The sequence below is a fragment of the Hyaena hyaena genome, unplaced genomic scaffold (assembly GCF_003009895.1).
Source record: "Hyaena hyaena isolate Hyena2069 unplaced genomic scaffold, ASM300989v1 scaffold_0, whole genome shotgun sequence".
Taxonomy (NCBI): domain Eukaryota; kingdom Metazoa; phylum Chordata; class Mammalia; order Carnivora; family Hyaenidae; genus Hyaena; species Hyaena hyaena.
The window spans coordinates 3,011,657-3,070,160 of NW_024080632.1; the positions used below are offsets into that span (position 1 = coordinate 3,011,657).

General features: G+C 51.7%; 1 protein-coding gene across 2 annotated transcripts; it reads left to right on the forward strand.

Moving 5' to 3' along the window:
- Positions 1–1,160: 1,160 nt before the first annotated feature.
- ABCB9 (ATP binding cassette subfamily B member 9) lies at positions 1,161–32,945 on the forward strand. Of its 2 annotated transcripts, XM_039220833.1 has the most exons (13): positions 1,161–1,183; positions 1,309–1,390; positions 10,731–11,415; positions 16,667–16,781; positions 17,258–17,388; positions 18,250–18,455; positions 20,754–20,951; positions 22,149–22,277; positions 25,050–25,238; positions 25,716–25,889; positions 27,918–28,077; positions 30,022–30,158; positions 32,498–32,945. In XM_039220833.1, the coding sequence occupies exons 3-13, from the start codon at positions 10,815–10,817 to the stop codon at positions 32,756–32,758; spliced, it is 2,301 nt and encodes a 766-aa protein (XP_039076764.1). In that variant the 5' UTR covers positions 1,161–1,183; positions 1,309–1,390; positions 10,731–10,814; the 3' UTR covers positions 32,759–32,945. The 2 variants fall into 2 exon arrangements, with proteins under 2 accessions (XP_039076764.1, XP_039076694.1); XM_039220763.1 differs by lacking the exons at positions 1,161–1,183; positions 1,309–1,390 and adding an exon at positions 4,842–4,949.
- Positions 32,946–58,504: the final 25,559 nt, after the last annotated feature.

Below are 58,504 nucleotides of genomic sequence, written 5' to 3' on the forward strand. Positions count from 1 at the left end.
CAGAACAAAGGTTAGTGTTACCTGTTGTTGAATTTGATACAAATAAAAGCATATATAGTGTGTAATATTTTGTATAGTGCTCCTCTCGGCATTCTTTTCTTTTTAATTTTTTAAAGTTTATTTATTTTGCTAGACAGAGAGAGACAGTGCACGCACAAGCACAGGGGAGGGACAGAGAGGGAGAGAGAGGGAGAGAGAGAATCCCAAGCAGGCTCTGCATTTTTAGTGCAGAGCCCAATGCGGGGTTCGGTTCCACAAACCATGAGGTCATGACCCGAGCTGAAATTAAGAGTCAGACACTTAACTGACGGAGCCCTCAGGCGCCCCACTCTGCATTCTGTTCTTTAGATTCATGAGTGTTGTGTGAAGCTGCAGGCAGTTTATGCTTTTTTGTGGCTGCTTAATATTCCACAGGGGACTCTATCCACTGAGCCATTCTGCCGTTGAGGGACATCTGTATTCTTTCCAGTGTGGAGATGTCATGAATAAAGCCACTGTGAACATTGTACATTTTTTTTATTGCAGTAAAACATACATAACATAAAATTTACCATTCTAACCATCTGTTCATAGACTTTACTTTTTAGAGCACGTTTAGGTTCACAGCAAAATTGAGTGGAAAGTAAAGAGATTTACCATATGCCCCTTACCCCGCCTCCAACCTGTCCCCCACTGTGAACACCCCTCACCAGAGTGGTACATTTGTCACAATAGATTAAGGTCACACTGACACAGCATTGGTACCCGAAGTCCATAGTTTATGGTAGGGCTCACTCTCGAAGTTGTACATCCACGGCTATTGACACTGTGGAACAACATGCATCTACCATCAGGGTACCCTAGGGAATAGTTTCACCGCCTCAACCTCTGTGCGCTTCCTCTTCATCCCTCTCCACTCCCTAGCCCCTGGCAACCACTGATGCGTCTCCTGTCTCCGTAGTTGTCTCTTTTCCAGGCGTCCTGTAATTGGAGTCATGCCTTTTCAGATTGGCTTCTTTCACTTAGTAATAGGCATTTGTGTTTCCTCCATGCCTTTCCATGGCGGATAACTGAACCGTACTGTATTATCTAGATGTGCTGCAGCCGTCCATCCACCTACTGAAGGACAGCTTGCTTGCTTCCAGGCTTTGGCAATTAAGAATAAAGCTGCTGTACACATCCATCTGCAGGCTTTTACGTGCACGTGAGTACAATTCATTTGGGTAAATCTCTAGGGGCATGTTTGCTGAATCATGCAGTTTGTACGTGTAGTTTCATAAGAAACCACCAAACTCTTCAAAAGTAACTACTGTTTTGTGTTCCCACTAGCAATGAATGAAGCTTCCTGTTCCTCCACATCTTCAGCAACATTTGGTGCCATCAGTGTTTTGGATTTTAGCAATTCTGTTAGGTAGGTAATGGTGTCGCATTGTTTTAATTTGCAGTTTCCTAATGACATGATCTTGAGTGTCATTTCATATGTTTATTTGCCATCTGTATATCTTCTTTGGTGAAGTGTCTGTTCAAGTCTTTTGCATCTTTTTTTGGTTTTTGCTTTAAGTTTATCTATTTATTTGGAGAGAGAGAGAGAGAGAGAGAGAGCGTGCACAAGCGGGTGAGGGGCAGAGAGGAGAGACAGAATCCCAAGCAGGCTCCATGCCATCAGTGCAGAGCCTGATGTGGGGCTCGAGCTCACAAACTGTGAGATCATGACCTGAACTGAAATCAAGAGTCCGCCACTGAACTGACTACACCACCCAGATGCCCCTTTTGCCTCTTTTTAAAATTGGGCTATTTGGTTTTTTTATTGTTGAGATTTAAGTGTTTTTGTTGTTTTGGGTTTTTTTTTTGGTTAACAAAATATTTGGCTTTTCAGCTATATTTGCAAGTATTTTCTCCCGGTCTGTGGCTCTTGACAGTATCTTTTGCAGAGCAGAAGTTTTTAACTGTAATCAAGTTCCACTTACCAATTCTCTCATGAATCATGCTTCTGATGCTGCATCAAAAAATCATCTTCATACCCAAAAAAGCTAGATATTGTCCTATGTTATTTCTTTTTAAAATTTATTAATAATATTTCTTATTGAGAGACAGAGAGAGCACGAGCATGGGAGGGGCAGAGAGAGGGGAAGACACAGAATCCAAAGCAGGCTCTGGACTCTGAGCTGTCAACACAGAGCCCGACGCAGGGCTCGAACCCACAAACTGCAAGATCATAACCTGAGCCGAAGTCGGACGCCCAACTGACTGAGCCACCCAGGCGCCTCTGTCCTATGTTCTTTTTTTTTTAATTTTTGTTGATGTTTTATTTATTCTTTTTTTTTAAACATTTTTTTAATGTTTTATTTATTTCTAGGAGAGAGAGAGAGAGACAGCGTGAGCAGGGAAGGGTCAGAGAGAGAGGGAGTCACAAACTCTGAAACAGGCTCCAGGCTCTGGGCTGGTAGTCAGCACAGAGCCCAACGAGGGGCTCGAACCCACGAACCGCGAGATCATGACCTAAGCGAAAGTTGGACGCTCAACCGACTAAGCCACCCAGGCGCCCCTGTCCTATGTTATTTCTAAGAGTTGTATAGTTTTGCATTTTACACTTAAGTCTGTGGTCCATTTGGAGTTGATTTTTGTGAAAAGTGTAAGGTCTGATAAGGTCTGAGTCTAGATCTTTTTTTTTTTTTTTTTTTTTGCATGTGGGTGTCCAGTCGTCCCCATACCATTTGTTGAAAAGACAATGTTTGCTGCATTGACCTGCCTTTGCTCCTTTGTCACAGATCAGTTGACTGTATTTATATGGTCTATTTCTAGACTCTGTATATAGTTCCATTGATCTGTGTGTCTCTTCTTTCATCCAAACCACACTGTCTTATTATGGTAGCTTTATAGTAAGTCTTGAAGCCGGGTAGTGTCAGTCCTCTGACTCTGTTTTTCTCCTTCAGTACTGCGTTGGCTGTTTTCACACAGCAAAAATGACAGAGCCTGGATCTCGACCCAGCTCTGAGTCATTCTGACTTTTGGATAGTCCATCCAGGATGCTTTGTTCAAGTATAATCATATATTTGCTTTTGTTTTTGCACATACATTAACGTACTTCAATTTCATTCTGTTCCTTTTTTTTTTTTTTTTTGAGGTTTATTTATTTATTTTGAGAAAGAGGTGTGAGCAGAGGAGGAGCAGAGGATCCTAAGCAGCCTCCACATAGTCAGCCAGGAGCCTGATGCGGGGCTCAAACTCATGAACTGTGAGATCATGACCTCAGCCAAAATCAAAAGTCAGACTCTCAACAAGCTGAGCCACCCAGGCGTTCCTCTGTCCCTTGTTTTCACACAATACATGCAGGAGGTCATTCCCTACCTTTATAGAACTTTTGTACATAGATATATGCATACATTCTTTTTACCCCCGCCACAGAGTGTTCTGTGAGCCATGCTCTGTAATGAGTTGATCAGTTCCCTATGGAAGGGTATTTAGCTTATTTCCAGACTTTTGCTACTACAGTTACCTATCTATCTGCAAACTGGTATCTTTGCTCCCCTCCACAAGTCTTCTCTATAGAAGAAATTCCTACTGGGTCCGAAAGAAGTGCTTTTTAAATTCTGAGCTTTGCCAAATTCCCCTTTGAAGGAGGCTGTGCCATGTAGCAGCAGAGGCTGTTTTAAAGTCAAAGTGCTTTGGGGCTCCTGGGGGGCTCAGCAGGTTAAGCGTCCGACTTCGGCTCGGGTCACGACCTTACGGTTCGTGAGTTCAAGCCCTGCCGTGGGGCTCTGTGCTGACAGCTCAGAGCCTGGAGCCTGCTTCCGATTCTATGTCTCCCGCTCTCTCTGCCCCTCCCACCTCGTGCTCCGTCTCTCTCTCTTTCTCAAAGTAAAAAACATTAAAGCAATTTTTAAAATAAATTCAGAGTGCTTTAGGCCTTGGGCTGAAGGATGGAAGGGTGAGGGATATGTTGCCCCTCTTGCTGATTCTCTGGGCCTTGGCCTGCTCTCCCTGGCTCTTGGTTCAGGCCACACCCTTTGCCTGGAAGCCTGCTCACCTTTCTCTAAGAGCCCTCCCCGTCAAGGTAGGCCCCGGTCACTTTCCATTACCCCACCCAGTTTTATTCCTTTACCACACTTGCCACTAACTGAAATTATCTTATGTATTGACTTGCTGATTTCCTGTCTCCCCTGCCCTGCAAAGGATGGTTGTTTTCCTTTTTTCACACTCACCCAGCTCCTGGCAGTCACTCCGTGGATGTTGCGGTTTCCCCGCTCCCAATCCCTACTACTCTGCTCTATTTTTCTCCATAAAATGTATTCCCTGCCACCAGGTAGACTTTACTTACTTATTGTATGTATTGCCTGACTCCCCCACTAGCATGTCAGCTCCCGCAGGACAAGGGTCCTGTTTTGTTCACTGTCGCATCTCAAAAGCTTAGAATGGTGCAAGGCACGCGGTAGGTGCCGGGCAGACATTTGTTGAAAGAAAGAGAAGGAGAGACCGGGAGAAAGACAAAGAAGATGGAAGGAAGGGAGGGAGGAACTAAGGGAAAAAAGAGGATCGTCACCCCCACCCTCCAGGGCTGGCAGGCTGTCCCTCCAAAGAAAAAGACCCATGAAAGAGGTGGCGCCCCCACCAGGTCAGGACCCCTCTGTGTGTCCAGATTGGCCCCGGTGCCTCCAGACCCCAGGGCAGAGCTGGAGGACCTGGCTTGGGGGAGGGGGCGGGGCTCGTCGCAGGTGGGCGGGCGGCTAGCTCTGGCCCCGCCCCGGGAGCCCCGCCCCGCCTGGGAGGCCCCGCCCCGCCCGTCAGCTGGCCTGGGCGCCCGCCCCACTCGGCTCCGACCTTGCAGCGGCGCAGCCGGGGCGGGAGGCGGGGAGGATCGGCGGGAGGAGCGGAGCGAGCGCCGGGCGCAGTCTCCAATGAGCTGCGCGGAACCTGCGCCCCCAAAGACCCGAGCCCTCTGCGCCCCCTCCCCACGGCTCACCTGGTGTCAGGTAAGGTAACAGGTGAGAGCGCGGCGCCCAGGACCCCCAAACAGGTCCTTTCCAGGCCGGGGTGCCAAGCCCAGCACAGGCTGGAGGCGTCTGGGTCCCCTTGCCCCAGAGGTAGAGTAGGCATCACCGTTGAAGGTGGCAGCCTTCTGGGAGCCTTTCCGGCCCCCGCCGCTGTCCCCAGGCGCCCGCAGACGCTGGTCCCAGCCCCCCACCCTGCAGCAGCATCCTTTCCACGCCGCAGGGCGAATGTTGCTTTTTTTTTTTTTTTTTTTTTCCCCCTCTTTTTAACTCCTCTGGCGCTGCTGCCTCTTGGAAAATGATGGGGGTGCCTTTTGGTGAGGATCCTGGGATGGCTGTTCTACCTCCAGGATCCGACTGGCGCGCGAATTCCCAGGACTCCCCACGTTCTACAGCGGCGCCTGCCCACGGATCCTGGGCACCGCTGGCTGTAGCAGAAGCGCGGGGGGCCCGACCTAGGCCTGCTGAGCTTGGCAAACCTTTCCCCTCAGTATCCCCCGCTGGCCCGTGGGCTGCCACTCCAGCTGCGGCCTGGCAGCTAGGCCTATGGGTTCCTCGGGGCTCCTCCCTTGTTTGTGGGTCTATGTTAAAACAGGGTGCCTCCTCCCCAGACCTGATGTTATTTTAAGAGAGCTTTAAGCTGGTCTGACAGGGTTCACTGTCCTCTGCCCCACCCCCTGGAGATAGACTGGCCTCCGTCCCCCTCTGAAGAGAGGCAGGTGACAGGTGACAAGTGGAAGGCCCACAGTAGCTCCCCAGTTTGCCTCGCCGGGGCCGGGAGTTACCTGGGACAACTTTCCCAAGTCTCTGCGAGAGGGCCAGTCCCAGCGTGAGGCGTGGCGGGTTCAGCAGGGCTGGATCCAGGATGGAACACAGTGGACCCGGCCCGGTCCTGGCTCTGCATCCAGAAACACCACGATGACACCGCCCTCCGTTAGCCAGTGTTTGCTGAGCAGTGAATGGGCCTTTCCACCACTGGGCGATGACAGCTTTGGGGTGAAAAGTTCACCAAGTTAGGAGTGGACCAAGCTGCCCAGACTACCCAGGCCCTTCGGGACCCTTTTGTCGTGGTCCCTGAGTCCCTGAGTAGGCTGGGCACATCCCACCCAGAGAGTCAAGGGTTGAGTTTCAGTCCTGCCTTTGCCTATTCTCTGCGTGCCACTTAACTTCCCCAGGCCTCCATTTCCCCATCTGTATAGTGGGCATGATTACACGAGGACCTCCTAGGATAGTCGTGAGGTTGAGCTGAAACGGGAGGTGCCAGGCACTTAGCCCATTGTTTGGCCGCTAGTAGCACTCCATACATGGTAGCTGTGGTGATTGTAATTATAATCATTGCTTACGACCTCCTGGGTGTTGCAGAGTTTCCTTTTGTGCAGCTGACTGTTGGAAATGCCCCAACCACCATTTCTACTGAAGCAAAAATCCTTTGGCCGGACCCCCTGTGGGCACGGGGCCACGTGCTAAGCCTGTGCCACTCCTTAGCATGTGGGGGCAAGGCAGGTTGCCCCTGTCCTAGGCCGTTTCACCACCTGGGCAGTGCCTGCTCTGGCCTCTGGCCACCACCTTGTCCTTGTCCCTCGGGCCACACTCATCACCCATGTGCCCAGAGTTTGCCCTCCAGCTCCACCTGGCTGAGCTCAGCTGTGTCCTCCGGATCGGGCAGCTGGAGAGCACGGGTGTGCCTCCGAGCAGCCCCATGGTCCCCTTCTTCCTCCTCACAGGCTTGGCTGGTGGTCTCGTCCCCTTCACCCTCCTGCTCAGTAACTTTAAAAATAACAGAGTAGCCTGTCCCCACCGAGGGCTGTAACCCGATCTGAGTCAGATTCTGCTCCATCAGAGCCCGGATACAAGGACTCAGCACTTGGGAGTATGGGACCATGGTGCTATAGCTGCTCTGTCCCCAGGTCCCTGGGTGGCCCTAGACAGGCCTCACCCCTTATTCTCTGTGCCTCAGTTTCCCTGCCTATGTCATGTGCTTCAGGTAGTCCATGATGCTGGAGTGTAACACTCTGCTCTTTCTGGTGAAGATAAACAGCTGGGGACCCCATGTGGATGGCTGTCAAATGGGGTTGCCATCAGCCCAAGCGGAGGGGTGTTGGGAAAGAACTCCCCCAAGTGACTGGGAGTAGGGGCAGGAAGAGCCGGCCACGTCCCTCAGCAGGTTTCTGGCAGACATGCCTCCTGTCCCACTAAGCCGGCTGTCTGACCCCCAGCTCCTTTCCAGGGCCAAGGAACTCCTTGTGCCCACCAAGAGGTGAGCAACAGCCAAGGTGGCTGGCAAGGCCCGGGCAGACGGCAGAGGCTTGGCCAGGAGGCCTGGCGCGGCGCCGGGCCAGCAGCGTCCCTCCCCGGGCTCCGGCTCACGCTCGCCCACTCGCTGGCTCCCTGAGGCCTCTGCATTGCAGCAGAGAAGAGCCTTTGCTGGCAGCCCAGCTGGGACTGGGGTGGGGCAAGGGACTGGGCAGGGGGTGTCTGTCCCCACCATCCCTAGCTGTACCCCCTCCCGTGCCCCTGGCCCCCTCCAGCCCTGACTTCCTTAGGGAGCACAGCTGCTGGCCAGGCAGCCTTCTCTGGGACTGACTTGAGTCGGCTTGGAAGTGCTGGGCTCCAGGCAGGGGCCCCGGCTCAGGGCCTGTCACGCCCCCGGGTCCGATCTGCTTCTCACACCCCTCCTGAGCCTCATCAGGAGTCTCGCCTACCCCTGCAGAGGCTCTTTTGAAGCATGAACGCTTTGGAGTTGAGAGTACAGATTTTGGAACTCCACGACCTGGGTTCACCTTCCAGCTCAGCCACTCACTAGCTGTGTGATCTGGGACAGCTCACTTAACCTCTCTGTGCCTCAATTTTCTTGACTATAAAATAGGGATAAAAATAGAACCTACCTCACAGGATTCTTGTGAAGATTAATGCACTTGAATCACTTAGAACAGTGCCAGACACACACTTACATCAATCAGCATTAGCTATTGGTACCGTTGTCACCGTCCTCATCATGAATGCCATCCACTCTGCCTCTTGGCTGAGCCCCCTCTTGTGCAGACTCTATTTTCTTTAGAAAAACACTCCCCGTTAGCACTTGTTATATTGACAGGTGTTTTAGCTTAACGGTTTAGAGCCCAGATTCTAGAGCCAGATAGCTCTGGGTCCAAATCCCAGCTCTGCTACTCTCCTGCTGTGTGATCTTGCGCAAGTTCTTAACTTCTCTGGGCCTCAATTTCTCCGTCTGATAAAAGGAGATGATGATAGTGCAAATCTCACAAGTTGTTGTGAGCATTAAATAAGCAAACACATACGAAGTGCATGACCTATAGGAAAGGCTGGGCCTGGGGTGCCTGGCCGGCTTAGTCAGGAGAGCGTGTGACTCTTGATCTCATGGTCATGAGTTCAAACCCCACTTTGGGCATGGAGCCTACTTAAAAAGTAAAATAAAATAAAATGCTATTAAAAAATAAAAATAAAACAACATATAATGCCAGGCCCACAGTAAGGGCTGTGTTATATAACTCTTTGCTTGTACTTAAAAAAAATTTTTTTTAAGTGTGAGAGAGAGAGAGACAGAGAATGAGTAGGGGGAGAGAGAGAATCCCAAGCAGGCTCTGCGCTATCAGCACAGAGCTTAAAGGGGACTCAGACTCTCGAACCGTGAGATCATGACCAAGCTGAAACCAAGAGTCGATGCTTAACTGCCTAAGCCCCCAGGTGCCCCACGTTTGCTTGCACGTATTGAGCGTATGCTGGGCACCAGGCGTGCAGTACAGAGGCTCGGAGCTGGGACACACTGGCTCGAGTCCTGGCTTGGGCCTTTGTTGCAGAGTGATGTGGGGCACCTGCTGTTGCCTCTCTGTGCCTCAGTTTCTCCAGCTATAAATGGGAATGTGGAAGCAGCTGCCTCATGGGGTTGTGTGGGGTTTCTGTCACTCCAGAACACAAGCCAACAGACTTGGGGCACCAGAGCCACTGGGGAGAATGTCTCTCGAGCTGGCCCCCTGCCCGGTCACGACTCACTCACAGTGACTGCTCCTGGGGCTCCATGCCTCTCTGTTTCGCTCTGGAGTTTTCTCCCCAAAACTTGGTCCACTTTGCAGATGGGATGATAAAGTCCCCAGGATGAAAAGAGATGGACCCAAGTCAAGAGGTAGCACCATGAGGCACACCCCAGCCCAGTCCCGGTCCTGCCCTGGACAAGCCCCGCTTCCAAAGTCACCACTGGGCCCACATCCCGCAGTGTCCCTGCAGCTCCTGGTCTCCTGTCTCAGTCCCGAGGGCCCCAGTCTGGGGGGTGCTTTGGACGAAGCAGACATTAAACTCTAGAAAGCCAAAAAGGCCTAGGTCAGGAGGTGAAGGGCAATCTGGCTGGAGGAAAAGATTCTGGAAACTTCCAGGCAGATGTGAAAGTCCCTGGGTTGCTCTAGGACCTGTGGCCACCCCCTCTTGGTCTAAGAGAGTAAAGTTTTATTTGGGGAGATGAAAGGCCTGATTTAGAGAGGAGAGAACTAAACAAACGTTTATTAAGCACCCACTATATATAGTGGTAACGATCAGGTACAATTATTATGTGCCAGGCACGGTGGCCAGAACTGATGTTCATGCATTGAACCTCATGCTGTTTTAAAAATGAGGAAACCGGGGCGCCTGGGTGGCTGTCGGTTAGGCGTCCGACTCTTGATTTCGGCTCAGGTCATGATCTCACGGTTTGTGAGTTTGAGCCCCGCGTTGAGCTCTGTGCCAGCAGCAGAGTCTGCTTGGAATTCTTTCTCTCCTTCTCTCTCTGCTCCTTCCTGTCTCAAAATAAATAAGCATTAAAAAATAATAATAACAAAAAAGTAAAAATAAAAATGAGGAAACACGGGCGCCTGAGTGGCTCAGTCGGGTAAGCATCCAACTTTGGCTCAGGTCATGATATCACAGTTTGTAAGTTCAAGCTCTGCGTCAGGCTCTGTGCTGACAGCTCGGAGCCTGGAGCTGCTTCAGATTCTGTGTCTCCCTCTCCCTGCCCCTCCCCCGCTCATGCTCTGTCTCTCTCTTTCAAAGATAAATAATTTTTTTTTTTTAATGAGGAAAGAGGTTCAGAGACATTAACAGTAGTGTAGTACTACTGGTATTAGTAAAACAGCCACCATTAATGCACATTTCACTGATCTCAGTTTCATCTGCAGAGTCCTCCAGACCCGCGTACCCTCACCTCTCAGGCCACGTGGGGCGTCCTTGCCTGCCTCAAGCACATCGGCACCCGCCTGCCTCAGGGCTGTGGCACTGACTGTTCCACCAGAGAATGCTTTTCCCCCAGATACCCGCATGGTGGACTTCCTCCCCTCTTTTCAGTCTTGCTCAAGTGTTCCCTTCATCGGACGTCTTTCCTGGACCCCCCTATTTAAAATTGTCCCCATTGCCCCCCATCCCCTACACCCCATTCTTTCCCCACCCCTCAGCCCTATCTCTTAACATCCTATATCATTTACCTATTACAGAGACTGGTGTTTCTGACACAAGTGTATCGTCTCCACAGGGTCAGGGAGCTTTGTGTTTGTTCGTCGTTAAATCCCACCACAAAGAACAGAGTCCGGCCCACTCAGTAAACCTTGGTGTTCCATAAACATTCCTTAAGTGAATGGAGTCTCCACGACCCTCCTGGGAAATTAGAATGCTTGTCATTGCCCTCTTCCCAGATGAGGAAACCGAGGCGCAGAGATGTCAGGTGACTTGCCCAAAGTCACGCAGCCAGCAGGTGGTAAACCTGAACTTGCGCTGTTGCCCCTGCAGGTCTGGCCTCGCCCCCCGGACAATGGCCCTGCCCCCATGAGCTAGAGCCTGCTCCTCGGCACCAGCCCCTCGCCAGCCGGCAGGATGCAGCTGTGGAAGGCGGTGGCGGTGACCCTGGCCTTCATGAGCACGGACGTCGGCATGACCACGGCCATCTACATCCTCAGCCACCTGGACCGCAGCCTGCTGGAGGACATCCGCCACTTCAACATCTTCGACTCGGTGCTGGACCTCTGGGCGGCCTGCCTGTACCGCAGCTGCCTGCTGCTGGGAGCCACCATCGGCGTGGCCAAGAACCGCGCCCTGGGGCCGCGGCGGCTCCGGGCCTCCTGGACGGTCATCGCCCTCGTGTGCCTCTTCGCGGGCATCTACACCATGGTGAAACTCCTGCTCTTCTCCGAGGTGCGCAAGCCCGTCCGGGACCCGTGGTTCTGGGCCCTGTTCGTGTGGACTTACGTCTCGCTTGCCGCTTCCTTCCTGCTCTGGTGGCTGCTGTCCACGGTGCGGCCGCACGCCAAGGGCCTGGAGCCGGGCGCCGAGGCCGAGGCCGAGCGCTTCCCCGGGGAGGACCAGCCCCCGCGGGAGCAGGCGTCTGGGGCCACGCTGCAGAAGCTGCTGTCCTACACCAAGCCCGACGTGGCCTTCCTCGTGGCCGCCTCCTTCTTCCTCATCGTGGCAGCACTGGGTAAGTGGGGGCCCAGGGGGCCGGCGGTTACCCACGACACTGAGGGGTTCCAGCCACCTCTTCTTTCCTCCTAAACGTTTAACATTTTACTCACGTGGTTCAAGCATCGAATTGATACGAAAAGGTAAATATGGAGACTTTCATTTCTAATTCTGCCTCTGACTACGCTGATCTCCCCACCTAGGGCTAACTACAGGAAAATGTTCTAGAAGCTTCCAGGTGGGTGGGAAACCACTTTTATTCGTTTCTTGTATATTCTTCCAGTGTTTTCTTATGGGGCTATAAGCAATAAAAGGACCGGTTACTCTTTTTTTTCTTTTTTTATGTTTTTATTTCTTTTTGAGAGAGAGAGAGAATAGAGACAGCGTGAGCAGGGGAGGGTCAGAGAGAGAGGGAGACACAGAATCTGAAACAGGCTCCAGGCTCCGAGCTGTCAGCACAGAACCCGACGTGGGGCTCAAACCCATGAACTGTGAAATCATGACCTGAGCCGAAGTTGGACGCCCAACCGACTGAGCCACCCAGGCACCCCATGACCGGCTACTCTTAACCACCTCTCACATGCTAGTTTGCTATCTTGTGTCTTGCTTTTCTCACTTAACGATAGTTTTGGAAATTTCTGATCAGTACCTCATTCCTTTATTTGGCTGCATCATAATAGTCCGCCCTGTGGCCCCACCAGAGATGACGCTTAGTCTCCTGCGGCCGGACGCTTGAGTTGTTTTGAGTCTTTTCTCTTACAATAAATAACCTTGTTCGTACACATTTCATATGAATGGGGGTATGTTTGTGGGGTACATTTCCCGGAAGTGGGATAACGGGGTCAAAGCATTTTTTTTTTTTTTTTTGGGTAACGAAACAGAATGCACAAGAGAGCATCAGATATGTTGTCATGTTGTCTGTAGTAAGAATAAGTATCATTTGGGGAAATATTCATTTTAGTCCGGTGTGCCTGTATGTAAGTGTGTCCTGATTTGTCATTTAAAATGTGTTTGTTACTGTGGTTCTGGTCCAAACAGTTTGTTTAAGTTTATGTATTTATTTTGAGAGAGAGCGCGAAGGTGACATCTCGGGGTCAAAGTTCCGTGGGTTCCAGGGGTGACGAGGCCTGGGCACACGTTCCAGGCTTGCTCCTCACCTGGCTGTGGGCCTGTGGGCAAGTCAGCGGACCCTTCAGAACCTCACTTCTGTGAAGTGGGGATTGTCGGCTTTCTCCGTGTTTCATGATGTTGTAAAGCTTGAAGAAACGGAAGAAGGCCAAGTACGGAGCTCGGTACGATTTAGTGAGCACTCAGGACCGTTAGCCGTTAGGAGTTGTTACACGTTTAACAGGCAGCGTCTGGGAGTGGCCACAAAGCCAGAGTGTTCTCGAAGTGGACAGGCAGGCCCCACAGCTGACCCCTTTCCTCTCACGGTCCACCCTCTGCCCTCTCGGTACCAGCCCCTTGACTGCTGTGCAATGTTATGCAAGTCACTTAACCTCTCTGAGTCTCAGTCCCCTCATCTGTAAAATGGGCATGATGACAGTGCCCATCGCAACAGGGGCTGATGAGATGCAGGATGTTAGACACTGCAGGCGCCTCCTGGCACGTAGAAGGCTCCCAAGAAATTTTCGTGGCTGTGAGTATTGGGGTGACCCCTTTCCATTTAACCAGATAGTCTCTCCTGCTCATGTTCAAAGTCCGAATGTCCCCTCCTCAGAGAAGCCTTCTCCAATTCTACCGACCGTGGCCCTGTATCTCCACCTCCATTGTGGCACTGGTGACATGAAAGTCACGCATCTGCTGTAACTTGGATGCGGGCCAGGTAGCCTCACCCCGGGTCCCCACCCCCAAGTCCTGGCACGGCAGCAGGCTTGCCGAATGAATGAACACATGACCGACCCTCGAGCCCGTGTGGGCAGCTGTCACCCATGACCTCGTTTCCCCCTCCCGCCGGGGCCCTGTTGCAGCTGCGTGTGCTTGGGGAATACAGACGTCCTAAAATACCGCCAGCCTGCAGGCTGTGTCAAGGTTAAGGGCTTAGACTTGAGATCAGGCCCCCGCCCGTCCTGCTAGCCTGAGGCAAGGATATTGAACCTGGCCAAGGCTGTTTCTTATCCCGAAAGTGGGGTTCCGTTGGGCTCATGGGAGTTGGGTGAGCCTGGGCAGGGTGTCTGCAAAAGTGAGCGCGTCACACAGGTTAGGGGCCGGGACGACCGACAATGATTCTCAATCAACAAGTGCCCATTCAGGGCCAGCTTTTCTGAAACCTTATAACCTGAAAGAAAAACTGCCCTTTGTGGGGAAAAAGGTTAATGTTAGTGTGGAGCATCTCCTGTTCAATTGAAATTCTTTAATATTTCATAGCAACCCAACTAGAAAACCTTGGGCAAGTGACTTAGCCTCTCTGGACCTTGGTTTCCTCATCTGTAAAATGGGAAGAATGATACTACCACACCTATAGGATTACTGGGGGGCATTTGAGACTTGAAAGAGATGAGGGAGCAGATATCCAGTGTAACAATGCTCCAGGCAGAGGGACCAGCCTGTGCAAAGGTCCTGAGGCAGGAAGGTGCCTGGAAAAGCAAAGAGACCAGGGTAACTGGAGCCGTGTATGGGGTTGGGGGACCAGGGGCAGGAGGAAGGTAAAAGATGAAGCCAGGGCAGCAGGTGCCTGATCACATAGGGCACCACTGACCCCTGTAAGGACTTTGACTTTTACCCAGGATGAGAGGGAAGCCTGAAGGGTGATAAGGTCTGACTCGGATTTCATAGGACCCCACTGTGTGCAGAGGCTAGCAGGGACCAGGGTGAGCTGGGAAGACCAGGAGTTGGCTGAGAAAGTCCAAGGGAGATTGGACCCGGGGCCGGGGGCGGGGGGGGGGAGGGAGCAGGAGGGCAGTGAAAGCAATTGGATTCTAGAAATGCTGTTGACTCTTGAACAACACGACGAGGGTTGGTTGTATATCTTTTGACTCCCCAAGAGCTTCACTTACTAAGAGCCTCCTGTCGACCAGAAGCCTTACTGATAACATAAACAGATTAGCACCCATTTTGTCCGTTCAGTGTATTACAATAAAGTAGTGTAATCTTTTTTTAATATTTAATTTTGAGACAGAGAGAGAGAGAGAAAGAGACCGAGAGCATGAGTGGGAGATGGGCAGAGAGAGAGGAAGACACAGAATCCAAAGCAGCTCCAGGTTCCGAGCTGTCAGCACAGAGCCTGACGCGGGGCTCAAACTCACGAGCTGAGAGATCGTGACCTGAGCCGAAGTCGGACGCTCAACCAACTGGAGCCACCCAGGCTTCCCTAAAGTATTGTAATCCTGGGGCACCTAGGTGGCTTAGTCGGTTGAGCGTCCGACTGGCTTGGGTCATGATCTCATGGTTCGTGGGTTCGAGCCCTGCGTCGGGCTCTGTGCTGACTGCCAGCCTGGAGCCTATTTCGGAGTCTGTATCTCCCTCTCTCTCTGACCCTCCCCTGCTCACGCTGTCTCTCTCTCTCTCTCCTAGAAATAAATAAAACATTAAAAAAAAAAAGAAAAGAAAAGAAAATCGTAAGGAAAATACACTTACATCTTGTACTTTTATTTAGGGAAAAGATCTGCCTTTAAGTGGGCTTGCACAGGTCAGACCCGTGGTGTTCAAAGGTCAACTGTATTTTTTAAAAAATTTTATTTATTTTTAGAGAGAGAAATAGAATGGGAGCAGGGGAGGGGCAGAGAGAGAGGGAGAGAGAGAATCCGAAGCAGGCTCCATGCTGTCAGCGCAGAGCCTGGCATGGGGCTCGATCTCACAAATCGTGAGATCATGACCTGAGCTGAGATCAAGAGTCGGACACTCAACCGCCTGAGCCACCCAGGCGCCCCAAGCGTCACCTGTATTTTGAAGGTGAAGAGATAGGATTTGTCAGTGGATTGGAAGGTTTTGTGTGACTCCTGTGATTTGACCAGGGTTTACACACACGCTTAGCACAGCGCCTCGTACCCAGTAAGGGCTCAGTAAGTGTCCGTTGTGTCTTAATATTATCGTTGGCATTTGCTAGAGTCAAGATGCTGCTGGAGCTCGCTCATCCCCTTTTCTTCCCTGTGGGTAAACTGAGGCCGAACTTCAGTTTAGGTGGACTCCACAGTGGTGCCTGGAGGCCCCATCTATTGCATGACCGTGGGAACGGAGGCCTCTAGGCGGCCACCTTGTGGTCCCTGTGCTAAGACCAGCAGAGGGCAGCAGAACCCCACGGAAGGCCTCACAGTCCGGGCCGAGCCAGTCCTGCAGAGCTGCCCGGGGAAAGGGGGGCAAGACTTGTCCCGGATTCATTCGCTGTCCTTTACTGAGCACCTACTGTATGCCCAGGCCCATGCCAGGCTGTGCCCTTTGAAGGAGCTGCAGCGACAGAGAGAACATGGCCTGGTCTGAGCACCTTCGGTTCCGTGTCTGTCACTTCCACAAGACGAGAGTGGGCCTTCCAGCTTATCGGGAGGGAAGGGGTAGGAGAGAGCCCCCAGGTGGGAAGCCAGTTTGGGTTTGAGTCCTGCCCCTTCCTCTTAACTGCCCTGTGCCGTGTGACCTCAGGCAAATGACTCAACATCTGAGTCTCCCGTTCACCTCTGTGAGATGGGGGTGAAGTCCCACTCGCCCACTCTCCCCACCCTGCCCAGCGCCGTTCTGAAGATACAGTAGGGGAAGTGGGCACGCGGTAATATGGCAAACTGTGAAGTGCGCCACCAAGAGGCACTGGGTGGCTGTTTCCACCCTTGTTGGAACTAAATATCCACATCTTCTGAGGTTGGGAGGTTCTGGATTTGGACTCCGGGCCCTCCGCCAGCGAGAAGAAGGAAGTGACCGTGGGCCGTGTGGCCCGGTGAGCGTCCATCTCATCTCTGGGCCCCATGCTCCGTGTCATCTGTCTAGCAGGGGTGGTAGCAGGACCACCCGCAGGGTCTGTGCAGAAGAGGGAAGCAGCGGCCGCGAGGCCCCTGCGCCGCGCGCTCAGCCCGGTGGCCATGGTTAACATTCCTGACCCAGTCTGTGTAGCTGGAGTAACCTGTTTCCTGTGTTCTGTTCTCCGAAAAGATGGGGGCATTAGCAGTGCGGGCCCCTCCCCCGCCTCCCGCCACGGTGAGAAGCAGGAGTTTGCCGAGAGAGAGCACCCCCCACCCATCGGCAGAGCGAGCCCAACAGGCGGTGCGGGGGCTTCCAGGGGCAAGGGAGGAAGGGGACGGGTCCCCCTGGCTGCAGATGCCCCCTGAGCCCCCCACGTCTCCTGGCAGGAGAGACCTTCCTCCCCTACTACACCGGCCGGGCCATAGACGGCATCGTCATCCAGAAGAGCATGGAGCAGTTCAGCACCGCGGTCATCGTCATGTGCCTGCTGGCTATCGGCAGGTAGCCTGTTCTCATCCCCGCACCCCGCCCTCTAGGACTGCAGCAGGGGAGGGAGGTGAGGGGCCCAGCCTAAGAGGGGAGGCCCCTGGAGGGTCACCATGGTAACCAACAACCCGACTGGCTTAGAACCACCTCCCCTTGTCCCTAAAATGGGTTTTGGTCCCAAAGGTGCCCCTTTCGGCCTCCCTGGCTATTCTCCACGTGCCCATCTAGAAGGATGAGGGGTCTGACTGGCAAACCCAGACACCTGTCGCCAGGGAACACAGTCCCCTTTGCCCTCACCACGGGGACCCCAGGCGGGGAACAAGGGAGACTGCGCGGTGGCGGCAGCCCTGGCAAGGGGCTGGAGGCCGGGTCCCTCCCTGTCTCCCCCCTGCAGAGTGGCCCTGGCCTGCCAGCAGCGGGAGGGGGCGGCCGGGTTATGGTGGCTGTGCAAGGACGTCGTGCTATGTATAACATCTCTTATCTGCAATTAGCTCATTTGCCGCAGGTATTCGGGGAGGCATTTTTACACTCATATTTGCCAGACTGAACATTCGCCTTCGAAACCGTCTGTTCCGCTCGCTGGTGTCTCAGGAGATGAGCTTCTTTGACGAGAATCGCACAGGTTGGTCCTCCCGCGGCCTGGGGTGACCTGGCGGCCCAGGTCTGGCCTCCCACTGAGGGATTAAATGACGGGCTTTCCCTGCTCAGGACAGAAGCACCCCGGAGGCCCTGCCTGAGGCCGGGAAGCTGGCCTGCTGGCCGAGGTTTAGGTATGAGCTGTGGCCACTGCAGGGGGACCGTGGCCAGGCCATGCCCGCGGGAGCCAAGGCCTTGCTTTCCACTGCTCCCCGGGAGCCACCGCGGCCAGGGCCATCCACGCCTGTGGCCGGAGAGGCTCAGCTCCCAGGGGACGAGAGGGTTGGCGTGCAGGGCAGGACAGGGAAGGCAGTTGAATACTACTCAGCCTAGATCCCGGGCTCTGAGACAGAACGGCTTGGGCCCAGGCCCTGGTACTCGCCAGCTTAACCTCCCCGAGCCTCTGTTTTGCATCTCTAAAACGGGAACAATGGTAGGAGCTACCGTGGGGTTGTTGTGAAGCTCTGAGGACAGCAAGTGCTCAAAGTTTCTCCTCCCCACCAGCCCAGATTATTATTTCTGTCCCCTCTGCCGGTGACAGGGAGGAGATTCGGGCTGGGTTCTGGCTAGTCAGGGACAAGCCGCGTGGCACTAAGTGACCTTCCCCCTTCTGAGCCTCAGCTGCCTCCTCTGTACCATGGGATGTGATGTCACAAGTTGCTCATGAGGAGGGCTGGGCTCAGAGCGGCCCTTGAGAGGTGTCTGCTCTTCTTCTCCCCCGCCTCCCCCGAAGATGGGGGCGGCCTGAGCTCCCCGGCATCTGTCTTGAGGCCCCACCCCCGTGTCTCCCGCCCCCACCCACAGCGGGCCGCTGTCCTGGCGGGGGCTGAGCCTGCCTGTGTTCCAGGGGACCTCATCTCCCGCCTCACCTCGGACACCACCATGGTCAGCGACCTGGTCTCCCAGAATATCAACATCTTCCTGCGGAACACGGTCAAGGTCACAGGCGTGGTGGTCTTCATGTTCAGCCTCTCGTGGCAGCTGTCCTTGGTCACCTTCATGGGCTTCCCCATCATCATGATGGTGTCCGACATCTATGGCAAGTACTACAAGGTAGGCGTCGCCTGGTTCCCGCCGGGGTCTGTGAGCCGCTGCTGAGTGAGGGAGGCCCTGGGGAGGGGCTCGGGGTGCTGGCAAAAGACTCAAGCTGAGCTTGTGAGATCTGTACATTCATTCACTTACGTTCAGTCATTCAAGGAGTACAGGCACCCGGATGCACCAGTGGAACAGAAAAGCTTCTGCCCAGATGGGTTTATTCTAGTGGAAGAGGCAACAACAGAAACAATAATAATAGCGACAATGTGTCATGTGGTGCAAGGTGGTGAGTGCTAAGGAGGAAAATGTGAGAGAGAGAGAGATGGGGAACACTGCAGGTGGCTGCCATTTTAAATCAGTCTTTCTGGGGCGCCTGGATGGCTCAGTCAGTTAAGCGTCTGATTTGGGTTCAGGTCATGATCTCACGGTTCACGAGTTCAAACCCCCTGTCATGCTCTGTGACGACAGCTCGGAGCCTGGAGCCTGCTTCTGATCCTGTGTCTCCCTCTCTCTCTGCCCCTCCGCAACTTGTTTTGTCTCTCTCTCTCAAAAATAAACATTAAAAAATTTTTTTAATTCGTTTTTCTAAGGAGGTGACATTTGAGGAAAGAGGGGGACATCTCGGGAAAGCACGTTCAGAGCCAGGGCAAAGGCGTTGGGGTGGGACGTGCTCCAGATGTCTGAGGAGCCTCAGGGAGGCCAGTGATGCCAGAGCATGAACGAGGGAGGTGACGAGGGTCAGGCTGTGGGCCTTTGCGAGAACTCTGGCTTACACTCTGAGCGCAGTGATTGCTGCTTTCTGTGGAGGGCACATTCGGGTGGGGGAGGCTGGGGCCGGTGAGGGCGGCCCTCACCCGCCTGCAGCCGCTTCCGGCCACTCCCTGGCACTGCCTCTGCCAGGGAGGTTGGCCTGCGAGCCAGACCCCCGCCTCACCCTCCTCCTGCTCCCCACCCTGCTAGGTGCCTCAGAGCCTGAAGGGACTGAGGCCGGGCTTAGACAGGTGCAGGCGGCTCCTTCCCCAGGGGCCCAGGCCCGAGTGGCAGGCTTCGACACGTGATCGGCTCAGCGTCCCAGGCTCAGCTAGAACCTTCGGTGCCCGTGACCTGAGGCCAGCCCCGAAACACATCCACTCCCCACAACCATCGCGTGGCCTTCTGGCAGAGTCTACCGCCCAGGAGAGCCCGCTCCCCCGTGGTTCCGGGTCACGGGCCTCTGTTTTCCTCTCCGAGCAGAAAAAATAAATACCTGAGTTGGGATTAGAGCCATTTCCCTTCCTCCGCTCCCCGCCCCACCCTTCCTGCCTTCCCGCCAGCCCCCGGGACAGGCCAGGAAGCCCCGGAGCCCCCTCCCAATCTGCGCCTGCGCGCCCCGGGGCCCCGCCTGCAACTTCCGCTGGGTGGGGCCTCAAGCACAACGTGGGTCTTCTTCTCGTACCTGAGAGCGTTGACTCCAGCTAGCCGGTCATCACCACGACACGAGCTACGCGTACACTGCCCGCGGCCAGACATGACTCAGGGGCTCCACCCGAGATGCCGGAACACACCGCGTGCTCCCCGTGGCCTCATGGGACATGCCCATGCGTGATCCCAGCCCAGCCTCTCCGCGGCCTTCCTCGATGGGTTGACAGCATGAGCACGTTACCTGCTGCAGGGCCTGCACAGCTCTGCCCAGGGGCCGCTTCCAGAACTCTGGCGGGCAGCAGGCTGGGAGTCCCACACATGGGGCCACCTCTCAGCCATCTGTACCCGGCCATACACACAACGCAGGCAGATTTCACAGCCATCTGCCACCATCTAGAACTTAGCTTGGAGTTCTGGAATCTCTGTGCCAACCTTCAGGCTCTGCCATAATTTAATGTATGTTGATAACGTAAATGGCACCCCCTTAATATCTGGCGTTTCTTGGATAGCATACGACCTGAACAACCATCCAGGGCATCCCTGTCTTATACGAGCCCCGGATTAGGTGTCGAGGCTCCTTTTATGAGAGGATTACCAAAAACTGTGTGGTGCTGAATAACTTCCTTTACGTACTGGAGATGACTTAATCATCAGCTCCCCAAACCTCAGGAGCTGGCACCTCAGGACCCCACCCCAAGAAGCCAGCCAGAGTCTCTTCTCTGAGTCTGTCAAATAAAGCTAGAAGGAGATGGGGGAGAGTGGGGAGCTCAGTCTTATCCTTTCGTCCCTGGAACTCCCTGCATAGACCTGGCGCCAACTGAGTGTAGGAGAAAGCCAGAGAGGCGTAGGGGCTGTTAGATGGTGAGACTGTCTGTTTGGGGGTCTCCTCCTCCTTGTCCCCGCCCCTGCCCGTAGAGACTCTCCAAAGAAGTCCAGAACGCCCTGGCAAGGGCCAGCAGCACGGCCGAGGAGACCATTAGCGCCATGAAGACGGTGCGGAGCTTTGCCAACGAGGAGGAGGAGGCGGAGGTGTACTTCCGGAAGCTGCAGCAGGTGTACAAGTTGAACCGGAAGGAGGCGGCAGCCTACACATACTACGTCTGGGGCAGCGGGGTACGGACGGCGGGCCTGACTGGGGGGGGGGGCGGGGAGATGGGGAGATCCCCCCATCAGAACCTGGGCCCGGGGCCCTGCATCTCAGTGTCCGGTGGGTTGCACTTGACTTTATTGTGTCCCTCCTTTCTTTCTGCCGGTCCGTGGGAGAGATCTTTCTGGAAAAGAATACAGCCTCCCAGTGACTGTCCTCACAGGCCATCTCCTCATTCCCTGTCACCTGGGCACGGGCTTGCATGGGGGAAACATCCTCGTCCAGGAAGGGAGTCACCCCAAGGCTAGCGGGACCCAACCTAGGCTGTTGTCCGGCCGGCCCTGGGTCACATCCCCCCCCCCCCCCCCCCCCACGCACACTGAGTGTCTAGCTCACTCCCTGGGGATGAATCACAGCCCCTCCCTGGAAAACGGGGAGCCTTGGAGCCTGTTGCTGTCCATTGGCCATCTGGGAGGGTGGTGGCCACATGGGGGGGAGGGATAAGGAGGGTTTGGGGTTTAGGGGGAGAAGGAGTGTGATCCCAGAGCACACCACCCCTCAGGAGTACCCAGCCAGAGAGGAGAAGGGGCCCAGAAATCCAGCTCAGCTAAGCCATCGGCCTGCCTGCAGGAGTGCCTTTAGTACCCTGCGCAAAGGTGCCCACCTAGCCCTGACCCGGCTTGGGGTGGGGAGAGGCAGACAGCAACCCTGAGTGGCCTGTCGTGGGCATTCGGTTCTGCTCCTCCCCCCACCCCCCAGGCACTGGAGGTGGAGGGGGGCCCAGGACACAGCCCCTCCTTCTGGGAACCCGGTGGGGTGAGAAACACACCCCACCGTCCCGCTGTGCCCAGCTTGCTGTGTGCCCTTAGCTAGTGGACTGAACCTCCCTGAGCTGGCCTCTTGCCCGTGAGGAGTAGGACTAAGCTCCCTCATGGCCTGGCTGCGGCGCTGGGGGCCGCGTGTGTGTGCCAGGGCCTCACAAAGGAGGCCTTGTTCTCCGCCAGGCCCACGGCTCCCTCTGGCTGGGGGCCTTTGCAGGGAAGACATCCAGGGCCCGGGAGCGGGTGGGCATGTGTGACAGCCGGGCACCAGCGTGTGGGAGGACATCCCTGTCTGGCCAGAGTTTCAGTGTGTGGCGGGGGGGGGGGGGCAGGGAGTGGAGGGCACAGTGGGGTCTGAGCCAAGACACCCGTGCCCAGGGTCCCCTTTCCCTCTGCCCCCAGCTCACGCTGCTGGTAGTCCAGGTCAGTATCCTCTACTACGGGGGCCACCTCGTCATCTCCGGCCAGATGACCAGCGGCAACCTCATCTCCTTCATCATCTACGAGTTTGTCCTGGGAGACTGTATGGAGGTGAGGGGCTGGCTTGGGGAAGGGGTCATGGGGAGCAGGAGGGAGGGGGACGAGGGGGGAGGGAATGCTCCAGGGTCTGACCGATGGGGTATTTTTAAGTAGGTGGTGGAGAGAACATAAGACCAACCATGACAATAATACTACCAAGCGGCAGCAGCTGTTTAGTGAGCAAAGTGACAGGAACAAAGATCATTTCAGGAAATGCTCCCAAGAACACCGTGAGGGGGCTTAGTACTATTCTGCTTCCCATTTCTCAGAAAAAGAAGCTAAGGCTCAGAGAGGTTAAGTGACTTGCCCACCACGTTTGTGGAGGAACCAGGTTCAAAGTTAGATGGGTCTGACTTTATTTTAACCCACTGTATAATGTTTATTTATTCATTTTTGAGAGAGAGAGAAGGAGCACACGTGTGGGAGAGGCAGAGAGAGAGACACAGAATCCAAAGCAGGCTCTAGGCTCTGAGCTGTCAGCACAGAGCCTGATGTGGGGCTCGAACTCACGAACCATGAGATCATGAGCTGAGCCGAAGTTGGATGTTCAGCTGACTGAGCCACCCAGGCAACCCTATTTTAACCCACTTTAAAGAGTAAGTACCAGGGGGGTGCCTGGGTGGCTCAGCTGGTTAGACATCCGACTCTTGATTTTGGCTCAGGTCATGATCTCATGTTTCATGAGTTCGAGCCCTGCATCCGACTCTGCACTGACAGCAGAGCCCCCTTGAGATTCTCTCTCTCCCTTTCCCTCTGCCCCTCCACCCCTTCAAAATAAATACACTTAGGTGGCTTAGTCGGTTAAGCGTCCGACTTTCGTTTAGGTCATGATCTCGCGGTTCGTGGGTTCGAGCCCCGCGTCGGGCTCTGTGCTGACTGCCAGCTCGGAGCCTGGAGCCTGTTTCAGTCTGTGACTCCCTCTCTCTCTGACCCTCCCCTGCTCACGCTGTCTCTCTCTCTTCCCTAGAAATTTAAATAAATAAATAAATAAATAAATAAATAAATAAATAAACTTAAATAGCACCACAGAAAAAAACGGGGGTTATTTTAAATTCCTTTAATTTGGGTCCCCCCGGGAGCAGACCCTGAGTCAGGGAGCTGGGTACCCGTGTCCCAGCCACGGGGAGTAGGGGCGGTAATTTCCTGGCGCCGAGGTTGGGGCTTTGTGTCCCTCCTTGATAAAGCTGGGGAGGTGCCTGGGAAGGGTGTCAGCCTCTGCGGGAGACGGCACTTTGCATCAGCTATGGTCACACCCATCTGTCATTTGACACAGCAGCTCTGCCTCTGGGAACCGGGGCTGCAAAAATACCCACACCGGCGGGCAAAGGTGTGTGGACCCTGAGTGAGGGAAGCATTGCTTCTGGTGGTGAAAACTTAAAGCCCCTTCCAGAGCGCACCAGTCAGGGATTAGGCCAAGAGGGCACATCTGTGTTCCAGAAGCAGTGTGCCTGTGCTCTGAAAACTAGGCAACGGGCACAGAAACGAGGTGGATCTGTGTGTACTAGTGGGGAGGGGACCTGAGACATACCATGCGGTGCAAAGGCTAATCTCAGAGCGACAGGATGCATAGTTTTTAAATCTCAGTTATTTATCGTGTGTGTGTGTCTGTGTGTGTGTGTGTGTGTGTGTGTGTGTGTGTGTGTGTGTGTTTGGAAACAGATGGAGGAAGGACTGGAAAGATCTAGTATGTGGCTACCCGGGGCTGTGGGAGGAGGCTTGAAGAATGGCTATGTAGCACTTATATCTTAATAGGAATAATAATATCTTGATATTAGTGATAACAGTCCCAGCTGTGCTGTATTTTTTTTCCCCCAAAATTTTAAGTTTATTTATTTATTTATTTATTTATTTGTGAGAGAGAGAGAGAATCCCAAGCAGGCTCTGCACTATGAGCGAAGAGCCCGATGCGGGACTCAAACCAATGAACCATGTGATTGTCATGACCTGAGCTGAAACCAAGAGTCGGACACTTAACAGACTGAGTCCCCCAGGCGCCCCCCACCCCCGCTGTGCTGTATCAGAGGCTTCCCGAGTGCCCAGCACTGTCTCCACAGAACATTGACACTGGTACTAAGGTCACTCCCGCTTCCCCAAGCAGGACACTCAGTCCTAGCACAGAAAGGCCTGAACTCAGGAACCAGCCAGGCCTGGGTTCAAGTCCCGGCTCTGCCACTTCCCAGCTGTGTGACTCGGGGGAAGTTACTTGAGCTCTCTGTGCCTCATCAGCAAAAAGGAAATAATGATAGAACCTACGTCGTAACATATACAAAGTGTTTGCCTAAGGGAGTCATCGTTATTACTCATTTGTATGGTGTGTATTTTTACACAAGGAGAACGTATAACATAAAATAACAGTTTTTAAAACCAAAATTAAAAAAAAAAAATGCTGCGGCAGCTGAGACCGGAAGGTTCGATTCCTGTGCTGCCACATTCTGGCAGGTTCAGTTAACCCCCTGCCCTTCCGTTTCCTCCTCTGGGGGGCGATAACACCCCCGTGCAGGACGGTGGTGAGGCTTCTACAGTGGCCTCGAGGCACTGGCTCCACTGTGTTCTGACAAAAGACATCGGTATTTTATGTTACTGCCCTTGTTTATCATTATTGTCATTATCTGCTGGACTAGTGGGGAGACTCGGCGACATCCTGTGCCCCCCCCCCAGAACTACTGCTATGGCCCCTGCTCTTTCCACACCCCCCCTCGTCTCTCCGGCACCATGGTGGGGGTGGGGGAGGTCCCCGCATTGGGGTGTCGGCGGGACGGGAACATGTGTCTCCTCCCCCCACAGTCCGTGGGCTCTGTCTATAGCGGCCTGATGCAGGGCGTGGGGGCCGCCGAGAAGGTGTTCGAGTTCATTGACCGGCAGCCAACCATGGTGCATGACGGGAACTTGGCCCCTGACCACCTGGAGGGCCGGGTGGACTTTGAGAACGTGACCTTCACCTACCGCACTCGGCCCCACACCCAAGTCCTGCAGGTGAGAAAGGTGTTTGAGGCCCTCCCACGCCATCCCTTCCCTCATCCCGCGTCTCGCGCGCCTCCTATAAGCCAGGCCACCGCAGCATAGCCGGGATTACGTAAGGCAGAGTCCTAGTGCGGGAGTTTGGACTGTAGTCAGGGAAGGCCGATCATTAACAGAGAAGTCCAAATAATAAGTGTCAGGAAGGCAATAAACCAGGGTGGTGTGGTAGGGGCAGTCTACAGGGATGGTGTTAACAGTCAAGGAGGGCTTCTCGGAGGAGAGGACATTTGGGCTGGGTTCTGAACAAGGAGAGGAGGCACCCAGGGAATGGGAGTGAACATAAAGTTACTGCCAAGGCCTAGAAAGGAGAGCATTCCGGGGGCTGGCAGTGCCCAGAGCGTGGGTGGGCTGGGAAGGGCGCCCGCCCGTGTCCAAGGCTGGCGCATCGGAGCCAGAGGCCCCACACCGTCTGCATGCTGCGTGTCCTTGCAGAATGTCTCCTTCAGCCTGTGCCCGGGAAAGGTGACTGCGCTCGTGGGGCCCTCGGGCAGTGGGAAGAGCTCCTGTGTCAACATCCTGGAGAACTTCTACCCTCTGGAGGGGGGCTGCGTGCTGCTGGACGGGAAGCCCATCAGCGCCTATGACCACAAATACTTGCACCGAGTGGTACGTGGAGGGGCCTTCGTTACCCTGTGCACTTCCTCTGTCTGGCTTCACCCTCGTGAGCACTGACTGAGATGCAGAGAAGAGAGTTGTAGGTAAATGTACGGCTCAGGGAGCTTCACCTGTGCACCGGCACCCAGGTCCAGAGAAGGAATGTTCCGGCACTCCTGCACCTCGTGTGCCTGGTCTTTGCCTTCATCTGGCTGGGATCCTAAAGCACGCGTTCATCATGTCTTGCCTCTTCCACTCAGCAGTATCCATGAGTCATCCAGGTCGAGGCTCTGGTGGTAGTTCGTTCGTTTCCATTGCCGGATGACAGTCTGTGTAAACATGTCAGTCTATATGCGTTCTGGTCTTGATGGATCCTTGGGTTGTTTCCTGTTTCTACTGTGACCAACAGTACAGACACAGACAACTTTGGCCATGTTTTCTGGTGCACACGGGTACGCATGTTCTCCCGGAGTGGATGCACAGCCACAACTTCAGCAGCTACTGCCGCTAGAGTGGTCGTACCACTTACATCCCTGCTGGCAGTGGACGCGAGCTCCAGTTGCTCCACAGTTACGTCATCTCTAGTACCTAACGGAAGCTGTTCCTGACCGAACGGTTTTCGGTAATCATTTCAGAAAAGGATCTTCAACACCCAGTCCTATGCTGGCATAAAAATAGGGATGCCCTGGATGGTTGTTCAGGTTGCACACAGTACGAGAAACACCAACTACGAAGAAGGCACCATTTCCATCATCAACATACATTAAATTATAGGATAGCCCGAGGGTTGGCACAGAGATTCCAGAACTCCACGCCAAGTTCTAGGTGGTGGCAGAGGCCATAGATTGTGGATTGTGATTATTTGCCCACTTGTCTGCTTATAACCAGGTGGTAGATGGCTGAGCAGCGGTCTCAGGTGTATGACCATAAAGCAGGTGCCCACCAGAGTTCTGGAAGTGGCCCTGAGGCAGAGCTATCAAGGCTTTGCAATAGTTAATACGCTCAGACACGTAATGTTCTCAGACTGTTACCATGGTGGGTCCTGATGTTGTGCCAGCCGGTGAGTATGTGTGTAGAGGTGGCTCACTGCGGTCTTCTGCATTTTCCTGAAAAAAGTGAGTACTTTTCCATATGGTTCGCTGCTTGGATTTCCTCTCTTGTGAACACCTTCTCTTTAAGTTTTTTTTAATTTTCATAATCCCCAAACAGTAAAATACAACAGTTTAACTACATTCCCATATATTCAGAGAATTTTGTAACTAAGATATGAGTTCCCCTCCACCTCACCTTTTAAATTCTACCCCATGGTGGTAACTGCTATTAGCAGTTTAGTAAATATCCTTTCCAACCTGTTTCTTATCTTTGTATAAATATGTTGATATATAAAGACACTTGTATGAGTTTTTTTTTAACAAAAACAGAATCGTACTTTGTGTGTGTGTGTGTGTATGTGTGTGTGTAGATATACACACACACGTATAAAAATTTGATTTTATTGATACACTGTGATTATTAGCCAATCCCCAATTTATGAAATTAATTTTTTGTTTTGCTATCTACAATGTTGCAATGATAATCTCCATACTCTCATTTTTGTAGGCTGCATTCCTAAAACTGGAATGAGGGGACAGTGGCTTCTGTAAATTATTCTCGCTGAAGGGACAGGGTCCCAGGGAGGTCTTTATGGCCTGGGGGCCTGCTGTGGCCTCTTATCGTCTGGCACGAACAGACTTACTCACATTCTGCGTTCTCTTTCCCCGCAAGCTGTCTCGGAGGTCAGGGAACTTGGCTTAGCCCAGAGCAGCCAGAGTAGCGGGCCCCGGGTTTCTGGTCAGGGGAAGCTGCAGGCTCTGTGCAGAGAGTGGCCTCTGTTGTTTTGGAGGAAGAGAGACAGCTGATGTTAGCGGCCAGGCCCAGGCCCCGATCAGATTTCAGACCCAAGACCCCTGGCGTCAGGCGGGCCCAGGCTGGCAAGGTTCCCGGTGACAGCTGGATGGACGAGCTCCTGGTCTCTCAGGCCCCATCCTGTCCCCTGTACAGATCTCCCTGGTGAGCCAGGAGCCAGTGCTGTTCGCCCGGTCAATCACAGACAACATCTCCTACGGCCTGTCTACCGTGCCCTTCGAGATGGTGGTGGAGGCTGCACAGAAGGCAAACGCCCACGGCTTCATCATGGAGCTCCAGGATGGCTACAACACAGGTACAGCCCCGGAGCATCACCTCCACCAGGCCTGAAGGCCCGCCTTCAGGGATGCGACCCTCTGAGCTGAGCATTGCCCTCTGCCAGCCGCTCTTTAGGATTTCGGGTGAAATTCACTTAACCGTTTTAAAGTGAGCACTTCAGGGACGTTTAAGTACATTCACAGTACTAGGCAACCGCCACCTCTATTTAGTTTTAAAAGATTATTATTTTAGGGGCACCTGTGTGACTCAGTTGGTTGAGCCTCCAACTCTTGATTTCAGCTCAGGTCATGGTCCCAGGTTGAGGGATCAAGCCCCACATCAGGCTCCACGCTGAGCATGGAGCTTGCTTAAGATTCTCTCTCTCTCTGCCCTTGTCCCCTGCATGCGAGCACTCTCAAGTTAAAAATAAACAAGAGCGCCTGAGTGGGTCAGTCATTAAGCATCTGACTTTGGCTCAGGTCATGACCTCATGGCTCATGACTTCAAATCTCACATCAGGTGAGTTCCAGCCCCGCTTCAGGTAAAACACGAGCCCTGCTTCAAGTGAGCCCCGCTTCTCTCTCTCCCTCCCTCCCTCTCTCTCTTTCTCTTTGGCCCTCCTGCGATTCTCTCTCTCCCTGCCCTTCACTCACTCTCTCTCCCAAAAAAATTAAAATATAAAAAAATAAAGCATTATTTAAAAATAATATATGTATTATATTAATAACCTAATTTTATATTAATTTTAATATAACATTTTGCAATATATTGATTTATATTATATGTTTTTTATGCTTAATATACTTTAAAATTTTAACCCTTATAAAGGGGCTATTCACATGGTTCAAAACTAAAAGTATATATAAAATAATATATAATGAAAAGTTTTATTCCATCCCTTTCTCTACCCCTTTTTCTTCTTTTTTTTAATGTTTATTTTTGAGAGAGAGAGAGAGAGAGAGAGAGAGAATGAGCCAGGGAAGGGTAGAGAGACAGGGAGACACAGTTTGTCAGCACAGAACCCCACGTGGGGCTTGAACTCACGAACTGTGAGATCATGACCTAAAGTCAGATGCTCGACTGATTGAGCCACCCAGACGTCCCATCTCCACCCCTTTTTCTTCCTATCCCACCAAAACCTCTTTCATGAGCTTCTTACATGTCCTTTTGGAGTTTATGCAAATATGAATATATTTTTAAAAATTTTTTTAATTTATTTTTTGAGAGAGACAGAGCATGAGTTGGGGAGGGGCAGAGAGAGGGAGACACAGAATGCACAGCAGCTCCAGGCTCTGAGCTGTCAGCACAGAGCCAGACACGGGGCTCGAACCCATGAACCGTGGGACCATGACCTGAGCTGACCATGACCATGATGGATGCTTAACCGACTGAGCGCCTTTTTTAAACCATTGGATAGTATGCCAGTGTCTGGACTCTATGATAATTTGCTTAAATAAGCCATTCAGTTTCCGACTGGTGGGCATTTGAGTGGGTTTTTTGTTTCTGTTTGCAGTAGTGCCGTGAGTCGTGCGCCGCATGTGTGGCTGCCGCTGTGTGGGGGAGACTCCACCTGCAGAGAGAATTTGCCGGAGGGGTTTGCTGGTGCAGGGGCCGTGCGTTTGTCCTCGTGATCATAGGCTCGCACAGTCCAAAATGCCCGCCGCAGCGGTGCGTGCAGCCCAGGACGGCGGGGGAGCGCCGGGCCCCCCCCAGCCGCGCCAGCACAGCGCACTATCAGACACTTGGAGTTTTGCCAAACGAATCAGTACAAAGTGGTGTCTTACTACCAGACGGCTGTGGTCATGATTTGTGTTAATAGGGAGGGAGACCATCCCTTTGTGTCCTGTCCGGTGGCCCTTTGAGCCACACCTGCTCCTGGAGAGCACAGCCCCTACGCCAGCAGGGAGAGGCAGTGGAGGGGGCTTCTCGCTCTTCCCCAGGGCTGCCCCCCCCTCACTTGCCCCTGTGCCTTGTCACACAGAGACTGGGGAGAAGGGTGCCCAGCTGTCGGGCGGCCAGAAGCAGCGGGTGGCCATGGCTCGGGCCCTGGTGCGGAACCCGCCCGTCCTCATCCTGGACGAAGCCACCAGCGCCCTGGATGCAGAGAGCGAGTACCTGGTGAGTTGCGGGGGGTGAGGCAGGAGGGGGTTGGAGATGCCTCTGGGCGCTCCCAGGACTGCGATGTTCAGGGCTGGGGGGAGGGGCCAGGGGAGAGGAGCCCCGGGGCTGGACCAGCCAACCGGCTCTTGGCAGACCAGAAATGAGGTGATAGGGTTTGGAGTCGAGGCCCCGCCCTCAGCTCTTCACCTGAGCCAGTGTCTTCCACCCTCTGAGTCCCACTGTCACTGGTAAAGTGGGTAGCTTGTCACAGACCAGCTACCTGTGGGTCCTCTCCGTGGGTTGAACGGTTAGTTACCCAGGTACTCACTGAGCGCCTCCCGGCCCCCGGGCACCGTCCCAGACCCTGCGATGGCAGCGGCGGGCTGACCTGGCAGACAGTCCCTGTCCCTGCTGCGTTTCCATCCCGTGGGAAAACAGATGATAAACAAGGAGGCAAACACGAGTTCAACCTGTGGCCTGTGCCACGTAGAAAACGAAACTGTCGTTTGAGAGAGGTTGAGAGAGGTCCCCAGCAGGGGAAAGAGCTGAGCTCCGTTCTGATTTGTGCAGAGGTAAGATTGGTGGCAGGCGTTTTAAAGAACGAAGGCGTAAGGAGGGGAGCTCGAGGGCAAGCCTGTGAAGGGTGGGTCAGCGTGGATGCGATCAGCCGGCCGGGTGTGCCGGCTGTCAGCTGTCAGCCGGAAGTCTGTCCTCCCATGGAGAATGGAAGCCAGAGGCCCTGTCCTTCCCAACAATTCCATTGAAAAGGAATGGCTTTCAGGTCGTTGAGAAAGACACTGTTGATTTGTAGGAGATTCATATATGTATATCAGAGGGACAGAGGAAGGATTTACAATTATGAGCCCTTTTTAAAAAATTTTTAATGTTTATTTAACATTTTTTATGTTTATTTCTGAGAGAGAGAGACAGAGCGCGAGTGGGAAAGGTACAGAGAGACAGGGAGATACAGGACCTGAGCAGGCTTCAGACTCCAAGCTGTCAGCACAGACCCCAGTGTGGGGCTCGAACTCATGAACTATGAGATCATGACCTGAGCTGAAGTTGGATGCTTAACCGACTGAGCCTCCCAGGCACCCCAATTGTGAGCTTTTTTAATTAAATGCTGGAAGAAAGGGAAGTCAAGAGCCTACTGTCAGGCATTGGCCAAAAACAGTCTATTCTTCCCGGCAGCCCAGAGCACGTGGAGGGGCCAGGCCATCCCGGGGACGAGGCCTCACGCTTTCGCAGCCCTGCTGGCACGTGGCCATCTCAGCAATAGAAGCAGGGGTGTTTGGGTGCCATTTAAGCTGAGACCCAAGAGGAAAGGACCCAGCTGAGGGCAGTTCTGGGGAAAGAGCATCTGAGGAAGCAAGGGCAGCATGTGCAAAGGCCCGGAGCAAGTTCACAGGCAAGCCCAAAGGTCAGCGTGTCAGGCTAGGGGTAGCCCAACAAGGCGAGGACAGAGTCACAGGGAGAGACAGGCTCCTCAGGCCCTAGTTCTAGAGTTTGGTTTTTATTTTTTAATTAACAGAAAAGTTTTAGGTTTAAAGCAAGTTGAGCAAAATGTCCTGAGGGCTCCTGTATATCTCCTTTTCACCCCATTCTTATTATTAACATCTTACTAGTAATAAGTTTCTCTTATTATTAGCATCTTGCTGCAGTACATTCGTTCCAATTGGTGAGCCAGCTTTAATGCATCATGGCTAAAGTGCGTGGTTTCCGTTAGGGGTCACCCTTCCTGTTGTGCACTCTTGACCTTGACAAGTGCAGAATGTTAATGTGGAGTCTGGATTTTATGATTTGACGAAGGGCTTGGAGCAGGAATTCAACAGGCACTGATGGAAACGTTTCGTGCCAGGCGGGGGGGGGGGGGGGGGGGGGGGGGGGGGGGGGGGGGGGGGGGGGGGGGGGGGGGGTTGCAGGCACTCCAGCGAGAAGATAGCGGTGGAAGGAAGGAAAGTGCGGAGGCGGGTAACCTGGGGAAATGGCACCTGTGGTATGCGCTCAGGAGCTGGATTTGGACAACGAGTGAAGCATGAGGGATTGAGGGTGATGGTCTTGTTAGCTTGAGCCTTAGCGCTGATGGTGAGACCATCAGCCAAGGTGAAGGTCAGAGGAGGGAGCAGGAGCGGGAAGACCAGAGGCGACCACCGCCCAGGCAGCCCCCTTGTGCCAGGCACGGAGCTCTGCCCTCTGTGAACGAAAGCCCAGGAAGTGGGTCGTGTGCCAGCCCTGGCTTTACAAATGAGGAACCGAGTCTCTGAGAGGTCAGGCGTGACGGGGACGTGGCGGGCCTGGGAGCCGAGCCGGGCCCTGGGCGGCCCCCCGCGCCAGCCGGCCCCCTCCTGTCTCCCCAGATCCAGCAGGCCATCCACGGCAACCTGCAGAGGCACACGGTGCTCATCATCGCGCACCGGCTGAGCACGGTGGAGCGCGCGCACCTCATCGTTGTGCTGGACAAGGGCCGCGTGGTGCAGCAGGGCACCCACCAGCAGCTGCTGGCCCAGGGCGGCCTCTACGCCAAGCTGGTGCAGCGGCAGATGCTGGGGCTCGAGCCTGCCTCCGACTACGCGGCCGGCCACAAGGAGCCACCGGGCAGCAGCGGTCACAAGGCCTGACTTGGGGGAAGGGGGGCGCAGAGGCCCTGGCGCCTTGCCTGGCAGATGTACCCGTGGGGGGGCCCCCCTCCGAGCCCAGGCCCACAGCATTGGAGGGCAACCTGCCGTGTCCCACGTGTCACCGCTTCCTGCATCTTGACCCCGATTCCCACCCTGTCCCCTGGGCCACCACCAGCCCCCCCCCCACCCGCCCACCGCCATGAGCCACTTCCTCCAGTCGGGGCAGTGGAGACAAGTCTGATCTCTCCACGGTCTCCCAAGGCTTCCAAGTGAAGGTAGAGCTACCCTTTTAAACCAGGATCTTCCCAGGTTTTTTACGGCTTGGTTTGATGGGCCCCAATCAACTCCTAGATTTCAAAAACATTTTTTTTAATTGGGAGTAACAATGGGCAAGGTCACTGAGATGTTCTAGAAACTTCTGAGCCAGGAGTGAATGATCTTTCCTAATAGCCTGGGGGACGTCAGGGGAGAACCAGGCCTCTGCCCTTTGCCCCTTGGGAGAAGGGGCTTCCCTGTCCCAGAAGGGGGACGCAGAAGAGGGGACTTCCTCTCGCCCTCTTCCCAGCTCCATGAGTCAGGCCAAGGTCAGCAGGGAGAGTGGAAGGCGCCTGTGTGCCCATCGTCCCCGCCGCCCTGCCAAATCTAAGCCCGTCTCACTGTGAACCACTACTACTCACCTTAACTGGGGGAGTGAGGGGCTGACCAGGCCTGGCAGAGCCTCAGGGTGTCCCCAGCCCTGCACCCAGCTTGAGCCCCTCGGCCCTGCCTCATCCCCTGCTCCGGCCCCACCCCTGCAGCCCCCTCCCCCACACCCACCCCTGCCACTCTGCTCTTCCGAGGCCCTTGGGATGTTGGATGTTTGGCCGCCGCCTTCTCTTCCTCATCTGATGGATGGGGATGGGGACAGTGGCCAAGATCGGGCTCTGGCTTTGTAGGGACGTGGGGGTGGGGGTGAGGGAGGCCTTGCAGGATGCTGGAAGAACCCGGTCAATAAAGTGTACTACCTCTGACCCCTGACCTCTGACCTCTTCCTGGGCCCTCTGTCCCACCACCTGGTTAGGTTTTTCCAGCACACCCAGCTCTCCCCCAGCCCTGCCTGCTGTAGTTGTAGGAAGACTTGGGGGGGGGGGTACGAGGCCTCCCCCAGGATCTGGGAGCCTCCCTTCTGTCCTTGTCACGTCCCCAGGGTTTCCAGCACAGACATTCGTGTCTGTCTGTCCGTCTCCATGTGGCTCGTGCAGGGTAATGGAGACCCGTCTCCTCCAAATCCGCGGGTCTTCTGTGCCTCCCAGGAAAGCCGAGACCCATCAAATGCCACCCGTTCTTCGCCATCAGGGACCGGGCACCCCATGCCCGCGCCACCCCACACGGCTGAGACGCATTACCTCACAGCTCAGTCAGAAGAGACGGCAGACCTCCGGGGGGTTATTCTTACTTCCTGGATTGTAAGGGAGTCTGGCCAGGGCAGCGGCGATTTACCAAACTGGTAGAGAAGGATTTCAGTATTTCAGCCTTGTAGCCACTGGGCCAGTCACGCTGCATATGTCAGTTCCATGCCAGCCGTGTACCCACTTGGCTGTGACCAGCTGAGTCTCCTGCTTCACCTCAGAGGCTCAAGGAAACTGAGACACAGAGAGATTAAGCAGCTTGCTCAGGGCCACCAGCTAGGAAGGGGTCGAGCTGGGGTTCACACTCAAGAAGCGTGCACATATGTCTGACCCTGACCACAAAACAGCTGTGAGAGTAAAGATTCAAGGGCGCGAGTTGGGAGAGCATATTGACATTGCAGCGAAGGCTACGGATCAAGTGCTGGTTCTCAGAAGTCAGTGCCTCCAGGAACCAGGTAGGTATCGTAAGTGTGCGAAAGCAGCCAGGTGTAGAAAAAAATCAGTCAACATTCTTGGTTTCCTTTCTGCTTTTCCACTTTTGACATGGTGCAGAGGAATCTTTCTGTTGCATTAAAAATAGAATACGGTGCGAGGCTGAGAATATAATCGCAACCAAGGCTTCATACCTGTTTTAACAGCGATGGCTGGGACTTGGCCGCAGCCTCCTGAGGCCATGCGGGAAGGTGGCCTTGAGTCAACAGATCTGCAGATATTTTCAGCGAAGCTGGAAATTCCAGTTTTAACATAGGATTGACGGCTTTTTATAGATTGGCTCAACTTATTTTTTACAAAACCCAGGCCCGATGGACACACCTCGAGGCAGTGTTTAGCCTATGGGTCAGCAGTGTGCAACCTCTATGCTGGAGGTTCTCCAGAGTCCTTGGAGCTTCCCCGTCAAGGAGATCTGCCCGCCATGGCCCCAGCCCAGCCCCGTTCCAGCCCAGGCTCCTCTCCTTGCCCCTCCCTGCTGCCCAGCTCTGCCTCATTGCCTCACCACCCCCTCAAAATCCCCAGACTGGGAACCCCAGATTCTTCCTGCTTTCCCAGGCCAGCATTGGCTCAGGCCCTAGGCAGACAAAAGGACCTTCCGGAGACCAAGTCTGCTGCTTTTTAGAAGGCAAATATGATTTCTTATTTTATTCTTTAAAAATGTTTATTTGTTGGGGCGCCTGGGTGGCTTAGTCGGTTAAGCGTCCGACTTTCGCTTAGGTCATGATCTCTCAGTTCGTGGGTTTGAGCCCCGCATCGGGATCTGTGCTGACTGCCAGCTCAGAGCCTGGAGCCTGTTTCAGAGTCTGTGACTCCCTCTCTCTCTGACCCTCCCCTGCTCACGCTCTCTCTCTCTCTCCTAGAAATAAATAAAACGTTAAAAAAAGTTTAAAAAAAATGTTTATTTGTTGAGAGAGAAAGAGAGAGCAAAAGCGGAGCAGGGGTCGAGAGAGAGAGACAGAGAGAGAATCCCAAGCAGGCTCCGCGATGTCAGGGCACAGCCGGGCAGGAGGCTTGATCTCACAAACTGTGAGATGATGACCTGAGTCAAAACCAAGAGTCGGACGCTCAACCAACTGAGCCACCCAGGCACCGTACCAGATTCGATCTTTTAAATAAATATTTTATTGTGGGATGACTTTAGCGTTACAGAAAAGTTGCAGTGAAATAGAAGGAGCCCCTGTATGGCCCTCGCCCAGTCACTTCACGTTACGATCTCATGCAGCCACGACACATCTATGTAACCAAGAAAGCAGCACTGACATGTCACTATTGGTGAAACTCCAAGCTTTTTTTTTTTTTCCTCCTATTTCACCAATATTCTGTGTTTTATTTTTCTGTTCCAGGATCCAATTCTGGGCGTCACATTGCATTTAAAGATATTTTAAAGTTGTTTTTATTGTAGTAAAATACACCTACATAAAATCCACCAATAATGACATTTCGTACCTTTACAATGTGGTACAACTGTCAGCATCTCCTAGTCCCGGGACATTTTCATCCTTTCCCTCCAAAAAAACCCATCCCATTAATAGTCACGCCCCATCCCCCCTTCCCCAGCCCCTGGCACCCACCAGTCTGCTTTCTGTTTCTAGATTTGCCTCTTCTGGACACATCGTATCAGTGGAATCATACTTTATGTGGCCTTTTGTGTCTGGCTTCTTTCACTCAGCATCATGTCTCCAAGGGTCGTCCAGAGGGTGGCCTGATTTCTTCGTAGGGCTGACTCCGATTTCAGCGTGGGGATGGACCCCGTTTGTTTCTCCATCATCGACGACCACGTGGGTTGTCTCTGCCTGTGGGCTGTTATGACCAGGGCTGGTGTGAACATTCATGTTTTTGTGTGGACATAGATTTCCAAATCTCTTGGGTGCATGCCTAGGACCAGCACTGCCAGATCACATGGTCACCCTCCCTTTAACATGTTGAGGAACCGCCCGCCATACAGCTTCCACAGTGGCTGCACCACTGTACCTTCTTACCAGCAAAGTATTAGGGCTCCAGTTCATCCACACGCTCACCAACACTTGCTATTTTCTGCTTTTACTTATTTATATTTTATTGTTTAAATGTTTTAAACATTAAATGTTTTAAAACATTTATTTAAAAAATATTAAATGTTTAATATTTTATTTATTTTTGAGAGAGAGTGTGAGCAGGGGCAGAGAGAGAGGGAGACACAGAATCCGAAGCAGGCTCCAGGCTCCGAGCTGGCAGCACAGAGCCCGACGCGGGGCTCGAACCCACGAACTGCGAGATCATGACCTGAGCTGAAGTCAGACACTCAACCGACTGAGCGACCCAGGTGCCCCTGTTTATTTACATTTTAAATTACAGTCCCGCTGGTGGGTCTAAAGTGGACTTTTTCTCTTTTGTGATGGAGCTAATATGGGTGCCGCCTTCTGCGCCAGGCGCTGTGCGGGGCGCTCAGGGAAAATCACTGCACTCAGGCCCTCAGGGAAGGCACAGGCGTCCGGGGAGGCGACCAGGAAGTAAAGTAAGGATGAGACGCGGGGAGCACAGGGGCCGTGGGCCCCAGAGCAGGTTGAACGCCGGTGTCAGGCCCCGCGGGCGGGAGGAAGACCGGGCGGGGCGGCCTCGGTGAGGCGCAGCCTCTGGCCGTGGAGCAGGCGGCCCTGCGTCTGCCTTCTGCACCAGGCGCTGCAGATTCCGCACTCGCTGGGAAGCGTCCCAGCTGCAGGCGGGGGTCTGGGGACGCCTCCCCCCACAGCCGCATCATTGACATCTGGAGGAGGGGCCTTTTTTTTTAATTAACTTGGGCATTTCTCACCTCTGAGCCCCTGCCTCAGATCCCCCCTCCCCTCCTGCTGCCCCCGCCCCTTCCGAGCTGGTCCCGAAGCTGAATTAGTGTGGCAGGGGGGCGGCAGATGGGTTTTTCCAAATGGCTGGTCTCTGCAGACTCTGATCCAGGCTGTACGTGTCGGGAGGAGGCCCTTAATCCGATGCGGGGTCACAGTCAGGGCTGACAGCTGCACACAGAAACCCAGCACCTCAAGGTGGTGTTCATCGGCTGCAGCTGGGGGGGACACCGAAGGTGAGCTCTTTGGGGCTTAGCGGCCTCACCTGGAGGTGAGCCCACCTCCTACTAAGGAGTGTTGGGCCCCGGGATGTTCTTCTATCCGTTACCCAATGGCTGTGCCAGGCCTCTGACCCTACCTTCCTCTCAAGATCCCAAATCTGCTTTTCTCCCCAAGCCTGACTGAGACCTCCTCTATCTCAGCAAACTTCCATAACTAATGGGCTCAGAATTCCATCTGTCCTTTTCACCAGGGCAGCCTGGAACAGTTGTGCAGGTTGTGACCTGCACAAAGATGCTCAGCTGCGAGGGTGAGCCCCATTCACACCCACATAGCACTCTGAACTTTATACCAGGTATGGGTGCACTCAAAGGGTCCCTGGGCCACAGGGACACATAGGCGAGTATGGGGACCGGCCGTAGGACATCAAGTACCGTGGAGGCTGCAGTGGGTGGGAGAACCCGCTCCTTTGAAGGGGGCACATGCTGCTCAGCTCTGCCAACTGTCTCCACGGGGAAATATGTGTGGTGTGGGGCCTAGTCTTTCAAGCGTTCAGGGGAAGTGGGCAAGCCAGTCTGTGATCCCCGAGTTTAGCTGTGGGCACCTACTTCAAACTTTACAAATACAACCTGGTCAAACAGAGCGAGTCTTTGGGTCTCTAGATCGTCACCTCTGGTTCTAACCACAGGTTACGGCCTGAGTTATTCTGACTGTTTTTCTGTTGGCTACAAGGTATGGGTGTGGGTGTGGGTGAGACCGTGGTCAGGTAGAAATTCTCATTCACTGTCCAGAGACTGCAGATCGGGACAACTTTGGAGAGCAATTTCCCACATGGAGTCAAAAGGGTGAAATGAGCAAACTGTACTAACCCACATTTCTGCCCTTCGTGTGCCTTGGAGGAGTGGCTTTAAGCATTTTTAAAAAAATGTTTATTTACTTTTGAGAGAGAGAGTGTGTGAGCAGGGGAGGGGCAGAGAGAGAGAGGAGACAGAGGATCCGAACTGGGCTCTGTGCTGACAGCAGTGAGCTTGGTGTGGGCCTAGAACCCACAAACCGTGAGATCATGACCTGAGCCAAAGTCAAGAGCCAGAGGCTTAACCGACTGAGCCACCCAGGCGCCCCTCAAGCCATTTTTTAAAGCATAGGAGTCAGTGGCTTTTCGTAAATTCATAATGTTGTGAAACTATCATCACCATCGGGTTCCAGAACATTCTGGTCACTCCAAAAGGAAATCCGTACCCATTAAGCAGTCTCTCCCCACGTGCCCTCCCAGCCCCTGGCAACCACTAATCCGCTTTGCGTCTCCATGGATTTGCCTGTTCGGGCCCTTCATGTAAGTGGGATCGTGCAATACGTGGTCTTTCGTGTCTGGCCTCTTTCACTCTGCATCATGTTTTCAAGGTTCCCTGATGTTGGAACGTGTGTCAATACATTCTTCTTTGTTGTGGTGGAGTAAGATTTGATTGTAGGGCAGCACACATTCTGTTTATCCGTTCATCTGTGGGTGAACAGGTGAGTTGTTTCCACCCTTCGGCTGCTGTGAATAGCGCTGCCCTGAACACTGGTGGACACGTTTTCGTGTAGACACACATTTTCTGCCTTTTAAAAAGTTTATTTATTTATTTTGAGAGAGAGAGAGAGCACGCGAGCAGGGGAGGGGGCAGAGAGCGACCGAGAGAGAATCCCAAGCACACTCGAGCTGTCAGCTCAGCACAGAGCCCCACGCGGGGCCCGATCCCATGAACCACAAGCTCACAGCCTGAGCAGAAGTTATGAGTCGGATGCTCAACTGACTGAGCCACCCAGGCTCCCCTGGACATAACATTTTCACTTCTCTTGGGTAGAGTTTCTGGGGGGAAGAATGTTTTTGAAACCTTGTTTTCACTGCGATCTCCACTAAGAAAAACACTTTACCTCCCTATCAAGTACACACACACACACACACACACACACACACACACAAAACAAAAGCTTCACCATAGAATATTGAAATACTTATTACAAACTATTCTATCCCATGTTGCCTAAGGAAAAAATGGATTTCATGACCCACTAATGCCTCTGCCAGTTTAAAAAACACTGCTTTGGAGCAGCAATCTGCCCAGGGAAGCTTGTGGGAACCTGGTTAGCATTTGCAAATACTAGAAACAACTTCCATGTCTTTAATTTGGTCTAAAAAGTGGGCTGTGGGACATATGGTGGACTGTTGTGTGGGAGGAAAAGACATAAATTGGTTCTATGCACGTTAACTTGGATAGATTTCAAAAACCCAAAAACAGGCCCAAAAGCACACTGAGGAATAACATATTAGATATAGTTTATGTTAATTACTACACAAAAAAACAGTACCAACTATACTTCTTGCACATATAAATATGTGTGTAAAGTTTACTAAGTTTTTATTTTAATTCCAGTTCATTAACAGTGCTATATTAGGTTCAGGTGTATAATATAGTGCTTCCACAAGTCCATACATCACCCAGCACTCATTACAAGTGGCTCCTAAATCCCCATCACCTGTTTCACCCTTCCCCCCCCCCCCCTCCCAAGCCCTCCCCATGTGTGTAAAGTTTAAAAAAATAGGCTGAAGGGAGCCTGGCTGCTTCAGTCTGTGGAGCATGTGACTCTTGATCTCAGGGTTGTAAGTTTGAGCCCCACGTTTGGTGCAGAGATTACTTAAATAAAATCTTAAAAATAAGTAAATAGGGGCACCTGGGTGGCTCATTGGTTGAGCAGCCCATTTTGGCTCAGGTCATGATCTCACGGTTTGTGGGTTCAAGCCCCGCGTTGGGCTCTGTGCTGACAGCTAGCTCAGAGCCTGGAGCCTGTTTCAGATTCTGTATCTCCCTCTCTCTCTGACCCTCCCCTGCTCACGCTCTCTCTCTCTCTCTCTCTCTCTCTAAGAAACAAATAAAACATTAAAAAAATTTTTTTAATAAAAGAATAACTAAAAGTAGGCTGAGAGGCTATACATTACATTCATGTTAGAGTTTGTCTCTGGTGATTAGAGACAGATGGACACCAATATACACAGTGCTTTACCCTTTTGTTAAGAATAAAAGTAAACTCAAAGCAAGTAGAAGAAAACATTAACAGTGGTCGGTTCTGAGTATCCGTCACATGTGTTCTATTGTTCCATGCACATTTTTTAAGGTTTTATTTTGTATTAATGTTTAAAAATTTACATCCAAGTTAGCATGTAGTGCAACAATGATTCCAAGAGTAGATTAAGGTTTTATTTTTAAATAATCTCTACACCCATGTGGGACTCAAACCCACAACCCCCGAGATCAAGAGTCCCATGCTTTTCCAACTGAGCCAGCCAGGCTCCCCTCCTAACTGTAAAAACACAGTTATTATCTCCTTCCATCTGACTGGCCAGCCTGTAGATACCAGCACCACGATGAGCAGATGATGCCAGTGATGTCAGCGACTGTTCCGGTAGATAACGTTGCATTTTTTTTTTTTTTAATACGCATGTACCTTTTTTTTTTCTAATTTTTTTTAGCATTTATTCATTTTTTGAGAGACAGCGAGACAGAGCATGAGTGGGGGAGGGGCAGAGAGAAAGAGAGGGCGACACAGAATCCAACGGAGGCTTCAGGCTCCAAGAGGTCAGCACAGAGCCCGATGCGGGGCTCGAACTCACAGACTGCAAGATCCTGATGCGAGTGAGCTGAAGTCGGAAGCTTAACCAACTGAGCCACTCAGGAGCCCCACCCCCCAGGTAGATAACATTTCAATGCGCCAATGCTCGACTAAGCATTTTGCATGATGCTAACTCTTTTACTCCTCACAACAAGCCTGTGAGGGACCTGGTACTATTAACCGCGTTCTTCCAAACAAGAACAATGAGATTAGGTAATCTGCAAAATGTCATAGAGCTAAGTGACAAAACTGGGACCTGACCCGGGCAGCCTGCACACCTGAACCTCAAGCTGGAGCCTGTCACCAGCATACTGGGCTGACCACAGCCTTGTTCATGTAGCCAATTCCCCACCCAAATTATTTTCCATCTTTGTGGCTTTTTTTTTTTTTTTTTACCTTTGCAATAAGTCACTAACAGTAACTTGTTCCAGCCCAAGGACTGAGAAATGCTGGAGAGATGTCTGTGCTGAGTCACTTACAGGGAAGGGTGAAGAAACAGCGCATAACCAGTATTTCCTTCCACTGGTATTTGTCCCTTCCTCAGGGCAAGAGGAAGTCGTCCATTTAAACAGCTGAGTCACTCCTGGGTGGACCCAGCGACAACCTCTGATGACAAAGACTGGCCTCACATCGTTGCAGTTCCTTACCTTTGACAGCCTGAGACCAGTCATTCGGCAATGATTATTCAGTATCGAGTGCCTACGCATACCAGTCGCTGCGCTAGGCTGTGGGTCCCCATGGAACCCAAGAGGTACTAGGTCGCCTACGTTTTGATGGATCACGATCCCCAAATAGTGAAAAGACGAGGGTGACTTGGAGGAGGGTGCTCTTTGAGTCAGGGTCATCTGAGGACGGGACATCTGAGCTGAGTGAGGCGAGGGGCCAGCCGCACATGTCTGGGGGAAAGATGTGCCGACCGACAACAGTCCAGCAGGTCCTCAGATGGTGGGCCCAGCGATCCCACTCCTAAGTAGAGACTCAAAAAAACAGAGACATGTCCACGCAGAAACCTGAACATAGAAGTTCATAAAAGCTCTATTCACAAAAGCCAAAAGGTGGAAAAAGCCCAATTGTGCGTAAAGTGACGAATGGGTAAACAAATGGTGGTAAATAGATGCAGTGGACTATGAATCCACCGTAAAAGGGAACAACGTTCTGACACCTGCCACAGAGGGGATGAGCCTCGGAAACATGGTGCTGATGAAAGCAGCCAGTCACAAAAGCCACCGTGTGTAGGATTCCTTCTGTATAGCTTATCCAGGACAGGCAAGTCGATGGTCAGAAAGCAGGTTAGAGGTTACCAGGGCACAGAGCTGGGGGCATTGGGGAGTGAGGGGAGTGACTGGGTATGAGGTGTCTTTCTCAGTTGATGAGAAAGTTTTGAAGCGTCAGAGACCCAGTGGTTGCATAGCACTGTGAATACACTAATACCAATGAACTTGTACACGTGAAAATGTACATGCATTAATTGCATGTTATGTGAATTTTGCCTTCCTTAAAAAAAAAGATAGGGGGCAGGAAAAGATTGATCTGGGCAAAGGAATAAGGAATGGCAAGTTTAAACTTTTTCAATGTTTATTTTTGAGAGAGAGAGAAAGAGAGAGCAGGGGAGGGGCAGAGAGAGAAGGAGACACAGAATCCAAAGCAGGCTCCAGGCTTTAAGCACAGAGCCCAACACAGGCTCGAACTCCTGAACCAGGAGATCATGACCTGAGCTGAGGTCAAACGCTCAACTGACTGAGCCACTCAGGTGCCCGGCAAGTGTAAAGACCACAAGGCAAGAAGAATTTGGGGAGCAGGAAATGGGGAGTGAGAGGGAAGCGTGGAGGAGGTGAAGGGGGAAGCAGCTCGGGGCTGGAGCCTGAGGCTTCTGGGAGGTGGTTGACCTACTCTGCGAAGACAATGTTAGAGGGTTTTGATCCTTCTGGCTCGGTGTGGAGAATGTACTGGACTGGATGGGGCCCGAGAGGGGCAGCAGGCACCCCACCTCCCCGCCCGGGGGAGCCAAGCCTGGGCTCAGCCCACTCCTTACATAGCCTTGGAGAAGGACCCTTACTCAGGACATCCTGCCGGGTAGGTAGAAGTATAAACAAAAATAAAACCTGGTAGGGGCGCCTGGGTGGCTTAGTCGGTTAAGCGTCAGACTTTCGCTTAGGTCATGATCTCGCGGTTCGTGGGTTCGAGCCCCGCGTCCGGCTCTGTGCTGACTGCCAGCTCAGAGCCTGGAGCCTGTTTCAGTCTGTGACTCCCTCTCTCTCTGACCCTCCCCTGCTCACGCTGTCTCTCTCTCTCTCTCTCCTAGAAATAAATTAAAAAAAAACATTTAAAAAAATAAATAAAAACATTAAAAAAAAGAGAGAGAAGAAAGCATCTTTAAAAAAAAAAAAACAAGAAAAAATAAAAATAAAAAAAAAATAAAACCTGGTGGTCAGCTGGGGCCCCGTGGTCACCTTAGGTAGATACACAGTAGAGGCCCTCACCTTTCCCGGCCCCAGATCAATGCAGCACACGCCCAGACGCCATTAGAGACTCGGTGACCCCTCCCCCCATGACTCCTGGCAGCTTAGTAAGCCCTGCGGTTGAGAGGCCCGATCTGCTGCCAGACTGGAGTTCCCTGACCTCTGACCCTCAATTAGCTGGCTGTTCTAGAGAACGGGAAGTCTTTTTCCAAAAGGGGGCCGGGCGGAAGCCAGGCCTGATGTATGCTGGCGCTGGTCAAGGACAGGCTTTTCCAGAGCAGGAAGATGGCTGACGTTGTTTTTCCCTGCCGCCCTCGGGCCATCTCCTTGATTCCCCACCACCCCAGCGGGTCCCCTGCATGCTCACTGATTTCACTGATTTCACCTCTCAAGCCTTCCTTGGCATTTTGCTTGCTCTTTGAACACACTGGAAAGTTCTTAAAGCCTTTTCACACCGGGATCCCCCACACATAGGTGTGTTCCTTGGTCACAAGTAGGTGCTCTAACTCTAACCGCTGGACCAACTCCTTCGCCCCCCCCATCCACTCGATGCCCCCTCATGTCCCAAGGGCCCCTCAGACTCATCGTGGTGGAACTGAGGCCTCAGTTTCCCCTCCCAAACCTCTTTTTCTTGCAGTCAACCCCATCTTAGTTCATGACACCATCCACCACTTGTTCAAATTCAAATGTCTGGGTGTCATATACCTGACTCTTCCCTCTCTCTGTCCCCGCAAGCCAGCTCCTGGGCAGGCCTGCCACACCGTCGGCTCGACCCCTGAGTCGAATCCTCCATCTCGCACCGAGACCCATGCCACATGGCCCCTGTGGGCTGCAATAATAACCATTTCCCGGCTCCTGTGTTGCCTCGCCCCTTACAAACCCATTCTCCCCACAGTCCCCAGCCAGATCTGACCTTTTTATGAGCAGACTTTATTTTTTTAGAATTTACAGAAAAATTGCAACAGTGTGGAGAGTTCCCATACCCGGTCATCAGTTTCCCATTATTAGTATCTTACATTAGTATAATCCATTGCCCCCAATTAATGAACCCATATTGATACATTATTACTAACTGAAGTCCATACTTTATTTAGATTTCTTTAGTTTTCTTTTTTAATTTTTTAATTTTAATGTTATTTATTTATGAGAGACAGAGACAGAGTACAAGCAGGCGAGGGGCAGAGAGAGAGGGAGACACAGACTCTGAAGCAGGCTCCAGGCTCTGAGCTGTCAGGGCAGAGCCTGATGTGGGGCTCGAACCCACGAACTGTGAGATTATGACGTGAGCCAAAGTCGTACGTTCAACCGACTGAGCCACCCAGGTGGGCCTCTGTTGTTTTTGGGTTTTTTTTTTTTTTTGAAGGTTTTATTTTTTAAGTAATCTCTACACACAGTGTGGACTTGAACCCTCAACCCTGAGATCAAGAGTTGCCGGATTTACTGAGCCAGCCAGGCACCCCCACACTGTGCTCTTTGCAAGGAAATCACTAGACACAGCCCACACTTAAGGAGTGGGAGTCATTAAGATCATTAAAACGAAATTTAGTGTCTTACTCCTTACTCCTCAGGCTCAAACCCTGGGAAGAGGTCTCTTGTTCTTGGAATAAAGCCCACCCCCACCCCAGCCCCGCCCTGCCCTGCCCCGCCCCGCCCCAGCCTCACCCCTGCCACCTCCTGGACTCACCACTCCACATTCCATTCCAGCCTCGCTGGCCCCTTTCTTTCCTCAAAATGACAACTTTGTCTCTACCTCGGGGCCTGGGGCCTGCGTGAGGCCCTGCCCTCTGTCTGCATTCCCTTCCCCCAGGCCCCTCCTGGCCAGCTCCCCCCTCGTTCAGGTCTCTGTCGGCTCAAATGGCACCTGTGGGATCCAGGCAAATCCTGGGGGAAACCCTGAGCCTCACCAGGGATCTCCCGCCTGGGTGGCTCAGAGTCTGACGCTTGCTTTTAGCTCAGGTCATGACTCATCGTTCGTGGGTTCGAGCCCTACATCGGGCTCTACGCTGACAGCAGAGCCTGCTTGGGATTTTCTGTCTCTCTCTCTGCCCCTCCATTGCTCACGCTAGCTCTTGTGCTCGCTCTCCCTCTCTCTCTCTCCCTCTCTCTCATTCTCAAATAACTAACAGGAAGAAAAAAGGCTTTCTTGCCCGAGGCCACAGGTCACCCCATGTGCTCAGACTTCAGGGCAATGGCCTTGTAGAAGGAGCTGCCAGGACAAACCAGAACCAAACTGGAAATATGTGAGGTGGGGGCGCCTGGGGGGCTCAATAGGTTAAGCGTCCGATTTCAGCTCAGGTCATGATCTCACAGTTCGTGGGTTGGAGCCCTGTGTCCGGCTCTGTGCTGACAGCTCAGAGCCGGATTCTGTGTCTCCCTCTCTGCCCTTCCCTCTCTTGTGTTATCTCAAAAACAAACATTTAAAACAGTAAACAAAGAAAAAAAAGAAATGTGTGAGAGCTGTACACGCGTGTAGCCTCGTGAGTGTCCGTTGGGCTCATCGTGTCTCCCACACTTCACAATCATGACTTCACACCATGGTGTGAGTATGTGTCACGGAAAGCAGGCCGTGCTACAAATCAGGGCTTTTCTCCCTGACTGCTACACATTTACCCAGACACCACCACTGACAGACATCACTGACCCCAATCCCAGGGGATGGTAGAGACTTTTGTATGGACGCTGAGCAAACCGGAAGAAGACAAAGGAACAGGGAGAGAAAGTAATTCCTGGGAAGTCGTCACGGCTCACCCACAGGTACATCTAAGCTGGGTGCACAGCGCACTGAAGCCAAGTGCCTGATCAGAGATGGCCCCGCCTGGTGGGGGGCCTAGACGGTGGCAGAAATGGGCACAGTTCAGAGCACGGCTCATTCATTCTGGGCCTCTCAGCACCCCTGCAAATAATTTTCCAAGGGCCCTGACCAACATACAGTCGAAGGAAATCTGACCCACAAGGAAACAAGTGACCACATTAAAAATTTATTTATTTTTTTATTAAAATTTTTTAAATATTTTTATTTATTTCTAGGAGAGTGAGAGAGACAGCATGAACAGGGGAGGGTCAGAGAGAGAGAGGGAGACACAGACTCTGAAATAGGCTCCAGGCTCTGAACTGGCAGTCAGCACAGAGCCCGACGCAGGGCTCGAACCCACAAACCGCAAGATCATGACCTAAGCGAAAGTCGGACGCTTAACCGACTAAGCCACCCAGGCGCCCCTATTAAATTTTTTTTTTTTTTTTTAACATTTATGTATTTTTGAGAGACAGAGCATGAACAGGGGAGGGGTAGAGAGAGAGACACACACAGAATCCAAAGCAGGATCCAGGCTCTGAGCTGTCGGCACAGAACTCACGAGCTGTGAGATCATGACCTGAACCTAAGTCGGATGCTTAACTGACTGAGCCACCCAGGCGCCCCTAAAAATTTTTTTTAAAAAAACAGAACTAGAGGGGCGCCTGGGTGGCTTAGTCGGTTAAGCGTCCGACTTTCGCTTAGGTCATGATCTCGCGGTTCGTGGGTTCGAGCCCCGCGTCAGGCTCTGTGCTGACTGCCAGCTCAGAGCCTGGAGCCTGTTTCAGTCTGTGACTCCCTCTCTCTCTGACCCTCCCCTGTGCACGCTGTCTCTCTCTCTCCTAGAAATAAATAAATTAAAATTTAAAAAACAGAACTAGAAATATTAAAGAATAAACTCAATTGTATTTGACAGAAGATAGGACATAGCAAAAGAAGTGCTGAGAGATCAGAAGAAATGATCCAAAATGCAAAACAAAGAAACAAAAAAAGATAGAAAATACCGAAGGGAGAAAACAAGAGAACGTGCTGATTCTGTGAGAGGTTCTGTTTGACACTTGTTTGGGGTTTCAGACAGGGGCGAGAGAGAACGGGTGAGGAATCTTTTTAAGAGATAATGACTGGGAATTATCCAGAACGGATGAAAACATGTCAACCTACAGATTTGAAAAGGCCAAATATTTGTTGAATGAGTGAATAAGTGAATGGAAGGTTCCTTGGTGAGCGTGCCCAGCCCCCTCCTCCCCTTCCGACGTGAGCAAAGCCCCCCCCCATTCTTCCCCAAAACTCTGCGCACAGTGGGAGCCCGTCCACGTAATTGAAAGTCTGTAAGCCTCCTGCCAGCTCCTCGGGCCAGATGTCCCTCACCCACTGTTCAGCCTTTGTTGTCCTGCCTCGCCTCGCTGGTTATCCGTGTGGTTTAAAATAGACAGGCAGGGAGGGAATGTCGCCCAGCTGACAGCCCCAGAGATCCTCGAAACTTTCCCCTCGGGGAAGAGGAACATCTAAACCTGTTTAGCCGTCTTTTTCTTCTGGAACAAAGGGAAATCTGTGGGACCCAGAAAAGAGTAGCTTCCCTGCTGGGCGAGGAAGGGGAGAAAGGGGTGAGAACCCGTTCAGGTAGCTTTCATTCTGTTGAGCCCGCACCAGGCATCCGGGGAATTGCACCCACCTGGCCCGAGCTTCGGGGGTGGGGGCTGATTTGCCAAGGTGGCATAATTGGCCCCATGCCTGCCTGCTTTTCAATAAATATCATGCCTTGTTTTTGTGGTGAAGGAGCCTGAGACACGAATTAGCCCCATTTTCCAGAAGGGAAAACTGAGGTCCAAAGAGCAACGTAATCTGCTCGTCTTTTCAATCTCCAGAAGCCAGTCTCTCTGGTGGGGTGGGCCAAGGCCGGGCTGTTTCTGCTCACTGAAACTGCACATGGTCACCTACCACACCACGAATCAAGTTCTCGTCCGAAGCATGCCACCAGACTTTGTAGGGGACAGCTGTCTGCTTTCCCCGATCCTAGGAAATAGGATCGGTTCATCGGCAAGGGCAGATCAAATGCAGGTGGAAAAGGTTTCTGTCGGTTCACAAAAGAGAACACAAACAGGTGCGGATCAACAGAGCGCACGCGGAGGATGTGCAGGTTGCCAAATGAAATCTGGATAACACAGCACAGCGTGGAGGAACTGAGAAGCTCTGCAGAGTTAAAGACGTTAGATACGGGAGCACAGATACTGAACGATTCCACTTACACGAAATTCACGGAGACAGGAAATGGAATAGAAGTTACCAGAGGGTGGAGGTGGGGAGGAGGGGGTGGGGCGTTAGTGTTTCACGGGGACAGTCTCACTTCGAAAATGCTCTGGAGAGAGAATAGTGGTAACGGTTGTACAGGAACGTGAATGTGCTTCCTGCCACCGAACGGCGGATTTAAAAATGGTTAAGAAGGTAAATTTTAGCTTATGTGTATTTTGCATGATACACAAGTATTTTTAAAAGCGGTAGCTGATTTTGTTCTGTATGTATTACTAGAGGTGATTCCTAGAACAGAGAAAGAAGCACATCACATTGTATGATGCCATTTGGGTTTGGGTTGTTTGTTTGTTTACAAAAAAAAATCCACTGGTGCCTGGGTGGTTCAGTCGGTTAAGCATCTGACTCTTGACTCAGCTCAGGTCATGATCTCATGGTTTGTGAGTTTGAGTCCCGTGCTGGCAGCATGGAGCCTGCCTGAGATTCTCTGCCCCTTCCCCACCTGTGTTTTTTTTTCATCTCTCTCCCAAAATAAATAAGTCAACTTAAAAAAATCCACGCAAAACCAGTACTAAATAAATATGCTATGTTTTCGTATGTATGTATGTTAAAGCATAAAAATGGAAAACCGCACCCTGCAGAGTTACTAGTGATCGCTCTTGTGGGAAAGGCTGGAGACTGGAGTTAGGTGTCAAAAGGGCTCTTACAGACAGTATGAGAAGGGAAGGGTCAGAGAGAGAGAGGGAGACACAGAATCCGAAACAGTCCAGGCTCTGAGCTATCAGCACAGAGCCCGACACGGGGCTCGAACCCACAAACCTTGAGATCATGACCTGAGCCGAAGTCAGAAGCCCAACCAACTGAGCCACCCAGGTGCCCCAGGGCTCTTATGTTTTAATTTATTTGTTCTTAAAGGAGGAGGGCGTGGCCGGCTGGACACCACTCTCCCCCCGCCCCCCAGGGAAGCTGCATCCTTATCCTCAGCACCTGTCAGCGTGGCAAAGAGCCTTGGCAGGTGCGACTCGCCTGGAGCCGGTGGTGTGGCTTAGCCAAGAGCCACAGGTGCTTATAAGGGGAGGCTAGAGGGTCAGCGATGCACAGGGGTTGCGAGCGCAGAAGCGCAGCCCTCGGCGATGCTCTTTGAAGGACAAAGGGGGCCTCTAGAAGCTGGGAGAAGAGACTAGGAAGCAGCTTCTCCATTCCCAGGCTCCAGAAGGAACCCCGTCCTGCCAACACCTTGGCTTTGGGACTTCTCGATGTCAGGTTCCCGAGCGCCGGAGCTGTAAGAGGGTGAACTTGTGCTGAGTTGGTGGTGGTGAGTTAGAGGCCTGGGAAGCCCATCCCAGCCGTTTGTATCTTCCATGTGCAGTTAAACATGATGGGAAGACCCGGGAGGTTGGGGGCGGATTTGGGGTGGGTCCAGCAGGTGAGGCGGCCCCTCTGAGGAAGGGTGACCTGTGAACTCGGGTGGGTTTCCAGAACCGACCGCCGGGGCGCTGTGCTGAGAGCCGCTGTGCTGAGAGCCGCCTGAAGTGGGGGGCAGGGGTGTCGCCAGGGAATGAGCGTGTCACAGCCTCTGGGGAACGAAAGGTGTTCTCGAAATAAACTCGCATCTTCACACATTCTTCTGCCTACGATCAGACTTGCAAAATTTCACAATGTTCACAAAGGTCCAGATTTAGTGCCTGAGTTAACACCTTCTGCCAAGAAGGATCTTCACTTTAAAAATGCACAGAATTAGAAGAATAAAACCGCTCCGCCTATGTTGGTACCAAAGGACGTGATGGGAACTTGGGCAGCTGCTCCTGAGGGAGTTTCACGTGCTTCTAGAATTATCCTAGGGTCTGATAACATTCAGGTCTCGCATTTGTTCATCTTCTTTAGCGGCATGACTTCAAAATGACAGATTCTAGGGGCACCTGGGTGGCTCAGTAGGTTAAGTATCTGTATCTTGATTTGGGCTCTGGTCATGATCCCGTGCTTTGTGGGATCAAGCCCCGCACTGGGCTCTGTGCTGTCAGCTTAAGATTCTCTCTGCCTTCCCCAACTTGCTCACTCACTCTCAGAAAGAAACATTTAAAAAAATCTTTTTAAATGACTGATTCCATGGAAGTTGAATATGCTTCCTCTTAAAAAAACAAAACAAAAAAACCACACTTGGAGTGCCTGGGTGGCTCCGTCATTATGCGTCTGTCTCTTGGTTTTGGCTCAGGTCATGTCCTCCCGGTTTGTGGGTTTGAGCCCCACGTCTGTCAGCTCTAATCAGCACAGAGCCTACTTGGGATTCTGACTCCCTCTCTCTGCCCCTCCCTTGCTTGCTTGCTCTCAAAAATGAATATTAAAAAACTTAAAAAAATGGAATAGGAATCAGGGTGGAGGTGAACAAAGTGGCCTAAATACACGTTGGAAAAAAAAAAAGGGGAAGGGAACCCAAAGCTGTCAACAACGTTATTTGTTCTACCCTTTCTCTATCATTTGAATTTGCTTTTATACCATTTTGTGATCTCTAAAAGTTAGAAAGTGGGGGGAGCAAAGCTCCCCAATCCTTAGGCATGGGCTGTGCTGAGTGACTTCTTTCCAAAGAGCACAGTATTGAAAAGCCGTGGGGGGCGGGGGGGCAGGGGACGGGAAACCTGACCAATGGTCCCTCCGCAGGTGATCGAGGTTAACATCAATGGTGAGCAATCGTGTATGGGGGCTGCTCCTGATGTGATGAAGGTGGCGCTTGCCTCTGCGTCTTCCTCCCCAAACCCACATTTGAATCCTGAGGAAAACCTCAGATTCCCGTAGGGCACAGCCTACCTGTCATCTCCTCAATACCCGGGAAAGCCTGAGCAATTGCCACAGCCCCAGAGGAGCCTACGGAGCCGTGAGAACTAAATGTAATGTGTCCTGGACAGGGTCCCAGGACCAAGAAAAGACATTCAGGGAAAAACCAAGGAGATCGAAGACTATGGACTTCATTACTAACTAAAGTCTCTATGGGTTCACTAACTGGGGCATATGCACCTTTCTGAACGACTCGATTTTTCTGTAGCTCTAAAACCATTCTAAAAAAAATTAAAAGGGTTCAATTCACTTTCTAGGAAATCCTCCTAGGTAAATGCTCACAGAGGTACCCAAAGATGGGCCCACAGGGCCCATGGGCCTTCTGTGTGGACAAGAAGACCCCTAAATGCCCAAGACAGAGACTGGGGGATATCCTACAGCAGTTAGAGACTGTGTTTTGGCTGAAAGGAACTTCCACTTGTAGAGTAATAAGACCCCACTTCTGCTAAATGAAAAGTTCTGTATGTGTGTGTTTTTCTAGGCTTAGACAAATTTTAGGAAGAGAAACTCAGAACTGTTTGTTGTGGTTACCTCGGATACGAAATCAATTGGATCAGTTCTGTCTTTAACATTTTCATTTACATCTTTAACGTTTGGGTCGTTTTTACAACAAATATCTAAGTATTTGAATGTTAATCTGTATGTGCGCTTATGAAATACCCTAGATTGGCCAAAAGGGATAGAGGATAATATCCAGGTGAGACATGAAAGATGCAAATTACTTCTATGACTAAAAACAAAACAAAAAACCCCCAAGCCCTGTAAAAAGGCTCCTATTTAAATACCACCTTGAGAGAGTTTCAGTCTCTCCCTAGAGAGTTTTCAGTGCCTGGAAATCCTCTCTAGTCCTACCTGAGAGTAAAGCTACTCGAGTGTCCTAACCACTTCCTATGTGTTAAGTTTTTCAAATCTTGTCAGGGCTGCAAGTGGCATTTATAGCGGAATTTTTTTTTAAATTTTTAATGTTTTATTTATTTCTAGGAGAGAGAGACAGCGTGAGCAGGGGACGGTCATAGAGAGAGGAAGTCACAGAATCTGAAACAGGCTCCAGGCTCTGAGCTGGCAGTCAGCACAGAGCCCGATGCGGGGCTCGAACCCACGAACTGCGAGATCATGACCTAAGCGAAAGTCAGACGCTCAACCGACTAAGCCACCCAGGCGCCCCCGGAATTTCTTTTTAAAGTTTTTTAATGTTTATTTTTGAGACAGAGTGAGAGTGGGGGAGGGGCGGGGGAGGGGGCTAGAATCTGAAGCAGGCAGACTCCAGGCTTTGAGCTGTCAGCACAAAGCCCAACGTGGGGCTCGAACTCACGAACTGCGAGATCGTGCCCTGAGCCCAAGTCGGACGCTCAACGGAATGAGCCATCCAGGTGCCCCTTAAAGATTTTGTGTCTATGTTCCTAGACAAACCTGACTTGTTCACGGTTGTAATCACCGTGTATGCACACATCTATGTTCTGCTTTGGTACCTCCGTACTAATTCGTACTGGATTTTTCCATATCGCTTCATAGTCTCTTTCTTATTTGAGTGACTAGAAAATCTACCAGGGATCGGACTTCCCACAATTTACTTAATCCTTCTCTTGGTGTTAGTCATCTAAATGATCCTAATAATGGTCACTTATTCATCCTTCCCTCCTCTGACTGCACTATAGGTAATGCATCAGTTACCTGTTGCTGCATAACCAACCCAAACTTGGCAGCTTAATAAGCACGTGCTCTCTCCTCTAGCCTTCAGGTGTTGGGAATATGGAAGCAGCTTAGCCGGGTGGTTCTGGCTCCGGGCCTCTAGGGAGGTTGCAGGCAAGCTGTTGGCCAGGCCAAGGTCATTTAGGCTCGACTGGAGATGCTCAGCTCGAGTGCTCTTCTGCCTAGGCTGCTTCACAGTCTGTGTGATGGGACCGCCAGCTCCCTCGAAGAGCTGGTCGTGGTCATGGGAGAGGGAGATGGAGAGGGAAACTTAGAAACCTAGTCTTGGAGGTGATGTGTCCTCACTTCTGCCACAGTCTGTTGATCACACAGACTGAGCCTGGGGCCATCTGAGAGAGGGCTGCTGCTCAAGGATAGGACTATGGGGAGCCTGGCTGCCACAGGTGCCTTTCTGACCTTCTGGCCATCTGCTTCCCATTCCTTCCTTCCTTCCTTCGCTTTCACATCCTGGGTCTTCTTAAAATTTTTTGTTAGAGTGTGTGTGAGTGCAGAGGGGTGGGCAGAGGAATGAGACCAAATCTTAAGCAGGTTCCACACTCAGTGTGGAGCCCAATGTGGGGCTCGATCTCACAACCATGACCTGAGCCCAAAGCAAGCACTGGATGCTCAACCAACTGAGCCACCCCTGTGTTCTAGGGTCTTAATCTAAGAAGACCTTTGTTGTGGGAACAATTAGTTACATCCTTTATGTATAGAGACCTTCATTTCTCTATGCATCCCAGCTCTATCTTCCTAGATTATAGGAATAAAGAAAGCTAATTAAGCTCTCTATAGATTCTCACTACTGGTTTCTGGAATTTTTCAGACCACTTGAACCTGACCAGTATTGAGTCAGACATGAAGTGATGGCATATCTTTTAAAGCTTATTCTCTTGCCATAAGAAATGCTAATTAGGGGGGAAAAAAGGGTGCCTGGGTGGCTCAGTTAAGTGTCCAACTTCAGCTCAGGTCATGGCCTCGTGGTTTGTGGGTTCGAGCCCCAAGTCGGGCTCTGTGCTGATAGCATCCAGAACCTTCTTGGGATTCTGCCTCCCTCTCTATGCCCCTCTCCCTGTTCACGCTTGCTCTTTTGCACTCTCAAAAATAAAAACCTAAAGCCCCAGGATGGCTATTATCAAAAGACAGAAAACAGATTTGGTGTGGATATGAAAAAACTGAAACCCTGTGCGTGTCTGATGGGAGCACTGTAAAAGGGCACAATCATTGTGTAAAACAGTCTGGTAGTTCCTCAAAGCTAAAAATCCCATGCAACCCAGCAATCCCAGGTCTCGGTATATACCCAAGAGAATTGAAAGCAGCGACTCAGATTCCTGTACACCCATGTTCACGGTAGCATTCTTCGTAACTGCCAAAGGTGGAAACCGCTCAGTCCATCAATAGATGAACGGATAAACAATATGGTATGTACATACAATGGAATATTATCCAGCCTTAAAAAAGGAGTAAGATTCTGAGACCTGCTAGGACATGGATGAACCTTGAAGACCTTAAGTGGAGTGAAATCAACCACAAAAGGACCACGATTGTATGATTCAAATTATGTGAGGTACCCGGAGTAGTCAAGTCCATAGAACTAGAAAGTAGAACCGTGGTTGCGGGGTGGGGGTGGGGGCTGGGAGGGAAGGGAAATGGGGGTTCTCGCTTAAAGAGTTCAGTGTCTTCAATTCTGGAGAAGGCTGGTGATGATGGCTGCACAATATAAATGTACTTAATGACCCTAAACCGTACATTTGAAAATGGCTAGAATGATAAATTTTACATGGTGTGTGTTTTATTTTATTTTATTTTTTTAAATGTTTTATTTATTTCTAGGAGAGAGAGAGAGAGACAGCGTGAGCAGGGGAGGGTCAGAGAGAGAGGGAGTCGTAGACTGAAACAGGCTCCAGGCTCTGAGCTGGCAGTCAGCACAGAGCCCGACGCGGGGCTCGAACCCACGAACCGCGAGTACGTGACCTAAGCGAAAGTCGGACGCTTAACCGACTAAGCCACCCAGGCGCCCCCATGGTGTGTGTTTTATTACAATAGAAACCTTTTTAAAAAACCACTTAGGAGAACCATCTGGCAATATCGAGTAAAATGGAAGGTGTGACTACCTTCTGACCCCTCCAAAAAAAAAAAATTTCAAAAACTGTCATAAATGCATATAATGGGACACCATACAGTCGTGAAAAAATGTTTCAAACTAGGTAATCTAGCAAGGATACATCTCAAACTTCATGTTGATGTTAAAACAAGTAGCAGAAAGATACCTGTGTGTGTGTGTATATATAAACATATTTTTTTAAGCTCATGGATATAAGGTAAAATAAGATAGTAGCTACCCTCTGGAGCGGGGGTGGGGGGGGGAAGGAAATGGGATTGAGGAGAAATTATATACTGGGGCTTTGATTGTGTCCGTGATGTCTATTTCTTAACCTGGTCATTGTTTTTTTATTTTCCTTCTCTCTCCTTTTTTCTCTTTGTGGGTACATGTGTGCCTGAAATAGTTCATTAAACTCCCCATGGGGGGTGCCTGGGTGGCTCAGTCAGTTGAATCTGACTCATGATTTCAGCTCAGGTCATGATCTCTGGGTTTGTGGGATCAAGCCCCACGCTGAGCTCTGCACTAACAGTATGAAGTCTGTTGGGGATTCTCTCTGCCCCTCCTCCATTCATATTCTCTCTCTCTCTCTCCCTTCCACCCCCCCCCCCAAACAAAACCAAAATGACCCAGGTCCACATGGGAGCAAAAAATAAGAAATCCATACCAAAAGAGCCAAACCATCAAAATGACAAACTTTCCTTCCCTCTCCACCTTTATAACACAAAAAAAATCAACCTAAATATAATTTCAAAAATACTGCTCTATCTTTAGATTTTCGCTCACCAAAGCAGGGGCTGTGTCTAAGCTTTTCCTTCTTGATGACTGGAGCGTAGGTCATGTTAGGCATTTAGTTATTAGTAGACTCCGGTGACGTCAGGCAGTGCAGCCTGAGAGGAATATGACCGCTTCACCTGTTGCCTTGGAATAATTCCACCCCTGTCCACACATAGCTGCATAACATATGCCACGGATACCTCATCATCAGGTCAACACGTTTTCTCCCAGCTCTTCAAACCAAAAGTATGTATGAATAATTCTACTAACTTGTGTTGAAGAGAAAGAGTTCTAAACTCCAGGCTAGCAGATGTTAAGGTTCAACCATGCGAAGGTTAGGCTTTTTTTTGTTTTAAGTGTGCTTTCCAAATGATTCCTGATGCTGTGTAACTGGAGATTCATTTCTCCGCCAGTAACAATGCTCCCATTGAGAGCGCAGCCCTGGCACAGGCGTACGTTGCTCTTGGTCTGCTGGAGAAAAATCTTAGTTAACCCACAGGCAGACGTAGGTGTGTCGAGAAACCCAAATATCAGTCAACCAAAAGGAGGAAACTGAGCAAGTCCACCCACACATTAAGTTACCCGGTTTGACACCAATGTAAGGATTTTCTGATGTTCCTTGTGTTCTTTGAACCACTTTTAAGAGCAGCAAGGAGTTTTTAGAGCAGCAGAGAACAATATATTGGTATGGTTTACCCTTTTGGCAAAGGAAATGTTTTTTGACTCAAATAGGTCTGTGGCAGAAAACAGGGTTGAGAAGAGCTCTATAGAGAATAAGGCAAGGCGGAGATGTGAACATTGGCAGATAAGCACTTTAGTGGTCAGAGTATACAGAGCAATCTTCAGAACCAGGCGTGTTCTTGACTGAGTCACTTCATCCCTCTCTATTCTGGAGTGCTCTGATCTCTAACCTTATTAAGGGGACTGTGAGAAGTTTCTGGATAACATCTTAAGCTTCATGGATAAGCAGAATTTCCTGGAAATAGAGTGACTGTTCTCAATCTGGCAGGTCTATTCTTTTCCTGGAGAGAAAAGAAAAACCCTGAGCTAGTACTTTGACCATCAACTTGACTTTTGACCTCCCCTTCCTCTTTATTGTGGACTTTCCTCTTCAAGGCCACCTTTTGGGACCAAGTATAACAAGTTCAAAGGAAGAAAACTATTGAATTTTCTTTAGAAAACTTTTCTTTATTGGTTTCTTAGAAAACTACGAGTTCCTTTCAAACCCCATAAAACCTTTTGCTTACAGCTATTATGAAATCCTTCTAACTTTTCTACAAGTGTGTGCCCTTAGTCACCAAGGGCTGGAAGGAGAGTGAGAACCGGGTCAGGGGAGCCCAGCCTAATGTATGGGTGGACAATTCAGACCTTCTGTTCTATGGATGTTGGAGCAGAAGCATCATCTTCATACACAAAGCTCGTCAGTGAGCCAATAAGCATTCACTGAATGCCTCAACTGTGTTCGGTACTGAGTTATGTGACGAGGTCAGTGTGGTATGATGCCAGCCTCGTGAATGCCAGACTGGGAGGCAGGAGCCCTGCCAATCACTCGATCTGGGGGGAGAAAAACCAAAAATGTCCTCTTCCCAAGTCCTCCGGTTCTTTATGTGTAAAGCTAGGCTGTGGTGGTTAACCTCAGCCCTTAGATTTCTTCCAACTGGAACTGTTGCAGATTCCAAAGCAGGAAGAGTTCACAGGCTCCTGTATCTCGAGAGACTTCTAGATACCTGGGGAAACAATAATTGTGCCTCAAATCGTGTTTCTGAAAGAACACCACCCACCTGGAGGTCTAAGTGCCTTCCTCAGAGTTGGTTCAAAGGAGTCACATGTATGTGTCTCTGCTCGGGATGCTCTGGCCATCCTGGTGTTCTGCCCATTCCTTGAGTGCACCAAGCTAGTCCTGACTCAGGGCCTTTGCACATGCTTGTTTGGCTGCCTTGGGCTTCCTACGGGAATGGTGATTGGTTCCTGCCCTCTTGTCCTTTGGATCTCCTCAGCTCTCCCCTTCTCTGAGAGGGCCATCTTTTACATTTTCCAACCGTCTTCTCTCTTCTTATTTTAGCATCCATTTCCTTCTTTGCCCTCTTCCAGTTTGGAGCCCTTTTATTTGTCTGTTTGCTTCCACCAATAGTCTGTTGGATCCCGCAGCTAGGGGCTCCTTTTGGTTTTGTTCAGAACTGTACGCCCAATGTTTGGTCCACATAGTAGGTCTCCACATTTGTTAAACGTATGCCTTGGGAGCTCAATTCCGAGGGACCCAAGGCATCTAACGTTGTTTTCCCATAAAATC

What these genes read in the sequence shown, in the direction of transcription:
- ABCB9 (XM_039220833.1), top strand. Translation starts at nt 10,815, where the DNA reads ATGCAGCTGTGGAAGGCGGTGGCGGTGACCCTGGCCTTCATGAGCACG. An exon ending in CTTTGACGAGAATCGCACAG is followed by an intron (nt 17,389 to 18,249) that starts GTTGGTCCTCCC and finishes CCTGTGTTCCAG; the next exon opens with GGGACCTCATCTCCCGCCTC. An exon ending in CCAGGATGGCTACAACACAG is followed by an intron (nt 28,078 to 30,021) that starts GTACAGCCCCGG and finishes CTTGTCACACAG; the next exon opens with AGACTGGGGAGAAGGGTGCC.